The sequence below is a fragment of the Embiotoca jacksoni genome, unplaced genomic scaffold, assembly GCF_022577435.1.
Source record: "Embiotoca jacksoni isolate LCO1_2020_lvr unplaced genomic scaffold, fEmbJac1.0.p SCAF_26, whole genome shotgun sequence".
Lineage (NCBI taxonomy): Eukaryota > Metazoa > Chordata > Actinopteri > Embiotocidae > Embiotoca > Embiotoca jacksoni.
In genome coordinates this window covers 6,694,820-6,766,625 of record NW_027185377.1, presented here as the reverse complement: position 1 = coordinate 6,766,625, position 71,806 = coordinate 6,694,820, and the positions used below count along the sequence as shown (strand labels likewise).

At 41.9% G+C, this 71,806-nt stretch overlaps 3 protein-coding genes across 4 annotated transcripts in view; 1 reads left to right on the top strand and 2 right to left on the bottom strand.

The window, feature by feature from the left end:
• LOC138204850 (uncharacterized) overlaps positions 1-10,959 on the bottom strand; it is a 15,624-nt gene extending 4,665 nt beyond the window's left edge. The window contains exons 1-6 of one of the 2 annotated variants that reach the window (XM_069160406.1): positions 10,790-10,959; positions 10,197-10,303; positions 9,543-9,643; positions 8,891-9,039; positions 7,462-7,690; positions 6,974-7,194 (exon numbers count right to left, since the gene is read on the bottom strand). In XM_069160406.1, coding sequence (XP_069016507.1) covers positions 6,974-7,194; positions 7,462-7,690; positions 8,891-9,039; positions 9,543-9,643; positions 10,197-10,297 — 801 coding nt within the window. In that variant the 5' untranslated portion in view covers positions 10,298-10,303; positions 10,790-10,959. Of the gene's footprint in view, positions 1-6,973; positions 7,195-7,461; positions 7,691-8,890; positions 9,040-9,542; positions 9,644-10,196; positions 10,304-10,655; positions 10,675-10,789 lie in introns of those variants that run through there. The other variant, XM_069160405.1, reaches the window with a different exon arrangement.
• Positions 10,960-28,045: 17,086 nt separating this feature from the next.
• On the top strand, positions 28,046-33,614 carry LOC138204849 (G-protein coupled receptor 26-like). The gene is made up of 3 exons (XM_069160403.1): positions 28,046-29,571; positions 30,492-30,605; positions 33,330-33,614. The coding sequence occupies exons 1-3, from the start codon at positions 28,904-28,906 to the stop codon at positions 33,556-33,558; spliced, it is 1,011 nt and encodes a 336-aa protein (XP_069016504.1). The 5' UTR covers positions 28,046-28,903; the 3' UTR covers positions 33,559-33,614.
• A 10,504-nt stretch (positions 33,615-44,118) lies between these two features.
• On the bottom strand, positions 44,119-69,858 carry cpxm2 (carboxypeptidase X (M14 family), member 2). The gene is made up of 14 exons (XM_069160402.1): positions 69,390-69,858; positions 66,236-66,337; positions 61,029-61,138; positions 58,874-59,013; positions 55,797-55,881; positions 54,564-54,714; positions 53,478-53,566; positions 51,505-51,628; positions 51,135-51,331; positions 50,028-50,207; positions 48,781-49,078; positions 48,330-48,469; positions 47,234-47,333; positions 44,119-45,022 (listed from the first exon to the last, which is right to left on the bottom strand). Exons 1-14 carry the CDS (start codon positions 69,670-69,672, stop codon positions 44,766-44,768), a joined length of 2,256 nt encoding a protein of 751 aa, XP_069016503.1. The 5' UTR covers positions 69,673-69,858; the 3' UTR covers positions 44,119-44,765.
• Positions 69,859-71,806: the final 1,948 nt, after the last annotated feature.

Here is a 71,806-nt window from a genome sequence, read left to right as displayed (position 1 = left end):
TTGCGTTGTGATTGAGCATTTTTGTTTCTGTACGAATGCAATTATTTGTCATGAAGGTCTGACAGGGTTTCTGACGAATGTGAATAATGTGAGGAGCTGTGTGTAATTGGGTAGGGACGTGTCACCACCTGTATGTATTGCCATTCACAAAGTTCAGATTCTTCCCCTGATAAAGTCAAAGAATCCCAGCGGGGTATCAGTCAGCAGGGGCTGTTACCTGGAGCCATGGGTGCAGTGTTTCAGGTGAACTCTGAGTGAGCGTAACACCACACCGGCTTCAGACGACGGGCTCTTTGTTCCACGCCGTGTTTCACCAGACACAGATCGGGTGGGGGGAGGAGGGGGGCATTGAGTAACACACCTCTGGCGCACCAAACATCTTTGTCGACGAGCCAAATGTCATGGAATTGGACCAAAAATGGTTTGCGAGACAATTAGGTAAACACCGCGTGGTTTGGCTCATCGGATGAATACATTAATCTTCTTGGAGGGGGCGTGAATCACTGCATCATCATCATCATCATCATCATCAGTGATTTGATGCAACTCGATTCATTAACTCGCTGGTTTGACTTTTTCAAAAATGTTCTCAATTTGATACGAGTCAGGAAACCACAATTGAATTCAGTAACATTTAGCCCAAATTGTATTTTCATTCAATAAATCTCTAATTAAATCAAAGCATCTTTAATTTTCTAAAATAAGATGCAAACAATAAGTATAATAAACATTCCAAAATGAGCCCAAACACTGGAAACCTTTTCCACGGACCAATTCTAATCTAAACATTCAAGATCTTCCACTGAGAAGGAGCAGTGTTGGTAGTAATGAGATTAGCAGTGGCAGTCATGTTACATACGTGTATGTAAAACTGGCAGTGGAGGAAGCTGCATTGATCCAATGTGAGTTTAATTTTTATTGCAGATTATTGCCGAACTGGAGCCATTTGTTCCAGTTATCTCTTTTAGCAGATTGACGTGTTGAATTTTCAGAATTTGTAAATGGTGCATCAGTGCAAAGAAGGATTCTCCGCACCTCTTCCTGCTAAACTGATCGAACCCTGTTTTACCGTCAATTAATCATGAGAGGATTTATTCGATTAGCTGATTAACAGTCAAGGTTATAAAATAGTGAAAAATAACCTTCACATATTCCCTGAGAACAAGATGAAATCTTCACATTGTTTTGACTAAGCGGGAGTTGAAAACGTACGCGTATTAAATCTGCATCGATAGAAGTCAAGAGAAAAGCGGGAAATTCGCAGGTACGAGAATCTGGAAGCGGCGACTGTTTAGCATATTCTGTTGAAATCTTTCCCGAAGGTTTCTATGTCATCAAAACTATTGTTAAAAAAAAATAAAAATGCCAGTTGACCACCCTCATCTAGTAATTGAATAGTTGTTTCAGGGCTAGAGGCAGTAACCTAACTCCGAAAATGGCATCAGTCCCTAGTTTGCGCCATACAGCACTTCATACTTCAAATACTCATCACTGAACTTTTATGTGCTCCAGATGTGTGCCATCCATTAAGATGCCTCAACTTTGGTTTGCTGACATTACCGCCTACGTCAATAACCACATTTGTCTCAAGCAAAAAAAAAAAAATACCAAAAAAAAATGGCTGGTTAAGTTCTGAATGTCCCTGCTTCCAAACAACCTGCCCGAGCTAACAGGAAGCCATTAGACTCTCGGCAATACCCATTTACATGCAGTCACCCAGCTCTGACTTTATTTCCATCCGCATAAGTGCATTTTCTGCGAGAGGTTAAAATATGAATCCCCTCCTTTTTCTCCTCAATGGGTCTGGTCGTCTGGCTGACTTGAGAGGGCACAATCTATGACTGATTTAATTTGTTCTTTACGAACATCTCTAACAGCATTACCCCCAGAGCATACACTGACTGCCCCCATCTGACTCCATTAACTCCCAAATCAGGTTTAAAGACCATATTGATGCTGTCTGTTATTAAGGGTGATTATCAAAACAACAGACAATGGGCCAAAGTGTCTGTTAACTAGTTTATCCATAATTTCACATAACTGTAACAGATGGCAGGGCTGTCAATTATATACTGTATCTGCTGCACACAGAAGCCACACACTGTCTGGATATGCAGCATATTAGCCTTTACATTAAAAGAACGATACTCTGCTCACAGGTGGCCGGGGCAAAATAAACTATGATACTGAATGTCCAAAAACAAATATGCATTGAGGGGAGAACACGGTGGAGAACTTGCCAGTTAGCAGCTTGTGTTTTCCAGCTGTGTATTAAAAAAAAAAAAAAAAAAAAAAAAAAGTCATAAAATATTGTAACGCTGCCATTCAGTCCACTTCACCACCTTTATTCTCCTCAATTAACGAGAATGGCTTTTGAAGCTGTAATTAAGTGCCTCTGCTCCACTCGGCCTCTTCATTATTCATGAATCCCTATTGATCATATCTTGGAGCCTATACTGTGGGGATCACTGTAATATCCTGAATCCACAAAACTGATAACTGAGCTTACGGAGATAAAATTAACATCTCGGCCACTGACTAAAGAAAAGTTTCCGTTAGATACTAAAACCAGCATTTAATGCCAAATTGGAAGATGTCAGGAGAATCATTAATTGGAAAAAAAAAAAATCCTCATTGAAGCTTGTATTCAATATGCTATTTAATAGGGCTGTGCAATAATTCGGTACTGTTTTCTGAATTTCAATGGAGCTGTATTGTGATTATATGATCGTATCATTAGGGACCGAACTAATGATTATTTTCTCTGCAGATTAACCTGCCGATTATTTTCTTTTATTTAATTGTTTTATCTGTGACAAAATGTAACAAAATCGTCAGAAAATCACCCTATCACAGTTTCTCGGAGACCAAAATGATGTCATCAGATTGCTCGTTTTATGTAACGAACAGCCCAAAACCCAAAAATATTCATCTTAGTATTGTACATTACAAAGGAACGCATCTATTTCTCAGAAGAAGCTCGAACCAGAATTTGACATTTTTACCTGCCCCCCCCCTCCCCCCCCCCCCAAAAAAAATTAACTAAAAAAAGATTGCAGATTGAATTTCTGTCAGTCAACTTATTATTTCTGATAAATATACATTTTCTTTTAAACGTGACGTGATTATTTTGACACTCTTGTCATGACGTATTCATATTAGCTATACATTTAAATATGTTGTTGATTTAACCATGCTGCCAAACCCTATAAATACACCTGTTGTTTTTTTTTTTTTTTTTTTTTGCATTCAGTACACCATATAACAATTTTTACGAGTTGTCTCATAGACGTACTCGGTCTTTCACACCCCAGCTCATTCCACATTCAAAGGAATTATTTTCTAATGAATATTAATGGTTTGGAGCTTTATTTTAAACATGTATTCAAATTTACTGAAACTCAAGCTCCACCTGTGTTAAGTAGGAATGTGTAAAACATGAACGCTAACGGTTGATGTTTAACTAAATTAACAAAAGAGCGCTTGAAGAGCCCTCAAACGACTGGTATTGCATGCTGGGTGATAAATTTGGAGGAAACACATTGAGTCATCTTCAACTTGACAGATGCAGAATCTCTCCACGGGACTCTTCACTGTGGCTTTGTGCTCGGGCGAAAAAATAGATTTTACCAAGTTTAATCACACGCTATTACAAGGCAGCTTTCATCATTGCCTTCCACTGTATAAGTGCTGGTGTCTTCACTAGTTCATTACAGACACTTGTGATTCTGCAGCACTCTTTTCATGTGTAATTGCATGGTTAGTTTTCCTCTGTAGCTTCCTACACACACTCTGGTGCAAATTATTTCCAACTCTAGTTTCCTTTCGAGAGCGATCCTGCAATTACAGAAATCTGAACATTCAGGTAGTTGCCACACAATTTTCAGTTTTGTAGAAAATCGCGTGCAACCGGTAGATCTTCCTTTCTAGGAAATCCATCAGAAAACTTTCCCCCTGAAACTTTTCTTTAACACAGACATCATCTTTCACCAGGTTTAGTCGGCCACTTGACGGGACTGACAATCTCAAATTAACAATCAAATTTCACTTTTTTTTTTTTGCGAAACAACTTGCTTTTCTACATTTTGCAACCGTTAGATGAAAATATTGGACTTTTTGATAAGTGCAGAGACCGAGTGGAATTACAGATGGTCATCATTTCTGGTATATCATTTCTTGGTTACGCAGCATACGTAGGATCTGGCCATATTTGCTAATGATTATTATGAGGGGTTTATAAGTAACATTAATGGGTACTGCATGTATTTACTTCAAATGGCCCCATACTGTTTTTCTTCACTTAAAAAATAAATTAAAAAAAAAAAGACCAAAAAGCCACAGTGGCTGCCAATGTTATCTATTTAGGCAGCAGAATTTGCAGGCTTTGTAAATGGCTTGCTCCTGGCCTTTTGTGTGCCTCCATTCATTAACACCACAAAGCAGTTGATGTCTCCCCTCGCTGCCTTTTCTGTGCTAAGCACCGAGCGCACCAGGCTGTCCATTACAGGCCCGTGACGCGTGCAGCCGGGGAGATGGCCAAACAGAGAGGAATGTCAGTGTGGAGTTAAATTAACAAGCTACATTTGTGTGGAATCTGTAGCCTGTCACGGAGACGAGATGTATCTCCGGCAACCGAGATCTGATTATTTGTACCATTGTCGGTTAGCCGAGATGTTGTCTGTGAATTTGCAGCTTTTCGCCTGGTCCTATTAATCAGCTGACAGGGCCGTGTAGTCAAGTTACGGTCGAAGGGACATAATTGTTGCTTGTCAGCCACGCAATTAGTGAACACGCTGCATATGGTGATGGAAACTTTTTAAAAATTCGCCAGCTCCTCCCGACTGAACTGGACTCTGTAAACTGGTGTAAAGGCCTCGCAAAACAGTCAAATATCCAAATAGGGGACGACACAAAGACGACACATTTAACCTGCACTTTAAATTATGACATCAATGGATCTTCAGCTCTTTCCGTCTCTCCCTAATACACACAGACACGTACATGCGTGCGCACACACACACACACACACACACACACACACACACACACTGTAATTACCCCACAATCCATACAAATTGAATGAAGCCAGAACCGTGGTCTAAGAATATAGACCATAATTAATAAATTACAGCCACTCTACTCAATCATTCTCCACTTTGGGGCATGTAGACATCCCATTCTCCGCAGAGTAATTGCCTGAGCTCACAGAAAACACACCTAGTGCTTCCACGGTGGTTTTGTAAATGCATCTGGTGCCACTTCTTGCAACCAAACAGATGTCCGAGTGAAACTGTAGGTCATATCACAGATCTTCTAGCCTGTGTATTTACAAGTCACAAATCAAAAGCATGCATTATTTCTGGGCCCTGAAAATATGCCTGAGGGAGCTATCAGGTTTCCTTGCCACCCCCCATGTTTCCCCTTGCAGCTGCTGCACACGAGCAAAGAGCTTTTTTTTTCTTTCTTTTTTTTCTCTCCGAAAGACAGAGTAGGTGACGGAAGTCAGTGAATCCAAAGGAGCAAATTCTTAAAATATTTATTGTAAAAATCCAGTGGCAAAATGTATTTTCCCTGGTGGTTACTGCATTGAAATAACTGGAAGCTGATAACTGATGCGCTGCGGAAAAAAAAAAAGGAAAGATATCTCAACAACATTTTGCCCATATCTTTCTCCAAGTCACATTTTTGTGTGAAATATGGGGTGCAGGTTTGCTTTGCACTGCCTCCATTTACAAATATTTCTTTGAAAATAATATATTTTGTCATCGCTGTGTGTGTCCCCCTGGGCTAGAAAAGGGCCCGCTGGAGACCGTCTAATGACTGTTGGGTCATGTATCAAATACACAGCAGCTGGAGGCGAGAGGGGAGAGTACATACAGTCTGCATGTTGGGGGGTGGGCAAACTAAAGCTTGAGTGGGCTTGTATGGAAAGCCCAGGCTGAGTGTTTGGGTGTGAATCAGTAATGGATGCTGAGCCGGGGTCATACTCACTGGTCTTAAACATTTCCTTTAAATCAACAAATTAACCGACGAGCAGCGCTGAGCCACCATCGCCAAAAAGGTTTTAGTTAAAAATGTCACTATAATCCAACTATGTCACAGATAACCTTTACATTCAGTACCATAGTTACATTTAAGATTTCCTGTCACAGCATCAGTTGAGACGACCTTTAAATTCAAATCTAATTCATTCATTCCCTTGCAATGAAATAAACAAAATAATCCAAAACATCAACTGATCTCACAGTGCAAATAACTTCAAATCTATCTTTTTTTTGACTGCGATTTTTGATGGAAGTGAGCTGATAAGTACCTTGCGAGCAGGTAGAATGACACGACTCGATAGGAAGCTGAAGAGTTAAGGCAGTAATTAACACTTGGAGAGTTCATGGAAATAATCTGAGAGCACATTGGAGGAAAGGTGCCCAAATGGGCTTTAAGTAAAAATGCCCTTTTTAGCTCTTTCTGTATTGTGAAATAAAAATGATTTTTGGAAAAGGGCTCATTAAATATAACCGCTTTACTTCCACAAACATCGTAACTAGGTGGGCTTGACTTGATGATTAAATATGATCTCTCTGTAGTGTGTTGAAAAAACTAAAACCTGAAATTTCCTTTAACTGAATGGCTCTTGATCAAATTGCACTCCAATCACTTACTCTCATGTTTATACAGTAATTGTTTTTCAGTTTTCAATTAAAAAATGGCCCTAATTGTATTAAAATAACTGTAAAATGAGTGTCATGTTCTGTGGTCTTTAGCATGAAACCTGTGTTTTTACAGTTGCCAGAACAAGAGTGGTGTAACTAAAAAGCTGAATTAGACAGTTATAAAGTACTACTGCCACCTGCTGGTTCTAGAGGACATTATGCTTCACTTTAACTAGGAGCCTCTGACGCAGCATTCAGCCGTCAGTTACAAACGGTACTTATAGTCCCGGTTTGGCTCCTCAGAACCAGGGGAGTGGACTGACCTGAGGAGCGTGTCCCAGCAGGGCCCACAGCGAATCAACAGACAGGGCCTTGACTCTGGAAAACTCAAGTGTATCCGTCTCCTGGCGGTTGAAAGCGATGTACTGGCAGCTCCGGTAGTCTCCTTTCAACTGCTCGCCACAGTGCAGCCGCACCAGATCCCAGGTTCCTACCCTCCTCAGGACCTCCCGCACTGACTCCATCTGCCTGTACGACATATTACCTGCAGAACAAAAAAAAAAGAACAGACTAACTGAACCCCGGCTTAATTTAATCCAAAAAAAATGTCTCAAACTGACCTGAAAGTTTGATTATCAGTCAGTTACGATATGTTCATTGGAATCATTTTGGAAACAGCTTTATTTTAGTATGAAGTGCCGTTGGAATATTTTGTTCACTTTAAATTGTTTATTTGTGCAGGTTATTAAAACATTGACAGAATTAATGCTTTTTTTTTTTTTTTTTTTTTTTTTTAAAAGAACCCACTCACCAGATATCCAGAAGGGAGTCAGAGCATCTGATATCCAGGCCATGTAGCCCTCCTTGAAAGATCTGAGGAAGTCCTCTATCTGGCTGTGGGAGACCAGCTCCCCCCTCTTCCTCAACTCCTCATCCAGCTCACAGTCTGGAGAGAGGAAGATGACCCTGGGGACGAAGAGACTTTGGCGCACAGACACTCCACTCCTCTTCAAATAGCTACACAAGTTAGCGGTCTTGGTCTAGAAGAGACGGTCACACATTGGGAGGCATTGGCATTTTTCTATTTGTTTTTATCTTTGGCGTCTGTAGCAGCAAAAATCTGCAGTGCGAAAACCTGGTATTGAATCCATGGTCAGACTTGTACTCGTGTTTACTTTTTCTTTGAATAGTTTTAGGTGTAGTCATACTTTTGCAGATTATAGACTATTGTTTTTAAGTAAATTTCTTGTACTTGCGGGAAAAAAAGAAGAAGAGAATGTTTTGGAACTTTTGATTGTCATTCAAAGATAGTTTTGGAGAAAGAGCACGCTTATAGTCAGTACCTGAACACATAGTGATGTTTTTAAACTCATCATCACAAAATTGACAATAATACATCAAAGTTAAAAAGTAGTTAACTGTTGATTTTATTTTATTTTTTTATATATATGTTCTGTTGATCGGTAAACCTACTAACTATTTCAGTATTATCAAACCAACTCTGAGAGTTTTTTTGTTTTTTTGAACCCAGAACAGTGAATATTTTAGGCATACGCTCACATTCATGGGATGTCTCAACATTCCTGTTATATGATGACCTAAAAGACCACGAGGCTCAGTAATTCTGCACTTTAAATAAATTGATTAAGCGGCAATGCAAATGTCCACTTGTGAATTTCCAAGAGGACCCATTTAAAAAAATGATGTAACCTTAAATTGGCACACAGTCGAGCTCCATCTGCTTTGTGTAGATTAATGAAGTTAATAGAGCCAATTCAAGCAGAACTATTTCAATAATGCAGTCAGTGTGTGTTTGCCATCAGACTGTTCTGTCAAGCTTTCAGTCCGAATTTAGCATCTATAGAAATGGAAATGAATGACTCGTAACAGACCCAGGCACATAAGGTGACAGCTGTGTTTAGGCACCTGCCTGCTTTTACCCCTCCTATCCCCACCCCACCCCCGTCAACCCAGGAACATAATTATGGCCTTTCAGATGAAGAGTGCCCACTCGGGAAGTTTAGGAGGCCCTGCTGTAGTGTTTGAAATTTCCATATAAATTGTTATGGTGACTCAGAATCTCTTAACCCGGCTACAGTTTGGATGAAAACAGCAGATTGGACAATTGGTTGGACCTTGGACGTAAGTGTGCCAGACAGTTTGACATTTAGGTTTTCATGAGGTTATTGGCCCGTTTCAGCTAAATGTGTCCTTTTTTTTTTTTTTTTTTTTTTTTGTACCGTGATAGCTTTGAGGGGATCGTCGATCTGCTCAATGCAGGTATTGGTAAAGTTTTGGTCCTCTTCTGACACTTTCATGTGCCACTTTTGGTTGTGAGTCGACACTGTGCCTTTCCAGGGTTTTACATCTATGCAGAAGATCCCTTGGCCTTGGTAAAAAGAAAAAAAAAAACATCAAGTGAAAATTTGCACACTTCAGATACTAATGTTACACCACTAGTACTGGAGTCAATCTTTTCCTAAAGCAAATTTAAGTCGCTGATTTGAACAGAGTCAAAGATTAGAAGTATGAAGTAGGAGTGGGCGATGTGGATGAAACGTTCCATCAGGGCATGTCATTTTAGATCGTACTATGCAGTGTATTGTGATACAAAACATTTCTGGAATGTATTTCGCTGTTGTGATATTTTCAAACAGATTCCTCGGTAAATGATGAAATAGACGCTCTCGGAACTCTCAAACAAATCTGCTTCACCGTGACATGCTGTAAGGTCACAGCAAGAAGAGAGTCTTCTGCAAGAGAGGTCGGCCGGAATAATTCAATCGCTCTCGTAACTGTACCCGGCCTTAAACATCTGGAGAAGGTGATACTGAATCTTATGCCGCAATATCAACGTCATTTATACATGTGCCTTTCATTGCAGATACCAACCTGTGAGGATAACAATGTTGATGTCATCATCGGCTGTCTTGAACTGGTCAGGGATACGCAGATTGCAGTAAATGTCTTCCTTTCTCAGCCCGGTAAGTTTTCTACAGACGACATTAGATTTGTTTTTGTTTTTTGTGCAAATGTAAACTTTATGAGTACAACAAAGCTAAAGGTGCACAAGTTAGTTTGTTTGTGGCCACTTGGCTGCAGCAGAACAAACTGTAAACACAACACTGAAGTATTAACAGTTTTTAAAGTGAATGCGGTGAAAGTTGCCTGTTCCAGTATTCAGTCTCCTTTTAGCCCCATTTCAGTCTCCACCACCTCCTAAAAAAAAACAAATAACATCTGGCTCTTTACTTGCCAAATGCTCGACCGTGTTTGTAGTTCGTCATTCTGTTCAGCGCTGGGCAGGTTGCAAACGGCAGCTTTACCAGGGTCAAAACCAAAACGGTAATCTTACAGGCCTTGCACCAAAAACAATGAGCTCGAAGAAGGTAAAATGCCTCCTTGAGCTGAGGGGAACCACGGTTTGGTAATACTTCTTCACGGGTTCTTCACTAAGAGTGACTCATTTCACTTTTTGGCCGCAAAACCCACTGTTATTGTAAAAAAATCCTGTTTTGTGCGGCTTTGAGCTTACTTAATACTTACACGACATGTCGGAAAAACTCAGGCAGTGTTGGCGACTGCTTTGGACTGCGGCCTGGGGCGCTGTCTGAAGCTTCGGAGTCGGGATGAAATGGAGTAAACATCCTAGCCTTCATATAAAAAAAAAAAAAAAAAAAAAAAAAAGAGAAAAGGAAATCAAAATAAAACAGATGAACACTATAAATCAGCAGTTTAGAAGAGACGAATACTGTAAAAACAATGCGGCTGAGGAAAACAATTTGTCTGTATCCACGTCTGGTTCTACTTATATGTACTGCAGTGCAGTGACAAATGATGCCAAATGACAAATCCAACATGTTTGTGAAGAAGATTAGCATATTCAACGTGTTTCTTTTTTTGGTTTTTTTTCCCAGCTGAATCAATTCTCAGCTCAACAAATTGAACGGAAAACACTACTTCCACGTCTCCACCATTGTCGTTATACATCGAAAGCAACGTTACATCGAGGGTTAACATCTTTGTTGACGATACTTGGAAGAACTTGTAGACCCCTGGGGGAGAGAACAAAAGAGCAAAAAAAAAACAAAAACTGCACGCCGAACTCGCTTTACGGCTCTCATTGAAAACATACGTACTGTTTAGAGGTGTCGCGCTGTTTAAAATTGCCTTTTGAAGAGGAGAAAATGAGGACATTCAGTTCGACATTTTTCCGGCGTTAATGACGTGTCTTTTTCCAAATGCTGAGCAACGTAACTCTATCCAGGAACGCTGTTTCACAATTTTACCGCCCCCACCCCCGTCGTCCTCCTCCTCCTCCTCCTCGTCCTCGTCCTGGTCCTCTTCAGCTGCGCTGCCAGAGTTCCTGGAAGAGGTAAACAACACACCACGTGCACCACCTGCAGCATCGTATTTCGCCCGCGCGGGGGGGCGGGGGGGGGGGGGGGGGGGACCTGACGTCTGGAGATGTCACACGGTTCTCCTGCAAGCGTTTTGCATGATGCATTTCGGGGAACGCTTCCTGGTATTTTTTCCCCACGTGATGTTCAGGTAGCGCTTATTGCACTGAGAATCGATCTGACGACGCGGTGGCGGAAGAAATAGTCGCATTGGAAATGCTCAGTGTGGAAAAAAAAAAAAAAAAATACAGTCGCTCAGTACTCGTAAAAAGTCATGCACTGAAATTTATTTTAGATTCAATGTAAACAAGTCGGTAGTATCACGTGCAATCGCTCTGATAAATATTAGACTCTAGTTTCTCTGCCTGATGAAAACCTTGTATCTCCAGCTGATTTAAAAAAAAAAAAAAAAAAAAGTCCTACTTCCAGGTACATTTAGTAGCTGTTCTGGAGATTTTGATTACATCACATAATCTTTTTTTTTTTTTAAGTTGTTATGGAGTTATAAAATAATACTGGGGGGGGGGGGGGGGGGGAATGGGAACATCCAATGATGTAAAATCGAATTATATGATTTTAAGCCCCAGTAAAGGTAATGCATTGAATTGATCTTATCGTCAGGCTGCCATTCCCAAGGTCAATAATAAGTTTTGAACCTCAGCCTGTCAACATTTTTGAGAATTTCTATTATAAATTAGATGACCACATGCTCGTCACAAAAAAAAACACTCATAGAAGGTGTGTGCTTCTTGTCTATTACAATATATACAATTATATCCAACATGAATAATGTTATGATTTAGATTTAGCCCATTAATGAGTCACAAACTTACAGGTTTTATCCCCACTTAGCCTTGGTGACCCTTCAGAGTACAAAATGCAGATTTCACAATAATGTAGAGAGGTTTTCTGATAGAAGAATTTTGCATTTCACATCATACGAGAAGACACAGATAAAATATACTGTATATTGTGTTTTCTTTTTCCTGAGCTCGAGAGGATTTTCGGGCACATCCAACAGGATTCTCACATCCTGCATGAGCCTGCAAAGAGGATATTACAAAAGTGATGAAGAATATTTAATTCAGCAGTAAATACACAGTGAATATCTCAATGTGGTGATAAACAATATCCAGATAGCAGAAAATACTATGAAAGAGCTTAATATCAAGAGCAGATAGCCAAATCCGCTCATATGGGCTCAATGGAAGCCAATAAACAAAGGCACTCTGCCTCTCCTGACCTTCACTTCTGGTTTAGATCGGGGCGATAAAGCAGGCGCAACCTCAATAAAACCCATACAATGGAGTAAAATAAATAGATATTAAATTAAAGCAGAGGCAATACTGGCTGAACTGCTGCAGGAATTCGAGAACAAAAGCTCCTTTGTGCAGTTTAATATTGTCTACAATCACCACCTCGTGATACATTTCCAATCATTTTCATCTCCTGCCTTGATATATCAACACATATAATCATCTTGTATTGGAACTTGCAAATGACTTCTGTGTGTGAGCAGCCACGTTTATATATTAAATGTGCTCCGTGCTCCTAGTTTGGCCTTTGTGGTTGGCGTTAATATCAAATTCATAATCTGTTTCATCTCTGACTGTCCGAGGGAGTTTCTGGTGTCAGACCTTGTCACGAAGTGCACCAAACTTTACCCTGGTACATTTAATGTTCTTTTCGGCCTTTGGCTCACCGAATGCGTAGAATGCATACATTTATGGTTTCTTATTGACATTATACATGGCGCTGCCATAAAACCCATGTCGTTGTCGTCAGCTTTTTGTCGTGGACTGAAATATGGGCTCTCTTCAGGTCCACTGTATCCTTCAAGTAGCTCCTGAAGCCTTGTGTCTACCATTGTCAGTGTTAATGTCATTTTCACCTAATGCACCTGGAGAGCTCCACTGCATGTGTCTGGAGTTTCTGAGGGCTTTCAGGTTTCGTCTAAAGTGTAATTAGGCATCGGAGTTCATGCTTGGGGGCTTAACTACTATTGTATAGAGGGCTTGGTGACCTCGGCACAAAGAAACAACATAATAGTTATAGTGGTATGAATTTCATGTGTTTGGCAGAATCATGCTGTTATGTACAAGAAAATGGTAGTTTCTTGCACTGTAGAAAAAAAAAAAGATGAGTTTTCACACTGATAGATATTTCCATTTTCAATCTTTCAAATCAAATATCTCATTTGCTGAAGTAATGGCCGCACGACATCGCTGACACTCGCTCACTAATTTTTGCTCATTTGCCTTGAATTATTAATACGAGAGATTCTCCATATGCTCTCTGAGGATTCGTGCCCATTCGTTTCGGAGTGAATTAGCATTTTACAGTGAAGAGTATAAAGAGCTTAACTGCCCCAATCAAACGGGGTGATTTAAATCCTGTCTAATCAAGATGTTTAATGGGGGTTGCAGTTGCATGACCTGAAGTAAATGGTCTGAAAATATCCCTGGGTCTCAATCACCTGTATAATTAGGACCATTTCACCTGAAAAAGTCTGGTTGCTGAAAAGAGGTTTGCCAAATAGTTATGTAGAAATGAGGTAAAATAGCCCTTTTTTTGGGGGGGGGGGGGGGGGGGGTGTCGTTTTTGCCAAAGTGCTGCATGCAAAATTATTAGCAAAACTGATGACTAATAATTCCCTTTGATACAATAAATTCGGTTAAACCTGAGCTCAAAAATGAAGCCTGAAAGTCTGTAAAACCTATTGACCCCAGAGAGTCTTCTTTGTGACTGGCCTGCCTCTGTAATTATTTATGCCATATGAAGAGGTAATTTGTACGCTAAAGTTTAATTGTTCAATTATCACTGGATGTGAGAGGAGGCCTTGATGCCATTTCATCGTGTTGAAAATAGTGTTGAACCCCCCCGTACCGCATATTGTAATAGTTGGCAATTACAGAGAGAGCCCTCTACCTAAGTTGATTGATGCAGGCTGGCCCTGAAAAGCCTTCGCTACCTGCCTGCTGCAGTCGTTGGCACTGAAGAGTGGGTCCATTCAGTCTGCAGAGCTGAACCAGCCAGGCTCTCAGTGCGGAAAAGGAGCTCAACTATCTGCTGATGGACAGCATGAATACCAAGTATACAAGTGCTGCTGAGGACAACATGTTAAAACAACATTATCACAGAGTAAATAAGAGAGGATGAGTTGAGCTTTCGTTTGTTTTCCTTGAAAGGGATTAAAAATACATTACTGAAACACTTGTTTCTTCAGGCTTTGAACAGAAGGTTAAATTCTAGAGTTTCAAATGAAAACTTTACCGCCTCGTCCTCAACTTTGCATTTCACTCTGGCAAGCTTTACATCGATGTTCTCCATCTTTCGAACGCAGCCTTTTTTTTTTTTCTTTTTTTTTTAAGGACTGTTAATGCAACTCGGTTGATTACTGTTGATTTATGTTTTCTCACTTTTCACTGGAGGCCAACAACAATGCAAAATAGTCTGTAGAACTACTGTCTGAAAATTCCTAAAAAAAAAATATCATTAATACAGACACTGCAACAGTTTTGCTTAAAGTTATTTATTCACACTAATATAATATACAATATTATAATATCATAAAATCATGATATATTGTAGATGAACTAAATCTGTGTGTTTGTAGGTATCTGTCGTGTAATTGCAGCGCCACAATCAGTTTCGGATGTCGACCAATGATTATGATCCATTTCATGCTTTTCAGGGGCCCAGATGGAAATCCAGGAGACAAAAGGGACCCCTTCGCTGAAACGAAAGCTTGTTAATATTCTCATTAATCTTTTAAATTACCGCATGTGTTTAATTTGTAATTAGTTCTCAAAGAACACAAGGTGACACGATGTCTTTGATAGAGAAAGGTCGACTCTATCAAAGGCCAGTCGGTTCTGGATTTTTAAGAAAAATAAATGGGCAGAACTGGGAAATCAATTTTGCTACTTTTATTTTGTTTCAACTGATAGAAGAGGAGAACTAAAAGTTGTCTTTATGAAGACAAATAATACATCATAATATTTACAGTCAAGTAGGACACTCATAGTAAAAACATTTGTGAACACCATTTTCCCCAAACTTGAGATGACTTCTCTGTGCGGTGCTCCGTATACACTCAATATTTACAAAACATACTTCAGAATTTATTTACCTGTTAATAACTGTTATCCCCCTGTTTCCTATAGTTTCTACTCCACTAAATTATTAAGGGCAATACTGTTCTTCTAAAGTTATCACAAGGTTTCATTCAACCTTTTCAGGCCCGACAAGTCAATTTAGCCAACGTTCAACTAAAACAAAATAAAGTAAAGCGTCGAGAATTTCCCCCAAAAATGAAGTCAAACGAAACTTTTTTTCTTCTTCTTTCCTGTCCTGTTAATCATTTTAAAGCCTCCTTAGATGTACAGTGGGTACGGAAAGTATTCAGACCCCTTTAAATTTTTCACTCTTTGTTTCATTGCAGCCATTTGCTAAAATCAAAAAAGTTCATTTTATTTCTCATTAATGTACACTCAGCACCCCATCTTGACAGAAAAAAACAGAAATGTAGAAATTTGTGCAAATTTATTAAAAAAGAAAAACTGAAATATCACATGGTCATAAGTATTCAGACCCTTTGCTCAGTATTGAGTAGAAGCACCCTTTTGAGCTAGTACAGCCATGAGTCTTCTTGGGAATGATGCAACAAGCTTTTCACACCTGGATTTGGGGATCCTCTGCCATTCTTCCTTGCAGATCCTCTCCAGTTCCGTCAGGTTGGATGGTGAACGTTGGTGGACAGCCATTTTCAGGTCTCTCCAGAGATGCTCAATTGGGTTTAGGTCAGGGCTCTGGCTGGGCCAGTCAAGAATGGTCACAGAGTTGTTCCGAAGCCACTCCTTTGTGATTTTAGCTGTGTGCTTAGGGTCATTGTCTTGTTGGAAGGTGAACCTTCGGCCCAGTCTGAGGTCCAGAGCACTCTGGAAGAGGTTTTCTTCCAGGATATCTCTGTACTTGGCCGCATTCATCTTTCCTTCAATTGCAACCAGTCGTCCTGTCCCTGCAGCTGAAAAACACCCCCATAGCATGATGCTGTCACCACCATGTTTCACTGTTGGGATTGTATTGGGCAGGTGATGAGCAGTGCCTGGTTTTCTCCACACATACCGCTTAGAATTAACGCCAAAAAGTTCAATCTTGGTCTCATCAGACCAGAGAATCTTATTTCTCATAGTCTGGGAGTCCTTCATGTGTTTTTTGGCAAACTCTATGCAGGCTTTCATATGTCTTGCACTGAGGAGAGGCTTCCGTCGGGCCACTCTGCCATAAAGCCCCGACTGGTGGAGGGCTGCAGTGATAGTTGACTTTGTGGAACTTTCTCCCATCTCCCTACTGCATCTCTGGAGCTCAGCCACAGTGATCTTTGGGTTCTTCTTTACCTCTCTCACCAAGGCTCTTCTCCCACGATTGCTCAGTTTGGCTGGACGGCCAGGTCTAGGAAGAGTTCTGGTCGTCCCAAACTTCTTCCATTTCAGGATTATGGAGGCCACTGTGCTCTTAGGAACCTTGAGTGCTGCAGAAATTATTTTGTAACCTTGGCCAGATCTGTGCCTTGCCACAATTCTGTCTCTGAGCTCCTTGGACAGTTCCTTCGACCTCATGATTCTCATTTGCTCTGACATGCACTGTGAGCTGTAAGGTCTTATATAGACAGGTGTGTGCCTTTCCTAATCAAGTCCAATCAGTTTAATTAAACACAGCTGGACTCCAATGAAGGAGTAGAACCATCTCAAGGAGGATCAGAAGAAATGGACAGCATGTGAGTTAAATATGAGTGTCACAGCAAAGGGTCTGAATACTTATGACCATGTGATATTTCAGTTTTTCTTTTTTAATAAATTTGCACAAATTTCTACATTTCTGTTTTTTTCTGTCAAGATGGGGTGCTGAGTGTACATTAATGAGAAATAAAATGAACTTTTTTGATTTTAGCAAATGGCTGCAATGAAACAAAGAGTGAAAAATTTAAAGGGGTCTGAATACTTTCCGTACCCACTGTATCTTTAGAGGGCTCCTGGGAAACCACAGGATCAAAGTCCATAACTAAATGAAAAAGTTAAAACTTGCTTTACTGTGCAGATAAATGAATCAAATTCTGCTTACTCACTGCTGCATCACAATCTAATAATGTCAGACATGATATGCTTGCGACTCGGTCCTTTTTTCCGGGATCCAGTATTTTATATTTTCCAGATAAAACAAACTAAAAGACCTTTTACTTGTAATGCAGGAGACCTGTTTGTACATTGATGCAACAGTACGTTTTACTTCAGTAACACTTAAGTCACATGTTTCCCGTGACTGTCTGTCACTGTGTGTAAAGATCATGGTCAGAATACTTTCTGTGAATTATTTATCAATAACAAAAACTAGCTTTTTAGATTTTGCAGCTTTGGTGGAGGTTATTATGTGTTGTAGTGAAATGTTTCGGGAGCTGCGAATTATATACTGCTGTGCTGTTTCATTTTCATTTAGGTGATAAAATACAATGAAGATTCTCCTTCACTTGAACGACATGTGGCCGCCACAGAGGCAGACCCTTTGATGAGTGATTTGTTAAACCAGAGGTATAACAACAGGTATTTTCAACTCTCTCCATACAGCAAATTCCCCTTTCATGTTCCTCCAACTTGGTACTGCAATCTGAAACAAGGCTACAATTGTGGTTGTCACCAAACAATGGCATTTTTTTTCTTTTTTTTGCTCCCTAAATTCCCCATATCATCTCTACACAGATGAGCAATTTGTCTGTCATGAGGTCCGGGGCATCGGCCCACTCTGGGCCCATTTCACTGACAACACTGTTATTAGCGGTAAGCCGAGCCAGTGGCAAATGAATCTGCCTACTGTTCAGGAGGCCAGGGCTCTTTTCAGCGATTAATTCGATAAATATATTAATTATGAATCTGGTTGACAGTACAATCAGATCGTCGGGCTTCCAGGCTTGGCCTTTGTGATAATTCGGCTTTGAGATCGGGGCTCCTCGGGTTTCAGGAGCTATCATGCCCAGGGCGCAGCCTCTTATCAGCGCCTGACCCATTCACTCGGTAATTTCCTGTGTGTTGTAATTAAATGGAGGCTTTCTGATTGCAAGTGACTCTCTTTAAAAGGAGCTTCTTGGGTTTCAGGGGAGAGGGATGCTCAGTGGACTGGCCGTCTCCCTTGCCCTCTGCAGGGCTCAGTAGGCACGGAAATCGCTGTATCTGCACAGCAATACATAATACTAATACATCTGCTAATACATTTTTTTTATTAGACTTTGTCTATCTGGGCACATGATTCATTTTCACGCTCGTTTTCCACGTCCCTAAATGACCCAAAGAAAAACCAACATCAGTAATTGAGTCTGAGACAAACTAATGTCAATCATAAAAAAATTGTAATCTAAAATTGCTATCAGTATTCACAGTACAGTACAGTTTACTGAGACCCAGTTTCTCAGCTATCGGATGTCTTTGCTCTTTGAAACTTAACCCGAATGATGGTGTGTTTATTGATACGCTGGGATCTTGTGTCCACTGCTTCGAAAAAGTTTAGGAAATCCTCTGCTGGCTGCTGACAGTAGGTCATGGAGGTCTATTGTCGGTGCTGACTTTACCTGTCTATCTCCGCTCGGATACAGTTACAGAACAGGCTGATGGACATCCTGAGCTGGGCGTGGAGCCTGCAGCAGCAGTCTGCCAGTGTCACCTGACAAACGGCTACAAGGCAGTGGGACGTTTTCAGTGACGCACCCCTTGTTGCTGTCTGATTTTTATGGTGAAAAGAAATAATTGTTATGATAAAAAAGAGGTACAAAACTAAAGTTTTATTGTAAAAATCCAGCCCGGAAAATATCTTGGATTAATGACTAACTCGCAGAGAATAACAACATCGGACTTCGGAGCATAAAGTATGACAAAATAAAATTATATTTTAATTTAAGTTTTGCTGTACTTCATCTGCAAAGAAAAAAATTCTAATAAAAATGGAAATTACCCAGATTTGAAAACTTTAAATTTTTTTTTTAAAATTGTGACATAAATTGTGTTTGACAATTTGTTTTTTTAATTTTCATTCACTAGTAAAACACCTTATCCTCTCGAGTGTTATCCAGAAATAAGAATTAGCTCTGCTGAGCTGCCTCTGAAGGCTCAAAAGGTTTCCCTGCCGCCCTCTTTCACTTTTTCCTCTCTTGTACCACCAAGGCCCATAATTAAAATCCCGTTTTTTCATATGGCCGGTGAGCGCCATTAATTCAGAGAATGGAGCCATTATGGAGGTTGTGGCTCCCAGGGTAGCACTGGAGAAGAGGTGGGGCAGTGGCTTTTCAACACTAATGGCCCCTGTGTGTGCCTGCTATTAATCTCAACAAGGAGTGAAGTGGCTTTATTGCAGCTGCAGAAGCAGGGCGATGAGCCCCAAAACGCTGCCCAGATTAAATGGAGTTTAGTCTTGGGCCCTTTTCTCTGACCTCTGACATTGAAATAGTTGTCAACAGCGGGCTCACATTTACTCGCCATTACTTTGTACATATAATCAGGAACATTGTGCTCTTTTATTTCATGTTTTAGCACAAGATGCCTTTTTATTTCATATGGACAGAAGCTTTAACAGCACCTTGTTTTGAATTTAAAAACAACCTGAAATGATAATTCAGGGTGCCAAACAGCATCTTAGCTGAAAGCCCAATCCGTTGGTCACCTCCTGCCGCATAATATACACAGATGTCAAATGATTCATATATCTATGACAAGCAAGACGGGCAATTTACACACGCCATCCAAGTAGACGGGGACCGGCCTATAAATAGCAGGAAAATGACAAAGTAGATAAAACCAGCACTGACCTTGCTTCACCACAAGGAGGAACCACTGATTAAATTTTGCTGCAGTCGTAGTTCATTCCTCGCTCATGTACTAACTGTTGGACAAAGGCTTTCAGTCGGCTTGTAAAGCTGCGTTGTTTCACTAGATGGCAGAAGTGATTTACAGACTGAACTTGTGTCATCGCGACAGTGAACTCCCAAGATAACCTCTTTCATGAGCCCACCACCTGCACAAACACGAGTCAAAGCTCTTGCTTTTTCAGTCTCGCCAACAGCGATCACTCGGCTGTAAAGGAGGCTTCTTCTATACAGCGACAGTACGACTCCTGAAATAAAGTGATTATAAGTCACGGTTGATAGTAAATCCCAAGTATGTGTGTGTGTATAATCACATTGCTTCACAGATTTAGGATTATCCCAGAGGGATCTGATCATGGTTTCCATTTGCACAGCCTCATATGTGCCACATAGCTGCACGCTGGAGAGGAGACCCCAGAGGTTAATTGCACTCTCCTGCAAGTTAGATAGGGGGGCCTCTATGCAAACGGGGGCAAAACAAAATGCTCTCTCGCATTCATGCAATCACGCTGGTATGAAATTAATTTTCGGGAGCTAAAACCTGTTGTCATCCCCTTGTTGCATTCTATTCGTGCTGGCTACGTTAATCCGGAAATAAAAGAATAATTACACATTACCGTCTCTAATTAAGGTTTCTCTCAAAGGTGAATGAAACACTGATTAAATATTTTTTTTTTTTTTTTTTTGGAGGGGATTTATTAAATTACTGTGAAATCAAATTAGGAAAGCAAATTAATCCTTGAAGTGAATTTAGATCAGTGACTGAGAAAATGGACTTTTCAACACAAAGCAGGGGTTGAGAAGGACGCGGATCGGGACAAAACACGGACACACTGTGGGTTGTTCGGACTCGGGTGATTATCAAGGCTACAGGTTTCGTTTGACTGAAGTCTTCTACATGGGTCTTATTTACATGTAGGTGGGGCAGGAGCGTGCACAAAGAAATCTAGAGGAGGAAGAGACTCCATTTCATCTTCTTTCAATCTCAGAGAAATGCCCTGCGGCTCCCTACTGTATGTGGCATGTTTTGCTTTATGCTCCTTGATCTGTCTTGTGATTCACATATGCATAAGTGACGTGCTGCGCAGGGATGCTCTTACATCCCATCAGTGTGTTTTGCCGTCATTCCCACAATGAGAAAGTCTATTATTTTTTATTTTTTTGCAGCGATGAACACGGGTTTGCATCCCAGGAAACTCAACATGCATACCAAAGTGTTATTATACCCCTGAAGAAGAGCACAAACATGCACAAAAATGTTGAACTATTCCTTTAAGCATTCAATAAGTCTTATTATTGTTACTCCTAGAGACAAAAAAAATAAATGTTGCATCGTCTGATTATACCAAAATGCTTCCCACAAATAGGTGATCGAGATTTAATTATACACACACACACACACACACACACATGAGTGAGGTTTCAAGATAATTTTCAGCAGAGCAATACAACATTTTATGGATTATTTATTTACTACTAATGTCTTTTCATTGTCAGTGAAGCAGGTTTCAGTTACAGTTCAGTAGTTTCTAGCTATCAGGGGAAACCAGTTATAAAAATATTGACAGACTGAAGTAACAGTTAACATTAGCCATCATAGTCAAAACTGATGGATATCCTATTATTCTCTGAAGTGACTTATTGACAACAGAAATATACTGAGAACGGGTGAAATTCTGGAGATATGCGTGTTAAATTTGTATTAGGGTCAAGAAAAGCTCAAAGGTCAGTTGCTCTAGGCTGTACGTCTGTACGTTGATGATGACTGATTATTCGTCAATTGTGCTCTTTAAGGTCTTGCATTATGTTGATTGACATTGATGAGTTTGCCCCTGGCAGTAATAGACACGACAGGCCTAAAGGGAACAGGATCGCTTTCCCCTTTTAAATTTTTTACTGTTATTTGATATATCTTTATAACAAAACCAAAAACATCCAGTATGGGGGAGGAATGTAATCAGCTCCCAGGGGAAAACATACAGTTTCTACAATTCAGCACGATGACAGTCCCTCCCATCTCCGCTTTATGCTTATCCAGATGCTTATTAATCTAAAATCTATGCAGCTTCACAGCTCTGACATTTGGTACGCTGCTGGAAAAATACTAATAACAAGATCAATACGCTGGAAATTGTGTTTCCTCCGCTGTAGCGTGGGCTTCAAGGAACAGCTGACACTGTCACTGTGAACTCATCTGTGAAATAAAGAGATGACAGACAGATAGCCTCGTATTTGAGCCGCTGTACGACCTGAATTGACACGGTTGAATGTGGCTTTTATTTTGTAATGTGGTGAAAATACCACTGGTATCAAACTCGGTTGCACTTTCTCCTTGTCAACATTAGGCAAAAAATACAGCTCACTCCAGTTTATTTTTTTTTTTTTTTCTCTGTAAGGCTCAACAGTTTTACATAATTATGCTATAAATCTGACAACGTCCTGCAAAATTTTGGGCGGCAAATGCTCGCAGAAAACTATCATTATAATTGTTTTATAGTCCTGATATTAACAAAGAGGCAAAAATAAATTTGTCAGTACGTACAATAAAACATTTCAAAATCAAATCCTTTGATTTGGTGGCAGCCTTAAACACATTTTGCCAAAACCCTTCTGGATCTATAATGAAAATTAGCTTGTACCCAACGGTCCAGTATCTGTGTTAACGATGTGCCGATTATGCAGTCAATTGCTGATGGCGAGCTCAGGCTTGGTGCTGGGTTTCCTCGACATCATCACACCTAATGTGAGAAGACGGGGCTCAGATTGTTGCAGGAGCGTTTAGATGGTGCGCTGCCCAGCCGGGCATGCAGAAGCAGGACGGGGACAAAAGTATCTCATCAAACAGGTTTTTTTTTTTTTTTTTTAACATTTCTATGCAGCATTCAAGGGTTTTATGAGATCATATCATTGTGTTATTGTAGCTGACGCAGTAATATAAACAGCATTTTAATGTTGTCGCTGGTCGAGTCGGAGCTAATTTTAAGTACCTCCGGATCATGATGCACCAGCGATGCATCATAATTTAATAGGAATTTTAGTTGCCTCTCTATCTGCATTCGGTGGAGCAAAACCTTTCAACTCATTAATAGAGAGGAAGTCTAAAAGAGGAAGTAAAACTGAACGATTACATACAAATTGTGTGTAAATAGTTAAGTAAAAGTTACTTCCCATCACTGGTAACTGGGCCCATGTTAGAACAAGGCCGTGGATACAATATGTAAGCGGATTGGAACAGAAATATTGGCAGCAAAACGTACTCGGGTGTCAAAAGTAGGAAACAATTTCCGATTTAGGACTTTTAGAAATGATTAATATGTTAACCGATAAGCAGTGTTTCGATAAAGTTTGTTGCTCGTTTTGTTCACGGTGTCCAGAAGATGAATCTTAATGATTCTGATCATAACATGACTTTTTTTTTTTTTTTTTTTAGCTTTTTGCCTGTCCTTTTCTGGTGCCACGAGTCAAAAGTTTCAGCTAATGGAGTCAAATATCTCAACATTTACGAGATGAATTGGCACAAATTTTGCTCTTTTTGTTGACGTTTGTGGTGTCTACAGAATGAATACCCCGGCTTTTTAATTGAGCCCATCGTCAGGTGCCCAATATTCAGCCTACCGGTACCTTTACGCCAGTTTGGTTTTCTTTACGATGAGCGCTGTTTCAGCCCCCCAGAGCCGCCAGCAAGACCATATACCGCCTCGAAGAGGAAGCCAATTATAAAGACCACCTTGTCATTTGGGTTGTTTAGCCTGTTCTAATCAGGGATGCTGAGATCTGAGACTCACGGTTGCTAATCAGGGCTAATTAGCTGCACCCGTGACGTGCTCCCTCACCTGGTGGTAATCAGCCTGGCTGGGAGGTTGTACAAAGAGGTTGGTTTGGTGCTCAGTTGTGTGCGTACCCAACTTGTAAGTGCGTACGGGCCTCCCTCCCTCCCTTCCTTCTTCCTTCTCTCCCTCCCTCCCTCAAGACGGTCAACAGCTTCAGTTGGTTGTCTGGTTTGCAGCGTGTTTATTTTTGGGGATGAGATTTGTGTGTGTGTGTGTGTGTGTGTGTGCATGTGAGAGTGAGAGTGAGAGAGGGGTTGGTTTTGTTGCAAGCGGTGTAGAAGGGTGCTACCGCCAGCCTAGAATCTGTATTTCTGTATTTAATTTTTTTGAGTTCAATTCTTTTTGTTTTCCATCATTTTGATAGAGTAATTGTGTTTTATCCCCCCCCAGTGCTTTTAAAAAATATATTTTTTTAATTTTTTTTTATTAATTTCCCAACTAGCAAGCCTTGATTACCAGGTTTTTTTTTTTTTTGGAAACATAACAAGCCTCTTACAAAGCCTTGTATGTTTATTATACAAAGTCTTAATCTGCAAAGTAGTCTTATGCAATATCATGTTTGTTGAGGAGTGACCTGAAATGTCATGGAGCAGAAGGATAAAAGAGGATGGCTACAACAAGTGCAGCCATACGGCACATGAGGACCTAATTCACAGCATGGACATAAGATTTGTGGCGCTAATAGTAAACGCAGTGCTGTGTGCACGAGAACACGTTTGTAGCATCAATTCGTCAGATTAATCTGTGTTATATCGGTGTTCATAGGTTTGAGTTTCAAAACATAAACCTGTTATGCACAATCAGCAGCAGACAGAGCTGATTACACGATGTAATCGCTGACGAAATGACATGTGAACAAGGTATTTTTAGCCTTCTAGCTTCATTAAGCCAGACGCTGCCCAGATCTCTTCATTGACTGAACCTTCTACTAATTATAGGCCTGTCTGATTGAAACCAGGTAGCTCGAGATGTGGGGAAAAAAAGGATTGTGAGGAGCTCATCCGAGCATTGATGCTCATTGCCATTACTGGATATAAATATATAAAGGCTTTTTGTTGTTTTGTTTTTTTTAATCGCTCTTTTACGAGCCGTTATCGGACTATTTCTTGGTCATGATCTGGCAACTAGTGGAGATTCTAGTTCCAGGTCTGGATCAAGTAGTTAATCCAGGTAAAATACTTGTTTGTTTGCACAAAAAAAGTAATAAAAAAATGAATTAGTCAAATTTAGAGGTGCTGATTGGCAGGTCAGATCCCACCTGGACAGAGACAGGCATGCCAATTTACGTTAGCCAGCTGCCAGCAAAAACATTTTTTTGGGACATTCATAAAAGTGGTAACAATATTTTCATCAAACTCTTTGCATGAAAGCAAATAAGTCTATTTCCCAAAATGATGAACTTTTCCTTCGTCGTAAACCTATTCAGGAAGTGTACAAATCCTAAAGTTTTTTTGTTTTTTTTAACAATATGACTTAATTTAAGCTTTGGAAACTGTAATAACAGCTTCACGCACTGTTCCGCTGCTGCTTTAACTACTTTGGCTCACACTGTTCAATATCAGACTGGTTTGCAGCGGTGATGACTAAGTCGGGAGTAACACGAAGCTCGCCTCTCAGCATTATTGTTAGCAGTGTCAACACCTTCATCTCTCCTTACTTGCAGGTTGGCATTTCACTCTGTTTGTGTAGAGCTTCTTGTCTTGAGTGAGTGTCCCTGCCGTCTCCACCTTTGACTTTTTTTTATAAACTACAAGACTGCTGTGCTACCAGTCAGCTCAATGCTCCCAGCACGCCGTCTACCGAGTTACGTAACACAGTCGTCCTGTCTCAGTTGTGGAAGTTTTACACTCGTCATATTTGCAACAAATTTCTCCAAACTTTTTTTAAGATGTTGCTCCTCAACTCGAGATGCAAGTCCCGCGTCACTCGTCGAGATGTGTTGAAAATGTAAGTCGTAAGTCTATATTCAAAACAGGCCGGGAGACGCAGAAGCTAAAGCAACAACGTCGCGGTTTAAAATTTACGCCGGCCTGCCAATCAGAGGGAAGTCGAGTGTGGAATTGGAACTGGCAGCAAATTCAAATCCACACTGTCACAGCACAAAGGAGGAGCGCTGCAGGCTCTCTCTCATCCTACCATCTCGCACAGTCAAGTCCTGCACTTGTTAAATCTTCTGACAAGAGGTATTATCTTCAAAGTGCAGATCTGCAGTCTGGAGATCTTGTCTCAGCCACAGTAAACATGAAGGACTCACCCACAAAACGGAGATTTTCATGATACATAAGCCGTCCTGCGCATTTAAAAGAAGACGATGAATAATGGCAATAGTATTCCGTTGGAATTCAAATTTTAGCCAGAGGCAGTGTATGCAGGGGAAATGAAGGTGATCTTTATATACCTATGATGGAAAAAGTCAAAGATAATATATTTTTTTAAAAGGGATCATTAATACTAAACATGCCCGTGTGTTAAATGTAAAGTTGTACTGTTTTTATATCTTTACAAATTCAATGTCCACGAGTCAGGGACTATTAATTGGACACAAGCACCTGCTGGAAAGATTGCAGATCTAAATGGACGTATCCTCTGAGTCTGAAAAGTGAAGCCAACGCGGAAGTCCTTCAAAGTGCAATACCACTGTGGGCCACAAGGGCCTGGTTTAAAAAAAAAAAAAAAATCCTCTGACTCTTGATACACTCCTCACACTCCTCCCTAGCTCTTCCAAATATGGTCAATTCTGTTCAAAATAACTAAGATGGCGACTGGAGGCTTCAAAACGTCAGTTAACAAACCAATGGGTGAGTTGCTGCCTAATTCCAACCGACCGAACACCCCTCGACTCATCCTTCCCTTCCGAGCATGTAGGAGAATCGACGGTGGCCCCAAAACTCCCCCCCAAAAAATACAAAGTCCCTCTTTGGAGCCAGCGTCTGGTTTATCCGTTCGGAGCTACTGCAGGAACGTGACGCTCCCTATATACATACGAAGGGTTCATTCTAAGGTAACGAAAACACATGATGGATGTCTAAAGACATCAGTAAGGGCTTCGTGCATAGACATAGTGATGTCCTCAAATTAAGCTTCTTTTTTTTTTCAGGTGGCATGAAAGAATATTTTGATAATTTGCCAGCTAGAGCAACAATATCCGTCACAAGTGCCATCATCTCACCCATGCGCACTACATTATCCATCCGTATCACTCAAGCCCCTCCGAGCTGTATTTTTAGAGCCATTTTTTCTCTCTCTCTCTCTCTCTCTCTTCCCACAGACATTATTGTCTGTGCAGCTGGCATTTAATTATGAAAAGAATAATTAAAGCGACGCCAGTAAAAAAAACTGCTCTTGCGCGCGGGATCAACTGGTGGCTCTGAGCCGATAAGGCCTCTGAAGTGACGGGTGAGAGCACTTTGGCTGCGTCGGCGCTTCGAGTGCGCCTTTCTCCACGGGCCGACTGCCCCGTCACATGTAAAGCGCGCAATGCCGGAAATGCATCCGTCATAGCCAAAGCCTCACTCCAGGCCAAGACAGAGCTGCGTTTCAGCCTAATAACACCCAGCAGCTGGCAGGGGTGCCTTCCCCCGCGGCCGCCTTCTCTTTGCATCCAGAGCAAACATCAACTCCCGTGCACTCCACCAGACACCGTTACAGGACGGGGATTTAATGAGCCTCACTTTCAAAGCATAGCTTCCCCCCCCACACACATACACACCACCACCACCACCACACCACCCTCTTTGTTCCTCCTCTCTCTGTTCACCTTTTTGGCCACACCGCAGCGACGGAAGAGGACACGGTGGTCTGCCTGTACTGTCACATCTCCACAGTCAAATACCATGTGTGTTGCAGCAACAATAACTCTTTTCCGCCCACGCACTCAAACCCCCCCCCCCCCCCCACTCGCCCCACTTCCCTCTCCTCCTTCCCCCTCCCTCCCTCCCTCTCTCCACCTCCCCCTCCACTTATTGCAACCACAACCACCACCTTATTCTGCTCAGGCGCCTTCAGTGGCTCGCGTGCCGCATCACACTGTGATGAATCCCACGCTTCAGAGGAAGAAGAAGAAGAAGAAGAAGAAGAAGAAGAAGAAGAAGAAGAAGAAGAAAATTCTCCACGCGAAAGTCCAGAGGGGAAGCAGAGTGTGGGGGCGTTTTCCAGCTTCCAGGGGAACAGAAGATGTTGTTCCTTATCAATGTGATGAAGCAGACTTAATGAATAAGGATGAGGAGGAGATGCTGCTGGGATGCAATGATGGTTGAGACCAGCATTGGCCAGCATTGGCCACCTGAGTGCTTTCACATCAACCGTTTGATGATTCATTAAAAATGCCTCCCGACAGGCTATCCTGTGTGCTCTGTAGTGCCAGTGTGACAGTTTCCTTAGAATATGCGAGCTCTATAGTATTTATTGCCACGACACTTCTGCTTCACAATGAATCTAAAGGAGAGTTTAAAGACGATACAAAAAAAAAAAGATTCACAACTAACTGTAAAAAAAATAGTGTTCTTTGTCGAAATTAACACACACACAAAAAAAGATTTTACACACGGCAGATGTGTCATTTCCTGTTACATCTGTTTCACAACGTATTCTTCGTCGAAGATAAGTTTAAATCACGTTAATTCAGGCAATTCGTCTCGGAATCAGTTTAACTCTCCTGTTATTTGTATTTTCACTGTCGCTCAGAGGAGACGGGGGAGAGAACAAGTAGCCCACACACCGTGCAGTGTGCGCGGAGGGGTGATGCCTCGAGAGCGCATCACAGGACGACAAAACCCCCTCTGCAACACGCAGTGCCAGAACAGAGCAGCTTTGGGCACGAGAGCTCGTTTCCTGTAGTTTAAGAGGAATAACGGGGAGTTCGTCTCTTACGGATCCCCCCCCCCTCCCCCCCAAAAAAAACAAAAAAAAAACGTTGGCTTACTTCTTGTCATGCCGGAATCCTCCTGATCGCGTCTGCTGCGCGGAGACTTATGTAGTGGAGAGGAAGCGGGGATCTCCACCGGTGGAGAGATCTGGGGGATGCGTGGACACGGCTACGGGTGATTTAATGCGATTTTGCCGCCGCAAAACCAGACTGGATATGCGCACAAAAAGTGGGGAGAAGTGAGTTTTCACAGGATGGACACTGCGGAGGTAATTCTCTCTGTGTTGGTGGTTGTGATTATTATAGTGTCGTTGCTGTCCAACGTGCTGGTGCTGATCTGCTTTCTGTACAACCCGGAGATCCGCAAGCAGGTCCCCGGTCTGTTCAACCTCAACCTCACCTTCTGCAACTTGTTGCTAACCGTGTCCAATATGCCGCTCACTTTGGTGGGACTTGTCAGCAAGGCTCAGCCGGGGGGAGACGGCTTCTGCCAGATCGTGGGCTTCCTGGAGACCTTTCTGTCCACCAACTCGATGCTGAGTATGGCGGCTCTGAGCATCGACAGGTGGATCGCGGTGGTGTTCCCCCTGAGGTACCACTCCAAAATGCGGCACAAAGACGCGGCTTTTGTGCTCGGGTACACGTGGGCGCACTCCATGTCCTTCTCCACGGTGGCCACCTGCCTCTCCTGGGTGGGATACCACCGGCTTTACGCGTCCTGCACCCTGTCCAACCCGAGGGCGAGCAGCAGGACCCAGTTTGTTATCTTCACCGTGTTTTTCCACTCCTTCACCTTTCTGCTGTCTTTTATAGTGCTGTGTGTCACATACCTCAAAGTCCTTAAAGTGGCAAGGTTTCATTGCAGGAGGATAGACGTTATTACAATGCAAACTTTGGTGCTGCTCGTGGATATACACCCCAGGTGAGTTCCTTTTATTATTCCTGTTGGTATTACTACTTGTACTACTTTGTATGCTGTAGTAATCTCCTGCGTAGATTCACATTTTTGGCAGCTTTAAGGCGATGTTGAGATCGTCAGTTAGGAGAAGGCATTGAGGAAAACGGAACAACATGTTCAAATCTGCTCTTGTGAGAAACCAAACTCTTGTCCTGACCACAGAAACAGAACAGCGAGATCGGGCTTTACAGTCACTATGACGGGGAGTGATGGCACCTCGGGACAGATAGTACCGTTAATGATGCTTCGCGCTGACATTTGAATCGTGTCCTCAGTAGTCAGAGGGGATAGACAATGTAATTCTATTGAAATGTCAACCGGAGTGATTGCTTCTCTCTGCCTCCATACAGTGTAGCTAGAACAAATATATAGTAGCGAGGTGTGTGTGTGTGTGTGTGTGTGTGTGTGCGCGCCTGCATGCGTGCACGCATCAGAGAGTGAGAGTGTGTATGCATGTGTGTGTGTAAAAGCTCAATCAGGGGAAGCCTGGTTACGCAGCCTGCTGTAGATTACAGCTAATGTTTACGAGGTGCATACTCTAAATCCTTCACGTCATTACTCACAATGCTGACCTCCATTTAATTAAATGTTACTTAAAGCGGTTTGTCATTGGCATCACAGCCACGGTGTGTTCAATTCGCACACAAAGTAACGCAGAAAGTGATGAAACTGAAATTGGGAGTTTGGGGTGGGGGGTGGGAGGAGGATCCCCACTTTGTAGTCTGCATTTTACTTCGGCTCAGCCTCTGCTGGCTCCTCCTAATACTTAACCTCGTCACAGCGGGGATGGACACAAGCCACTCCTCGCTGTCTGTTACAGTACGAGACAACACCAACTGCGTGTCCAACTGATTAGTAACCAGTTGAACTGCCTTTGCCTCCAGTGTTCGTCAGCGTTGCCTGGAGGAGCAGAAGAGGCGACGACAGAGAGCAACCAGGAAGATCAGCACCTTCATCGGCACCTTCATGCTCTGCTTCGCCCCCTACGTGATCACAAGGTGAGCGCCAGAGAGATCGAGGGACGAGACGGGGAAAACCACGTTGGCACACACTGCGCAGCCTTTTGGTTACCTCCCTGCTCTGCTGCCTGTCACACACACACACACACACACACACACACACACACACACACCTACGAACCCACACTCCACCCCTCCCCTCGTGTCACCTCTCCACACTGGTCGGAGTTGGAAGATGAGATTGGCTGACCTTGTGATAAGTAATATGCCTCTTCTCTGCTGTTGCTGCTGCTGCATTAGCACTTTTCTGCTCAAGTTCACTGGGTGCATCTCGGTTGGTTAGGGAGAAGCCCCCTTGCATCGATCCCTGGGCAAAGAGAGGATGTCAAATGAGGCCTGGAGTGAGTGAAACACTGAAGCAACGTTAACGCGCGAGAAATTTAAAATCAATCAAAAGGACGTAAGAATATTATAGATAAAGCAAGGAAACACAATGAATGGCTTAATCTTTACTGCCAATATAAAACAATTTTTTTTTTTTTTAAACTAAATTAGACGTGAATAAACATGAGACTTTTAGTGTCAGTTCTCTCCAAAAAAGTATTTTCTTTTCTAACGTCTTATCTTCTACTTAGTAAAGACATGGTTTGTGTTAATAGTCCCCGTTTGTCCTGAAGATTGTCCAGATTAACAGGGCCAGGAGAAAAATGTTGCTATTCAAAATGTTAAATTCCTTGAGTCAATGTTGCAAAGACCTGAAAAGAAATCCGCTTCACCTCGATTATATCGGGGTGGGATCAGAAATCACAGACAGGCGGACCTATCTCAAAACCTGAACCGCACACACACTGAACCAAAACTGTCTGAATGCACGTCCGAATACCACCGTTTTTTTGGGGTTTTTTTTTGGAGGCAGCCCCTAGTGGCTCTCAGCCGCCGCTGCTCGTGACTACAGCGAGATGTGGTTGGCCTCCAGCTGCGGCTGCTCAGGCGCGAGTCTGCGCCGTTGCGTTACGAGACAAAACCCGGAGGAGCACGTCTGCGGCCGTGAGACGACGTCGCCGTCACGGGCGACTGTGGCTGTGGCTTTGCCTCTTACGATCACGGCTGCGACACAGTTGTTTTAATGGTTTGTAACGCTACACGTGCAACGGTTGTGCAACGTGCAGCGGGCTGGCAAAGCCGCAGCGATCCGAACTCCTGCAGCGTGTCGGAAGCGCATCTGTCGCTGCAGGTTCAAACAGTGACGGGTGGATGTATCTATTGCGTCGGAGAGCGGGTGGATTTCAGAGAGTGGGCTCACAACCAACAGCTGGATGCTGTCGGAGAAATGAACAATGAGCCCTAAATGCATCACGTAAAGGTTTTCCCTTATTGCATGTATTACAAACTGGACCGGGCCAACACGCCAACTGTTCTTCTGGATACAAAGGAATGTAAAGCATGTTGGGAGCGAATGCAAAAGTACTTTGAGGTAAAGTTGTGCGAGGGTAGACGTAAGTTCTTAAATAGAACTTCCCAGCCACGAGCTTTCAGGTGCTCTAAGGCATTTGTTAATAGTGGAAATGCATTTAAGTATGCTGATTTCACGTCTTCTGACAGCAACACAAGCACACGCTAAAGACAATCCAGAAGATGTAGCCATCTTCATTTTATCCACTAAACATTGCTCTTGTGGCGTCTTGGATTAAAATCGTAAAGTGGAAGAAGTTGGGACTTTTTTTGACGCGAAACATTCCGCCGTGTTTACTCCCGTCCGCTCGGACAACGGGCGGACAATTTTGTTGTGTTTATCAGTGACGTGTCAGTCGTGGATGACCATGGCCGCGCCGGCAGTTTACTAATTAAAATCGGAATATATTAACGCTAAAAGCTCCTCGACCGCCCGTCCGAGGCTCATCGTGTGTGTAGCGAGAGCCCCGCTGCGGTGGTGCGGCAGCTTGACTTAACCTCCTGTTCCCTCTGTGTCCGTCAAGGAGTGTGTGGGCAAATGTCAGCGATGGCTGCTGGCCTATGAAAGGCCAGTGTTAATGTGCTGACAGAGCTCAATTGTGCACAGAGTAATCATACAGAGTGCAGGCGGGAGAGGGTCAGCGGTTTTTCTACACCTTTTATGACACCACGAACAGTGAAATATTTTCACACTTCACAAAAGTTAACGTGAAAGTAATTAGGTCACTTCAAGTTCCAGTTTGACGCCTTTCGGACTGACATCCGCTCCTGTGAGATGCGGACAACTGCCGAGGCTCATTAGGAGCCCCTTTAAAACAAATGTGTGGTATTTTAAATGCTCGGTTGTAAATTACAGTTAAAGTTAATTTCCATGTTTCTGGACGCTCATCACCTCCGGTGCCGCTGACGTTGTGCCAAATGACATAAAATGCTGCTGGCTGCAAATGAGGAGTGAGATATAAAAAAAGAAAGAAAGAAAAAAAAAAAAAAGTAGTCGAATACTGTGAATCCACGCGAGAGAAGGAGGGGGAGATGATTCGTGATTCACTTTACAGCTTCCTACATCTGATCATGTGGGTGATTGCAAACAATCAATAAGTTCTTAATGAGATGACTGTACAGAAATGAAAACGGAATCTTTACACAGTGACAAAAGAAGCGCCCTGCTCGCAGTGAAAAGAAAGAGCTCTTATGTGCAACAGGGACTTGCAAATTAATTCCCATTCCTGCATAATAATCTCAGGGCATGCGTGTCTTTTCCAGCATGTTTGCTTGCCTTTTCAAACACTCTCTCTTTATGCTCGCCCGCAGGATCGTGGAGTTATTTCCAGCGGTGCCTATCAACCCTCACTGGGGAATCGTCTCCAAGTGCTTGGCTTACAGCAAGGCGGCGTGCGACCCCTTCGTGTACTCCCTGCTCCGGAACCAGTACAAGAAGACGTGCTCCGACATCATCAACAGGCTGCTGAAGCGCAGCTCCCTGAACGCGTCCGGCCGCAGCCACGAGAACCAGGGAAACAGCATACCGACGGCCGAGTGACGCGGCGCGCGCTGACGTTATGCTGGCTGAGGGCTGACCTGGCGACCGTCGGGCAAAGGGGGAAGGGGAGGGCGAGGGGGAGAGGGAGGGGGGGGGGGGGGGGGGGGAGAAGAAGGCAAATCTTGGTTGTTCCTGTCCACGTCTGCTTGAATTTGGTCTGACGTGCTCAAGACAAGAAAGAAAGAAAGAAAGGGGGAGGGGGAGAAAAAAAAAAAAAAAAAAAAAAAAAAAAAAAGGAGTCTCTGCAGTCAAGGTCATATCCCTGCACAGGAAACACCACTGTGCTCGTATAGCGAGTGCCCAGAACAGCAGATCAGCGCAGTGAACTCGCTGCGAGGTCGATAAATAACAGCAGATTTCACATCCACCCGGAGAGACGGGATAAGCTCGCCCGGGAAGAACGGGCCAGTTCACAGCCTCAGTATTTAAACTGGGGAGGCTTTCGGTCCGATATGACGCAGAGTTCGATGTGTATCGATTTCACAGTATTGTTTTGACACTGCTGCAGTATATTTTATTCATCTCATCTTTTAACAAAATGATGGGAGCGACTTGCATGTCTGTTTTAGTCTGGGCAAAGTGTTTGCGAGTGACTAGTTGATACGTCGATCCTGTATGTAGCACTGAAAACTAGCCCGAACCAAAACGTGATACCGTGCAAGTCCCCCTAACTGTGTGACATGGTGAAAACGTACAGTACGGCAGACGGTGCCGCTGCACAGCCCGGCTCAGGTTTTTCCAGGCTTAATGGGGTAAAAAAAAAAAAAGAAAAAAGAAACTCCAAATTAAGCGGATACATTTATTTTTTACTGCATTTGTCTTGTAAAGCCACTTGAAGAAAAGAGCAAGATCCAGTGGTTGTTTTTTTTGTGTGTGTTTTTTTTGGCACCGTTTGTGCATTCAACACCCATTTTGAAGGACTTACTGAGGCCGAGGCAGAGCGGAGTTTTAATGGCAGAAACGAGCCTTCGAACCGGCTGCCTCTGCCGTCATGACTGGTGTGTGCCCCCTCGGGTTGTTCGGTCAAGTGGACCGTGATCGACCGTACTCACCCGGGTGGGTACCTCGCAGACACGAGCGAACTGGAAAGATGCCTTCTCACACATTTGGGCGGGATGGAACGAAAAGGAAAATTTACGGCGCGAGATGTCTTCTTTTTTTTTTTCTTGCTTTTAGCAAAATGATCAGATGATTTGACGGCCATTCGTTGAAAGAAACAAAAAACAACAACAACAAAAAATCTTGGAAACTCCTCTGGATGCAGAGATAATTAATTTGAGTTTATGGTAAAGCTGAAAGAAAAAAAACTTCTTGCTTACTAAACATCCAAGGCATTTTTTTAACAGTGATAGCTGAGAGCACCTTAAAGGCATGTTTGAATTTGTGAACATGCAAATACCGGTAAGGATGCTTGTTTTTGGTCCCCAAAACCGGATGATATGTCTTCGCTATGATCATAGTGTCATTCATTCTTGGGACAGTCGGCAGGTTTGTAGAGTAGCTTGCCATTAGCTGTAGTTCTATGAGCCTGTTAATATAGATTTTTCTCAGTATGGCTAGATTACATCATATTAACTTTCTACTTTGATAAAAAGGTCTTAAGGTGACTTTTTTTTTTTTCCTCACGAAGGAGCTTTCTTAAACTGAACAAAGCAATAGATTATGTTGAAAAGTCTTCACATATTTACAGAAGACACGATATAACATAGGCTAAATGTGGGGAAAAATGGCGTAAACACTTGAAATGATGCACTGTAACCTTCATTCTACGGATGCTGTCGCAGAGGTTCAACCCGTGGGTCTTTTAAGACGCCGAGCCGACAGGAGTCCGGCGAGAAGGCAAGGTCCGTGTGAAACTACACAAACTTGAATGTTCTTGCTAGAATAATTTGTAGGGATGCAACAAATGATTCTTTTAACGATCAAGTAATCTGACAGTTATTTTTACCCTTATTAATCAATTATTTGTTTGGTCCATAAAAATCTCAGGAAACGCCCACAAATATTCTGTTTATAATTGTTAAAAAGAAAAACGAACCGGAAGATTTTGACAGGAGAAGCTGGAGCTGATGAATTATGGGCATTTTTTTGGGGGAATCTAAAAATGACAAACAATTTGGGCGATTGCAAACATTTTCGGTCGATCAACTAATCAATGCAATGACCAATCGTTTCCCTCCGAAACCTAAATGAGAAGTGCTACAGTGGCCGAAAATTAAGGAGGGTCTGGAAGAAGCATCCCATTATTTAAACAAACAAAACAAAACAAAAAAACATGAGGAGACTGTACCTGTTTGAATCAGTGCTAATTTAACTGCCCTCAAATCAGTGAATAAATATCACATCAGCCCACAGGGCGTTTTAATGTGGAAACCATAAGAAGTGGTAGATGGGCTGAAGGTAAAGGCTCATTTTCAACAGTGGGAACAGACTTGGACATTTGTTAGCTTCATCCTCTATTTTAATTATATCAGAGAACAGTTGCTCATAAGAAATGCTTTTCTAACTAAATCACCTTCAGTGTGAAAATTTTTTATATATATTAAAAAAAAAAAGACATTTTAAAGACAGATAGTTAGCAGTGTAACGTATATGTTTTTAATGAGACGCACAGCTACAAAAGGATGGAACCCTTTTACACTCACACTGAACAGGTAGTTACTCTGTATGTTTAATTAGTCCCATTTCCTCTGCTGCAAGGCAAGTTTATTTGCAGAGCGCATTTCAACAACAAGGCAATTCAAAGTAGTTCACTTAAAAACAATATAGAACAGCGATTAAAACATAAAAAGAAAAAAAAATAGTCATTAAAAAGCTAAAACAACAAAAAAAAAGAAATAGGATACAAGTTAAAACTTACAGTGCAGTTTAAGACATCCTCAAATCCGATTCAGTGAAAGGCAGCAGACGGAGAAGTCTACAGCCAAGAGCCTTCTTGATTGACCCACTGCACAGCACGTTGTGCCCATTATGTGATTTTTTTTTTTTTTTTTTTCCCTTTCTGTATCGGACGAAAAGGCAGCTTTGTGTCGGCGGGTTTTGATTGGGCTCCCCTCGAGTCGACGGACCGCAGACGGAGGTGCTTCGAACGGAGAATTACACATCGCCGAAAAGTTTACTGCATGGACGTGTGATTCTCAGCGTACGCTGGATTTTTTTAGATCACAAATGCATTTATTCTGTCCTTGCACGAGCCCAACAGCGAGAAAGAGATTGAAGAGAAGCAGGTGCCAAAATGAAGCGACGATGCCCAGTGAGCCAAACATTAGTAGCTGCAGTTCGTTTTCTAAGAACATAAATGAGATACAAAAAAAAAAAAAAAAAAAAAAAATGTTTTATTTAATTATAAATCGATACATATTTGCTTTTATTTTTGTGTCTACGAGTTGAAGGATTTACTCTGCAGAGGAGAACTGGTTGTCTTGGACCTATGGTGCATTGCGTAGTACTGTATGACCCTCCCAAGATAACCGATGCCTTAAATTCTGTAACGTGCGGTGGTTTTAAAGTTTTTCCATTCGGTGGCATATGGACATCTTGAACAATTTACAGTAGATAGAATCATTCATTGCCTTATTCACTTCCGATCTAACGCCACCCCGAATCTTCCTCTGTGTTTCTGTGCCCCGACTCCGATTTCCATGGAAACCTCTCACCGACTCACGTGATGTCTTTCCTCATAAATGTACGACCGTAGTTATTGATGAAACACAAGCTGGACATGAAAGGATGTGCGTGTCGACGGATTTAGACAAAACGACGGTGTGTGTGTGTGTGTGTATAAAGTATTTTTGGGGTCTTTTTTGATATACGTTCATGTAATTTATGACGACACTGTATCTGTGAGTTTTACAGAATGTGCTGATTCAAGTGCAAATGAAATTTTAACCGCTGCGGGTAGGCGACGACGAGTTGGGTGTAATATACCTCATTTTGTTTGTTGGTGACCGACTAGGCCGCCTGAAGTGTTGTTTTTTTTTTTTGTTATGTACTCCCCTAATTTATCGAACCTTGGCTCGACGCTGCTGCTGTTGCTAAAGATGGCCAAGGTGACAAGCTGGTGGTGGTGATGATGATGATGATGATGATGATGACGATGAAGACGACGGTGATGATGTGACGACCGCTGTTTTCATTTGGTTTTCATGGTGTTCAGTCACCGTTTTTAGTTTTTAACCATGATGATTAAAGAAAAATGGAGACTTTAACAAAGCGTTCTGGAACTGGTGTGAAAAGAAAAAAAAAAAGAAGAAGCTCAGCCTGCTCTCAAACTCTCGGTATTTATAGCTGTGATTTTTGACAGAAACTCGAGAACAACCCCCTCCCCCCCCCCGGAAACAAAATTCACATCCTCTGTTTCATTTGCAAGTTAAATAAAATAAAAAAATAAAAAAAAGTTTTGTCTCTCGGGACGATAAATAGGTCAGAGATCCTCTCGAGTCTCAAGTTCCCTTGTGAACTGCTTTTGCAAGTCGGGTTCTGGTACGTTGTTCAACGTTTTGAGTCCAAACATTTCCAAAATGTGTATCTGTTACTTTATTGGCAGTTTAAACACAACAAGAACACATTTTTTACAAACATAAAAGCAACAATTATTTAGTTGAGGAATACATTTGTCTTGCTATCAGTGTGTCGTTAGCTTAAAAAATATTGTCAGTGAACTGTAACAGAATTTTTTTTTTTTTTTTTTTACAAAGAACACAATCAGTATGCTTGCAAAGCGGTGTTTTTTCAAAATAAACAGTCAGGTTATGATTATTGTCATTAAGAAATTTGTCATCTGAAAATAATAGCAGGGCTTTGTCTGTTTTTTTGTTTTGTTTTGTTTTTTAATGGTCTTAGACAAGAATTGAGTCTCGGTTTTGGTCCGATCAAAAGATTCAGCGATCGAAAATAAATAAGGAGTTGATGAGAAGCTGCTCGGGCGCAATGCATCTTCAGTTGAGCAATTAATCAAGTTTAATTCACAGTTCAGGAGAATGCAGGAAAATCCAGGAAAGAAACGGGAAACCCAGGAGGGTTTGACAAGAGTCGTGTGACTTCCTGTATCTGTGGCAGTTTGAACCGTTTCCACCCACAATCGGGTCAGAGTCGAGACATTTTTTTTGTATTTTTTTTTCTTTTTTCGGGCCGGTTCACACCCCAGACACGACGCAGGCGGTAATGGAACGGCGTCAACAGTCGAGTGGGACAACCGTGGCTGCCAGTGGCTGAGATTCTCTGCACCGACTACCAGCCCGAGGAGCCACTGTGATTATCCTCAGGTGTGCTTCCACTGACCGCGACACTTAGTCCTGGTCAGTTTCAGCTCACCGGGTCAACAACCCCCCCCCCCCCCCCCCCTTCCCCCATGGGATGGACATGATGTCACGGTGACCTTTGACCACCAAAATCGAATCCGTTCATTTTTGAGTCAATATTTGCGCCGCGTTTTGAAGGTCTTAGTGACCTTGACCTTTAACCCCCCCGCCCCCCCCCCCCCCCCCCACACACACACATCTGATCTGTTCATCCTTGGGACCAAGTGAACGTTTATGGCAAATTTGAAAGAAATCCGCCAAGATATTCTCGAGATATAAGAAGAGGGAGAGAAATTCTTAAATCGGAAATAAAAAAAAAAGAGTTTAACTTCAGAGCCCAGACAGTCTGAATGTGTTTGATGGATTGAAACAAAATATCTGAAATGCGAAAAGTGAATTAATACAACGGCGCAGTGACGGTTATTTTTTTTTTTTAAACGTGTGAATATAAAGTGACACATTTCTCCAGTATCGCAGGTAGAAAAGAAAGTAGAATAATATTTTTTGTCAGGTACTTGGAGAGCCATAAAAAAAAAGAAAAAAAAAAGGCCTGTGATAGCAAAGAGTAGTCATTCATTTTGAGCTGAAGACCACAAAATATCAAAAATGCACAAAAGACAAACGGCCCTTTACCTCTGAAAAACTGCCCTTCCTCTTTTCGAAGGCCTTTTTGTGTTTGATTCCAAAATCCCAAAACATCCAGAATCCACCAAGTCTTATCTGCGTCATCAGCGAATAAACAAAGAGCATGTGGTGCTTATTATTCCACTTCCCCTCGTTTCTCTCCCGCATGCTTTCCGGTTCCACTGTTTGTTCTCTGTGCCGCCTCGTCGCCGTACGTCCGCTGAGGAGATCGGTGCGTTTTGTTGGGAGAAAGGCGAAAATACCGAAACGGGTAATCGCAGGTCAGACGTGAGGAAAACGCCGACGGGACGCGTCGGAAAACGCCGGAAAGCTCGACCGCGGGGAGCACGGAGGCAGTCGAGCAGCTGGAAAGCGTCGGAAGGCGGAGCTACGGACCTGACTGGCCCCGATTGGTCAACGAGGGAACAGGTGGGAACGGAGGGTGGCGGGAAACTGAACAACCCGCTGGAAGTGAAGCATCGCCGACACCAGCGGTCGACGACTACAAAATAAAACGGGAAATACGCCGCGTTCCCCGCGTACACCGGAAGAGCCCCCCCCCCCCCTGTCGGAGCGAATATGTCGTTCCAGGCACGCGAACCACATTCAAAGGGACGTTGACTCTGTTTTTTTTTTTTTCATTCGCTCATTGAATTTACACGCGAATACGGCAGAAAAGCTAAACAAAAGTCAAGTTAAATCAGTTTTATATGCACGGTGCATCCCTAAAATTACATTTAACGCCTCGGATTAAATTCCCTGGAAGTCCTTTTAGTACATGTGTGAGTCTGGACAGACGTGGATGTGAACTGTAACTTGACTTGGTTGGCGGAGGCAAAATAAAAAATAAATAAAAAAATAAAAAAATAAAAAACTACCAGTTCTAGTTGTTCTTTGTTTTTCACTTCATCCAGCGCGTGTTTGTCTCAGCACACGATCACAGGTGTTTTCACTTGCCTGCCTGATTACAGCGCTTCGAGGCCAGCTCAATACTTCTGGGATTTATGTACCGGACAGGTCAGCAATGAATTATTTTGTTCATATTACTCAGAGAATTTTTTTAATTTTTTTAATTTTTTTAAAAGATATATTACTTTGCGAATTGCTTATCAGCCAAAGTAATGCGTCACATTTGTTACTTGTCTCACCCCTGCTTGGCGTTTGAATAACTTACAAATCCTCCACAGCTACATTTTACATCTCGCATTGAACATCATGTCGGGAATTTGATCCCTGTTGATAGTGGATTTTATTTTGATATTGCTGCCGGCGGTGGTCAATTTGCAGCCATTCTGCCAACGGTCCGCCAACGCGTCTGTAGTCCTTTTCTTCAAGAGGGAGAAATTCCCAAATATCTCCCATTTTTAATCACAAGTAGGAGGTTGACGTGAGGTGTCCCCCCTCCCACCCCACCCCACCCCCTTTTGATTGATTGTAATCTGTGGGTTAAGATAAATGAACATGGCAAAAGGGAGGGGAGGTTAGGGCGGGCGGGGAGGGGGGGTTGGTTTGTACAAATGTAACGAAACAGAAAGACACGCACATGTACGGGTTTATCGTCCAACTCCAAATCATCTCCCAAAACCTCTCACGCAGCAGAACCATGAGATTCCAGAGCTTCTGAGTGAAGCAGCTGTGCGTGATGACCTTCCCCTGCTCTCTCTCTCTCTCTCTCTCTCTGTGTGTGTGTGTGTGTGTGTGTGTGTGTGTGCGTGTGCGTGTGCGTGGTCTAAACCTGCACCATCTGTGCCGGGGCAGCAACAGTTTAAGAGGAGAGCCTCGCTGGGCAGCGACTTCTTCTCTGGGCTTCCTGGCAGCCTCCCACACAAAACACTTTTCACCAGCGGCTCACACACCACCGTCCCGTGCCCTCCTAACAGGCTACATGTTCTGGGGTTTTGTGAATGTTTATTGAATTACTTCAGTAAAGGAGTGTGCGAGACCTCCTCCTTTGTGGCCTTGAGTCGGATTTGTCCTTTGTGTCATCACTAGTGAAATTTTCACCTATTTTTTTTTATTATTACCTGTTTCTTTACTTCAAAAACTCGTGTTGCTTTCAGGTGCAACGACCACCTGGCATACTTTTTTTTTTCTTCCCAGCCTGGTCTTATTCTGTCCATCACTTTGGTCCAGACTGAAATATCAGAACAACGAGAGGACGAATTGGCCTGAAATTTTATACAAACATTCATGGTGCCTGAAGGCTAACGTCTACTGACTTTAGTGATCCCCTGACTTTTCCTCCAGCGCCAGCAGCATTGTGGGTTTTTAATGATATACAAACAATCGTTTCGCAGAACCATTTTGAAAAGTTAAATGGCCGCCATCAAGCCAACACATTCAGGCTGATAATTCTCCCATTCACCTTCATTTCTTCTGTCAGAATAGTTTGGACAAACAAGATATGCGTTTAAAATCTATCCAGCTGTCTGACTGCTCACGTGTCTTCCTCCAACAGAATTTGTGATGTCTCCACGTTTGCAAATCGGCAATCAGTTTCTTAAGTATGAAATATCAAACTCGTACAGTGGTTTCATTTCCAAAGGGATATGATCTTGTGAAAATAAGATAACCGTGCTGCATACAACAATCAAATCAAACTGGTTGAAATATGTCTTTGCTTTTCTCATAAAGACAAATTTCAACACAGTGTGATATGTCTAAACTGAAATAATCCAGGAAGGGGGAAACTCTTCGACCACCCTCCCTATCTTTGCTTGTTGTCTTTGATGTCCATCACAACCGCAGAGTCTAATCTGCCTCTGAGGCTCCAGGAGAGGCGGGGGGCGGGAGGGAGGGGAGGTGTTAGTTTAAGAGCTGGTTTACCAACGCTGCGTGGCGCATCACTCCTGTGATTTCCAGGCCGATGCTTTCTAACACTTCAAAGGCTGGACGGACTTCTGAAGGAGCGTTGGCCTTTTGAACTGCTGGTGAGGTCAGCTGGTGGCTGTGTCTTCCCCACGCATCTGCACAGTGTCACAGCTGCAGGCTGGCCTTCGTCATTTTGCTATAGTTTAGAGTGGTTTGGAGCCAGAAGTGAGCATATCTTGATTGGAAACGCGGGGGCGCTTTGCCCCGCCCACCTACTGCACCACAGGGCTGTCAATCAAACAGACAAGCCCCCCCCCCCCCAACCCAAAACAGTTTTTGAGGCCTAATATCTAATTGATGACGGGATTATTTTCAAATGCAGCGCCATTTGACCAAACACAGTTGGTATTTGGTTTTATTTTCAGGACCTAAAGTCACTGGTCGTCTGTAAGGTATAAAACATGGTGTTCTTTTGATGCTCTCTAATTCATATTCAGTGATTTTAAAACCAGCAAGATCCTTTCATATGTAGCACCCACTGTTTTGTATCACTTTCATTTCCTGTGTTTCACATTCAAAGTCACCCACTATGGTACAGAGCTGCCTATAGTTCTGAAATATGAACTCCTATACTCTCCACTGCTCCGAGCTGATGGCAGGTGTGTGAGCCTCCTCTCAATAACCTTTGGAAGCAGGAATGAGGGAGAGATGAGGTGGAGGTCTTCCTCTAATTGTATGCTGGCCAGAGCGAAGGAAGGCAGGTGTTGTTGTCAGAATAAGACAGTGATCTGTAAAAGCCCCAGCAGAGCTCCGATAGTTAGAGTCTTTCTTCTCTGACACTCCCGAGATACAATCCGACCACAGCGGAAATCGAATGAGATGCTGCTTAAAATGAACCACAGTCGTTACAACCCGGTTATGGGAATGGAAATGGAGTTTATTTTACATCACGGGATGTTCAATCAAGTAGGAGGGAATGTAAAGTCAGACTTGAAATTATTCATACATATTCAAATAACCTCATGGCTAATGGCTCGTCACTGCTAAGGTTTTATCACTGTATGACCAGTGATCAGTTATGATCAGTTCCTGATCTTTCTGGATAGCTGTTAGATGGGCTGAATGCTTCACACAGTCCATGGATTTAAGCGTAGGTGTTGGCCTGTCAGTGTTAGCACTGTACTGGAATGATTACCTTCTGTCAGCCATTGGATGCAAGAATAAACTGCAACCCCCTGTTGCGTCGTCGGAGATTAGTGGCAAAAAAATAAATTAAAAAAAAAACGTTTAAGAGAGAATGAGTCTTTATTCGCCCACAGTATGTCTTGTAATTTGTTCTTTCACCTCTGGAGGAGGTACTGATGGAGCTCTAAGAAGCTCTGGTAACTACATTTTAAGTTAAATCCATGCAAAAAAAAAAAAATCGTTTTCTTTTTGTTCCCACCGTTGAAGGTTTGAGCTTCACTGAGCAGAGTTTAAAACTAGAAGACTGTTTTCACATTCGTCTGCTGAAGGGGAAAAGTTTCCAATGACATAGACTGTAGAATAAAAATTAAAAAAAAAACTAGCCTTTGTATCTTCACCCGTAGGTCTCCCGATGAGCATTTTTTAAGCTCAGTTCTTGGTGTCTCTGCCCGTCACTGTCTTGGCAGTGCCTGACTCAGCATTACTCTAAGATGATTCAAAAATGGGCAAAGAGATAATAGTATTAGAAATAATATGACTTAATACCGATATTTTGTGCTGCAGTACTCTGTGTGATACCTATAGAGATTGGAGTCTCGGTGCTTAACAAGTAAAATCCACACATGAGCAGCTAAAGAGGTTCAATTTGTGCAAATATGGTCTTTATTTAGTAACTGAAAGCAAAATGTTTATTAAAAAAATTAATCAATGACACACAACAGTTCACTAAGTATGCAAGTCTTTTTAAGGACTGAACACTAAACAAGTGCAGGTTATAAAGCTTTTGCAGGGGTTTACGTAACTGTTAATAAGATAAGTTAATAAGTATGTACATAATGACATTCATGGCAGTTCCTCACAGTGGCTAAAATTAGACGCTAACGAAGATTCCTCATCTGTAATTTGTATTTTAATTTTCTTTTATGTAAAAAAATAAGTTCTAGCGTGATTATGATCTGTTATCTGCACTATGTAGCGTTGATGTGAGAAGGAATGATGGTAAATGTCTTCATATTTCTTATTGATGAAGACAAAACTACCGTGGATATGAAGAAAAGTTGAGATGACAACGGTGAAGTTAGAGAGAGCTTGTTTTCTGGGGATGAAACCAAAACCAAAAATCGAATCGAGCGCCCCATTTTAAATTAATCCACATTTTCAGTCTCCAAACAATAATTCCACTGACAGCACTCAGGAGGAATCTTACACGGGTCCAAACCTCAGCTTGGACTTCACCCCAGTCTGATCAGAGCAGATGTTTGTTTTTAATTCTTCCTATGGCAGTCATTATGTCCCCAGACGTCTTTCTCTGGACCTGCGAACTTGGAACTGCCTGTTGGTCAATCTGATGGGCTGCTTGTTGAATTTTTCCATTATTTCCTTGATTCGTGACAAGTTGGTGCGGCCGATGGTGAAGTCGCACCTGGTGGCGCCCATCTCGTAGCCCACCTCGCACTTCTTACTGGTGATGCTGTAGCCCTCGGCCCTGGCTGTTACTCTGTACTCTCCAGGGTTCAGCAAGCGCCAGTAATCACCGTCAGCAGCTGAAGAGACACACAGCGAACAGATGCTTTGCACTTTTGTTGTTGGGTTGCAAGGAAAGTGCAGCGTTAAACTTGTGTCTTTAGTTTTTACATTGAGCTCCAGGCTACAAAATAGAAGTCCAGCAAAAACACGCTGCCTGTCTGACATTAAACATCTTCAGAACAGCAAATTAATGTGACAAACAGCAAATACTGAAGATCTGACCGGGTATTCAAATACTCAGCTGTCTGTGTGTACCTGTGTACTGTGTATATTGAGTTTCTGAGTCATGATGTTAATTGTTGGCTAGAAAAGGGTTTTTAGCAGAACATGATGACGACGACAGTGAAGTTGACCTTTAACCTTTGGATATCAAATGTCATCACTTCATCATTTTATCCAATTAAACATTTGTCTGAAATGTTGTCATGATTAGCAAATTCATTATTGAGTTATTGCCACAAATGTTTTCATGAGGACCTTTGACCACCTAAAATCTGATCAGGTGATCCTTGAGACGAAGTGAAAAGTTTTTCCCCAGTTTGTGCTGACTGTTTTTTTCATTCATAGAGAAATTGATCTTACTAGTCTTTGCAGGAAAAAAAACGTGCAAAAATGTAGAAAATGACATGGGACCACATGATACGTGTGATTGTGCAAATGTGAAACATGCGGTTTTGGAACATTTTCATGCTGTAGTGTGTGAAGCCAATGTAGATTCCCATGTAAAAACTTTTCCACATATTTGTCCCCATGATATCATTACAAAATGTGGTAAACATGTGTCATGCATGTGATCGCATTAGTTTTCCTCGTGGAAAGCATTAGCAATTCATTTTACCATTCATGTTGTATCCTCAAAAGCTTTATAACGGACCGTGTAAACATAAAACTTTGGCTAAGTCACTAGACGCATAACAGACACACATTACTTTTGCAACAGCAGCGATGTGGGAACCTTTGTCCTAGAAATCTGAATTTAAACAGCTCACTCAACAGTGGCAAATAAAATAAATATTCTAAAAGCCTTCATTTGGAGCTGAAAATAAATGTTGCAGAGTTCTCTGTGTTCTACTTTTGAGAAGGGAGGAGTTCTATACTCGTGTTTTTTTGTGTGTTTTTTTTTAAATAGCTCTGCTTTGTCACGTCGGATTTTCTCAGGCTCTCTATGCTGAGCGCTGCCTTTATGTGACCTGGATACACGAGTGTGCTTGTGGTTTATTTTCAAGCCTTTGACTCACTCACAAAAACGACAGAGATGCTACCTTCCTGTCATCCATCCACCCACCTGACACGTTTGAACAACCACAGGGACAAATGAAATATGATGGCAGGTCTGCTCGGGTCAACTGTCGATCAGCAGCAGAGACATTCATTACCTTACACGGACATAACGCTCACATCACTCACATTTAGGTGGCAGAAGGGAATTTAATCGTTTCCTGAAATGCTTAAATGTAAAATACCAATAAGCTAATGAATTTTGTCTGGTTTTAGAAATCAATGTATCGCTGGCAGAAAAGCTCTGCCCTGTCTTCTCAGTAACTACTTCTTTGCAAAAGTCTCTGAAGGGTCGCAGTTTCACGGCAAATCTGCTCAAAAGGTGGAATTTAAAAAATAACTAGCTGAAAATCTTTCTTGACTTGCAACTGAGAACAACATGGCTTCTAAAAGGAAGCAGTGACTTGTACTTAGTTCCAGGAATAATAATGGCTAATGTCCTTTTGGACATTTGATTTCATGCTCTAAGTGAAAACTACTTTGGCTTTGAAGCCCGCATTTCTTAGGCATCAGCAGAGATTGCCTTGAGGACTCACAATTGATAGTCAAATTCAGAGCAGGAGGCCTCGACAGCACCGGCCACGACTGTGAACTGAGTCAGACTCCAACCTGCGGCTTTGCTAAAAAAAAAAAATCACCTGGTTTTGTTTATTCCTTTTTATTCCATCTCACAATGAAATGCTACCTTCGTGCGAGAGGCTGAAGTGTAGAGACAGTCGAGTCAGTGCACCCTGAGGTAGCTTCTTCTGCTTTGATTGCAGAATCTCAGCTTACTCACATCAAATTTCAGATGAAGGGAAAAAAAAAATACCCAGATGCTGCAAAAAAAAAAAGACAGGGACTGCTGCTTGCAACCAGACAGCCTGTAAGTTGAACAGCGTTTTCATGTGAACATGTTTAAAATAAACACGTTCACACACAAGGATCTGATGAAATGCTTTGCAGTGTACCTGTGCGAACATCATGGCTGATGCCCTCCACAGAGATGATGGCGTTAGCTATTCCACGACCTTGCAGGTCCCTGACGACACCTTTGATCCCGCGATGCACCTGCATGTGAAAAACATGAAACCATGTCTGAATCTTGGTTCCTCCATCAACATCTACCGAATTATTTGACACAATTGGGTTTGTAGCGCTATTTGTTGAAGTGCCAGGAGGCACCAGCGATGAACATGTACGAACTTGCGCTGTTAAGTTGCCTCTTTCTGAGGTTGTGAACTACCGTTCTTACGGCGGCAAGTTTGACACAGATTATTTTCAACAGATGTTATGGATTTATCAGCTGAAGTGTTACTGTCCGATTTCAGTCGCAAATAGGCTCCTGTGAATGTTTCAAAATAAAAGGCTTGTTTTGAAGTGAAGGACGCTCGGGGGCTTTTAATTTGAAATGGAAACAGGAAGTGTTGAGTTTGTATTGAGATGTAATGCAGTTGCTTTAACAGGGCAAATGGTGTGTATGTGTGTATGTGGGGGGAGGGGGGGGTCAAAACTACACATTGTGTCATTTTGCGCAAAAGTTGCTGTTTTGTCTCAACCCCTTGGTGTCTCATAGATACGTGCGAGATGCCTCAGGTTGAAAAAAAATACATGCTTATGGTCAGGAAAAAGGGACATTACGCACATCCTGTGTTTTTTGTTTGTTTTTGAGCTCAGGCTTTATGTTTTCTTAGCGACAGGCATTTATGGGAAATGTCCCTCAGAGGATTTAGTTATTAAATTTGGTTTCCTGTCTGTTTTTACAACAAATTTCAGACCCAGTCTTTGGGGATCTCTTTTTTTTTTTTTTTACCATAACACCTATTTAATTGTCCGATAGTTAACATCTCTTCTGTATTCTATATGTTCAGCTCATAGTGTTGATACAGCACTTTTAAGTCTGTGCTTTCGTGAGAAGAATAACAGGAACAAATTCCTAAAATAGCTTTAAAACAATAAAAAGCTTGTGTTTATGTGACTTTATGTATTATTTTTTTGTATGTACACGTGTTTTTCTTGAGTGTACTGAAATGTGTTAGTTGCGGGGGCTATACTTCGCCTCTGTACCTGCTCCATGAAGACAAGAAGAGACTCGCGATTGTTCTCCCACTCCTCAGGCAGCTCGCTCTCATGAGGGAATTTGTCACAACCCACATACATCGAGAGCTCAAAGCAGTTGGTGTGCAAATAGCTGAAGTCATTCATACCTGCCAAGGAAGACAGACATATCTGTTGGCTCGCATAATCTTAGGTTAGAAGTTAATCTACTTAGTGTCGACTTATTTACTTTGAAACGCTCTTAATTTTGTCTTTCATTGTTTGTTTATCTTTCAAATTCGTACACGATGCTTCGGGCTATAATCTAGAAACTTTTGAAGCCGCGAAAGGGGCTCAGTACTGAATATGCAGATAGGCTAAAAAAAGCTACAGCTCACAGGCTCAGAGCTGAGCAGAGAAATCCTGCATAATTCAGTGTTGGGATCAGAGAGGAAACACTCAGCCAGATATGGACACTAACTGCCGGCTGCAGTGTGCCAGGACGCTCCGTTGATGGTGCCGTCCTCCTTGGCGAAGTCTTCCGTGTGGCACACCCGTCGGTTGGAATCAGTCATCAGGCGGTGGGTGGATGCATAGGAGAAAGCCAGCCAGCGGAAGACGTGGTCGTCCGGGGTGGGGGTCAACTCCCTGCTCACCCCTTGGGAGCGGGTTTTGTCGTACGGGAAGGTCACCACCAGCTCCCCTCCCTGGATGTTACCGCCCAGCACAAAGGGCATCTTCTCCATCCATGCTATCAGAGATCGTGTCTCCACGGCAACCTGCGGCGGGGACACGGGGAGAGGGGTGGATAATGTGATCCGTGCAATCATCTCAGTTTGATTGCTAAATTAACTCCCTCGTGCTAAAAACAATTTCCCCTCGACATGCTCTCAAGAGGGAGTGACGAAGCTGTCAAAGAGGCCGTTCACACGATCCTCACTGTAAACAAATTTCACTAATTGTTACTCTGAAATAATCATTAAGAGGTTGCAAACCAGCTTGCATCCAGTGGCTTGTATTTTCACGTTATAATCAGGAAATTGATCAAATTGCCCCTGATGTTTGGGCTCATACGCCAGCCCTGTTCTCTCTAAGCAATGCTCGGCCCAGTCAGTCAGTCAGTCAGTCAGCCATGCAAGCAGGAACAGTTTTACAGAAATGTGAGAACGGATGGGGATCCCAGCTCTGCAGCATCTATTCTGGAGGCTCTGTGTGACTCACTCATGGCTCACATAACGTCAAAACACTCGTGAGGCTGAGCTTTTAATAGATTGCCGGGTATATTTTAGCTCACAGCCTCTTCGTCACACAACGCTGCTCCCAAAATAGATGGCGCTGACGTGCCCTCGTGACGGTTTTACCCTTTTCAAAACGCTGATGATTTCCACCGTGAAATTTGTTTGTTATACTGGAGAAGGTGCAAGTGGAGAGAACAGTGTCACGATTCATCACCCGGAGGTGAAGTCACAGCAAACTAAATGGCACATTATCGAAGATGCTGCACATGGAAGACAACATTTAAATTGCAGACAATGAAATGTTTGTGTGGAGGACTTTAAAAGCATTCCAGTTTACATTTCTCTTAAGTTGCAGCTCCTACATTTTGACATACATATGTGGTATTTCTGGAAAACCCCAGTTTGAAAATTACATCTGTGGAGATGCTGAAATTTCCACATTAAATTGAATATATCATACAAATTCTATGTAACAGTCAGTAAGACTCACTGAGGCGTTTTTGCTCTGGTACCACTCTGGGATGGGAACATGGTGGTTGAACATTTTGCGAGGAACCCACTTCTTGGCCTCAGTTTCCCACAGAATCGTGTTGAGATCGGGAAAGTTATGGTGAATGTCTATTCCATCGTTGCTCCATCGACCCAGAGACCAGCCGCTGAGCTCTGAACCCTGTGTAACAGAAAACAAAAACACAATATGTAGGAAATTCTGAGAAAATGATAGATTTTAGTCGGAACACAGTTGTCTGATTTGCAGAAGGAACCAGTTGATCCACCTTCCAACCCTTACCTATAGTCTTTGGATAGTAACTGAAGGTTCTGAGACTGCAGATTCAAGCAAGGATGTGAGTTTCCTGTGCAGGGTGGGCGACCTCATCGTTACAGATGGGGAAAGTTGCTCCAACATCCTGATTAGGAGCAGCCAGGTTACCAAAACAATCAGCCAAAAGAGGCCAAGAGTTGCAGAGATGCAGAGCTGACCATTTATTATAAGTGGATGTAGCACTCTCTACACTATTACTGACCCTTCCACATTATACAAAGTCATCTGATTCAAGCCAATATCGAAAATATTTCTTAGAAAAACATGAATCACTGCATCAGCCATGAAAGAGTGTCATGTGCTAAAAAAAAGGAGACGAGAGGCCTGTCTGCTGCCACTCTATAGGCCTCATGGTTAAATAGGCTCATCTCTTTTCACCGTGCATGTACGTGTACAAATGTGAAAATTTGTTGTTTGGTGCCTTTGTGAAACAAAGCGTTTCAGGATGTATAGAGCACTTACACAAGTTTCCTAATGACGAGCACTGTCAGGCTTGTTTTGTAGCTCTCCGTCTTGTCTTTATCTGCGTGTGTTTCATTACAACTGGGCCTTTAATCTCAACCTGCACCTGATTTAAACGACACGTGTTTCAGAGGTATTTTGCAGCACTCCAGCCCACTTGCATTCATTGTTCATCAGATCATTCAAACTAATTTTCCATCATGCACCTGCACCACTTTTATCAGGAGAAGACCTGCCGAGCAGATATGGTGCTGTTTTCACCCGAGGCCAGCTCGTGATGCGAGGTCACTAATAGCTGTCTTGCAGACCTACCATTTCAAAGGCTTTCTCGTACCCATCGGGGTTGACAGATGGCAATAGATGGATTCTGGTCTCTTGCACCAGGTGACGTATCCGTGGATTGCCGGATAGATACTCCAGACACATGAACTGCATCAGCAGGAGCAGCAGCTCTCGTCCCAGCACCTCGTTACCATGGGAACCTGCTGTGTAACGAAACTCCGGTTCACCTGGTCAACAGGTTTATAAGAAGGGAGAGACGAGGGATCAATTATGCAGTCACAGCAACAACAGCCACACAGAGAAAAACACTGGTGGGAACACGGTGTGATGTCTTGTTTTTACATAAAATAAAGTCTTGTTGCATTAAACCACATCGTTGTGTAAACTACAAACTACTCACCCACTTCATGCTCTCCTGGGTTGTCAGAGATCTCAATGGCATACAGCTTGAGGCCACTGTAGCTCTTTCCTATGTTATAAATCCGGGTGATGTTGGGGCACATTTCATTCACCACCTTCATAAGCTGTGGAGGGTAAACAATGGAGCATCAACTCTTGAGAAATCGTTTAAAAACTGACCTAAAGTATGTGAACCACAAGTTCAACCGTTAGGTTCCAACCTGATATGCAGCAAAGCATGTTAAATCAGTGTCAAGTGCTTTAGGAAAACAAAAACATGTAGACCTACATGGTTAGGGTTAAACTTGCTGCTTATTTTGACACATGAAAATTACACTTTGTAGTTTTTAGTCTTCATTTCAATGGTGGATACCTGTAGTCTCACAACAGAACAAAATAGCCTCCATGTTACTGAACATTTCAAAATAAATATCACCAGTGCTGTGTCACAGGCCTTATTAAATACCACTCTAGCCTGTGAGGGGGACTGTGTGAAAACTCTCAAGGTAATTACGGAGACAGGCTCATAGATTAAAATAGTAACAATTATCATTTAGCTGTATGGGCACGAGTGGTGACACAAAGAAGAAGCACAGCAGGAAAAAGACTAACCAGCTGTTGAGTAAAGTGACAGAGTTAATGCCAGAAATCTGTGTTTACTCGCTCTTCCAGCTGCTGGAGGAGTCATTAACCGGAACGATGGGGTTTTAATTAAGACTGGATTTAATCTTGACTTTTTCTAACCAAGTAAATCAGTAAACAAACGTCTGGCTGGTTGATAAAATAAAGGGTTACAAGTCGGCAGTGAAATACCTCCACTCAATTTAATAAAGCACAGCATTCCCTTGATAAATATACCTGGACGTATTTACCAGAATCAATGTAGGACATTTTGTCTTAAAGGCATGGATATTTTTACATATCCCACCTTTCTTATACAAACATAATAAAACTGGATAGGACAGACTATGTTTTAATCTTCATGTAGAAACTATACTTGGGCTAATTATTGAAGAGAAGCCGCTTGGCATGGATGAGCCGTAAATTTAACATCTTACTCTGTGAGGAATGCAGAAACTGTCCATCCTTTCCTCCTAACTATCATTTTTCTTAACAGTCTATGCTCTGGTAATATCAGTATTCCCAACGCTACGACATTATATCAGCTGTAATCTAAAAAAGTATTAAATTTTACAAGGGATATCTTTTTCACTGCTCCCGTGGGGCGTGTACTTTATTTGAGAAGTCTTAATTGGGTATTTTCACTTTAAAGTTGTGGCACAGCACTATTTAAACTGCTACTGATGAAGAGGAGGTACGATACCCGAAACTTGAATGGAGAAGTGCATTTTCGGGGGTGAAAAGACTTTAGAAAATAAGTTTTAAAAATAGCCCTACCCTTCTTTGTGAAGGCCTTTAAAGGCTGGATACCCTATGTGACCTACGTTAGCTTTAGCGGGAAAGAAAGAAATGTGCTTTGATATTCCTGCAGTAGCATTTCAGGCTGCCACATTAGAAAAAAAAAAACGGGTGCTTTACAATGAGCCAAACATTTGGAGCATTAATTGTGGGCGTCCTAAACAGCAGTTCAGGACACATATAGTCAACTGTGTGGGACAGGGAGCAGCTACACTACAGAAGATTAGGAGCCACAGCACTTGTGCCATCACGACCACTGAAGCACAGTGTACACAGTGACAAATACAGCTGTCCTCCTTCTCAGTACAAACAGGCCTCTGTTCATGACAACTATATGAATAAGTAATGACACAACCCAGGAGATGCTTTATGCATTTTCATGTGACTGGCAGGGCGCACTTCATTTGTTCTGTTGCACACTTTGTTCTTGCAAAGGACACAACTTGACTGGTGTTGGCTCACAGTTACACAAAATGTTTTATTTCTCCGCGTTCTGGTCTCTGCTGAATAAGAAAGCGGGCTGATACCTACTGTTGTCTGTTCGCTGCGACTCACCTGCCTCATTTCTTTGTAGCTGTGATGTCTGAAGTCTAAGTCGTCCGTTGTTATGACTTCGTTGCGTCTGTGGTAATAGTTATTTGGATCTGGAATCAGATTACATACAGTTACTGATATTCCGAGATGAAAAGAGACGGCTTAGTTTCTTTTTTTTTTTGCAGTAATAAAACCCAGTATCACGGCAAAGCGTGAAATAGACACGCCCGTCCACTACAGCAAAACGGGAGATAGCCACGCGTTGGGCTGTCTAAGCGTGAAAGTTACACGTTTTGTAAGTGTACAAAGAACAATCTTTGGCGTTATTACGAGGAAGGAGGGGTGGCTTGGAGGCATTAGTCACAGACTGCCATATCAGACGATGAGGCTCGAAACCATGTTTTTTTTCCCCTAAACCCAACCATGTGTTTTTGCAAAGTTTCAGTTTTCTGTAAATCACATGGCTCAAAGCATGCAGTAGGTTTCATTTTCCTCCACTGCAGGAAAACGTGTGACTTTCACACCAAACCGTGGCTATCTCACGTTTTACTGTAGTGGACAGGCGTGTCTATTTCGCGCTTTGCCATGATACCGGGTTCAATGACAAAAAAAGGAAGGAATGATCAGTCATGGCACGTGTTTTAGGACTATAAATACCAAGCACCTGCTTTCTTTTCTGTGGTTAATGTTTAGCTCGCCAAAATGACTGAGAAACACATTTCCTTTCTTACCTCTAAAGGCATCAAGCCATGCAGAAAGTTTTGGTGCTTTGTGCCAATGTTTTGAGAGATCTGCTTTACAGGTTTCCACCAAAACCCCAAAACAAAATGAAGGAAATTATTATTTAATTATCGTGCTGTTGGCATGCACAATTATACATGAATAACTCAGCAGCAGCAGCCTGTCTTTCCAGAAACAATGTCCCAGTTACTGTGGATCATCTCTGCAGACCTGTGCTGTGCAACGCTTTATTTTTTTCAGTACAAAATGTTCCAGGGAAAATTGGTTCAAAACCTCAGCACATAAAACCAAAATTAGGCCCTGCGTTTTTTCCTGTCTGACTTTTTAAAGTTTCATGTGTCTGCTTTGTCCATACAAACCCGTCACCTGGCATAGGACAGCCAAGGATCTCCACTCTCATACAGATGCTGCCACTGTTGAACCAGGAGCGAGGGTTGACTCTAATGTATCGAGCCACCACAGGCGCTGGGAAGATGTTCCGGACTGGGATCTCCTTCTCTCTGTTACCACTGAATATCTACTGAGGCAAACAGATTCAGTCACGGTGAATAATCTGCCGTGAACACAATATTTTATGAAGTGAACTGTTGCTTATTTAAGTTTTGAATAGAACATATTTCGAATGGACAATAGCTTTTATTTAACAATTGTAAATGCACCAATCGTAGCCAAGAATGTTAATTGTCATCCATTGGTCTTTCTCAGATTTTCAGAATCAGCCTATAAATCTAATAAAGTTTAACATGAATAAAGATCAGAACATACAGTAGATCCTCTAGGAGCTTTTGGAAATTTGGAAAATGGAATAAAAGACAAAGAAAATATCATGGAAAAACTCTAAACAAACACATCCGTGCACCTGCGCCTTGTCACTCAACTTTGATTCTACCGGGAGTTTATTGTAAATTTCAAAACCTACACTTGGAGTTCTTCTCCGCACCTTTTGGCATTTGAAAAGACCAACAGAGCAGTTTGGCATTTGGCACAAAAGGTGGGCGAGTGGGTGAGAGGGAAGCTTGTAGTAGGGACTAAATTACTGGAGGGGTATTATCTCCCACAGTGATGACATCAGCAGTGTGCAGTTACACCAAAATATCATTAACTGGGACGTGTTGGGAGGAATGAGCATATGATTTTATAATCAACCTAATCAGATTTGCCTGTTCATCAATGAAGGGGTTATTTATATATCCCCCTCGTTTTTTTCCTTTCTTTTTTTACTTATTGGTGAGCAGTTTGCTGTATTTGGTTTCTGTCTATTCAATTACATCAAGTGCAGAAAAAAGGCGCAACTCTGACAACGAGCCAGGATGAGGTTCCCATCTGCTTGAGGATCATCAGTATTTACTATTGCCTCTCAGCTCATTAAGCCTGGAAATAAGCAGGCATCTGAATCTCCCTCTGTAATTGCTCTTAAGCAAGAATTAATTTTTCTATCTGCTTCCATTCAACCGGTGCTGCATGAAACAAGAGTCCTTATGTAGCTGGAAAGTAAGAATAATAATGCCTGAGCTCGAAAGCTTTACAGAGTGAATATAATCGCTTAACCTATAGATATACAGGAGAAAATTATTTTTAAATGTCATGACTGTTACTCACCAAGTCTTCCGAGCCATTCTTCAGCGTTATCCATGTGTGACTGTCGTTGCTGACCATGACCTTGTACGAGGTCACCCAGTCACTCCTGATAACGTCATGAGAAAGTCAGAGAAAGGAAAAAAAGAACATCCTGTCAGGCTGAATTCAATGCAAATAGAGCACCAAGGTGATTGCGAAGAAGTCGCTCAGCAACCCATCCAGACACATTGAAATTCTCCAAGGGCCTAAAACCCATTTACAAATTGTACAACTGGAGAGGAGGTCAAGGAATTTATAAAGGAACTGTCAGCTGAGAGTTTTATCACTTCGAGGTTGGAAATGTGAGCAAAAGGGAGGTTTCTCACTCGTTTTTTTTTTTTTTTAACTGGGTCAAGTTGAGCCTGATAATCACAGTGAATTGCCTTTTTGTTTCACTTCATACATTAATTTATTCATTTGAATCAATGGGTGAATGTAAAAAAAAAAAACGTCGGTGGTGATTCAGTGGTCTACAACCAACAAAGTGCAATGCTTTAAATTCAAGATATTTTTACCAGTAAGTGCCAAAAGAACATTTTGAGAAATTCACCAACTTATTTTCTTGGCAAGAATGTTAGGACTGCCACATATGTATGGTATATGAGATGAGCCAGCAGCCTGTTAGCTTATCTTGAAAACAAATACAAAAGAAGAAAGCAGTTTTGGATTTAATCCAAACCTAGCAGCACCCATGAAGCTCAGTAATTAACACATTAGATCTCATTTGTTTAATCTATACAGAAAAATAAACTTTAAATTTTGTCATTGTTTTATAGGCAGCTGCCCTTTAACTCAGGCTGGTGGCCCGGCAACTGCTGTGATGACAAGTTTTATCGAACTGCTGGCAAGTGAGGCCAGAACAAGAGTCCCAAGAAAGCTCCACATTTACATTTACAGCTGCATATTTTTTTGTTTGTTAATTTAATAAAGAAGAACTTGAACCAATCAATTACCATATCCACCAAGGCGGGTAATAAAGCATTAGTTGATTTTGTGGCCCTGTTTTCAACAATCCATGTTGTGTTTTAGTAATTTCAATCTATTTTCCCGACTTTCCAGGCATCACTTGGTCCCCATTCATCTTGACAATCTATTAGTGCACTCTTGAAACTTGCTCACTTAGTTAAATCCATCACAGTGAACATCAAATCTGCATGAACTTTTGTCAAAGTTGCACCGTGCCAACTTTTAAAAGCAATTATGAATTGAATTATCATGCAACAGAGGGCACTTTGGCAAAAATCCTCTGTATCCTTTCTGAAAAGTTTGAGTTTTTATCAACCAATGTGAGTGTTACACCGAAAATATTCTGAATAGTTAACAGAATAAACTAAAAAAAATTTTTTTTTAAATCCAGTTATATATTTGACAGCCTGTGGTTTAGAAAAAAAAAAAAAAAAGAGTCACTATGGCTACAGTAATATAGCCTTATAAATGCAGACTTGACTTAAATCCCTAATGGTGAACATCAGATTTTTACACTGTATGGAAATTAATTTGATCCAAATGGCTATCCAAGAAAGTTTCTTTTAAAAGTACAGCATGAAATTGCAAACACAAGTATAAATATATAGGGGATGTAGTTACAGAGTTACAGCCTGCAAACACACCAGCCTGGTCCTTTAAAGATGGTTTATATAGAATCCAGAAAGGTAAAGCACCAGTACAATGCTTTTTATTTGTGCCCATAAAAAAAATAATTCACTGATGACTGAACGTCCCATCATGCCAAACGGAGCTCTACCCAGAGTGTGCTGGATGTAGCTTGGCAGCGTCTCTCTTGCTTTTGGATAAAGACATCAATGCTGAGCTGGTCCGGCCTGGTAGGAATTCCCAGTTCTGCTAATTAAAGTGTTGTTATAGACAGGAGCCCCTGAGCTCCGCAGACAGTTACATGCCCTACAGAGCTAATTGCGGAGAAATTCTGTCTCAGGCAATCGGAGTCCTCTGTGCCTTCACATCGCACCGGCCTTCAAGGAAAATTACAAACACAGTCTGATAAAGTGTCTCCCCGTGCTCTCTGATTACACGAAACAGTTTCCAGAAGTCTGTGCCACCCTTTCCAATTAAGAAGTACAAAGGCTAAAAGTTGTCAAATATTATGATAAAGTAAAGTCGGCGTAGGTGGATGGCCAGATTCAGTTTCAAATCTTAATCTTAAAAAAAGTATTTGTCAAAGGACCCCCTTCAAGTAATTCTACACACTGAACAATAAATCGGTGTTTGTTTTAGGGTAAAACTTAAACTTGCTGTGTCTTTCACTGGGTCCCAATAACCATATTAGTTTGGGCCCAAAACACTCATCCCTCTTCATCTGAGTGTGATGATGACCATGCTTACAGTGCTGTTATTTTTTATGGTGTAGTGACTTTTTAAGAGATATGAAAGAAACAAGCTGCACTCCAATCAATCAAAGTCATAAATCCTTAATCCCTCACTGAGGGGATCAAGAAAAGACTTATGAAAAGGCCAAACACCAGTGAAGGTTCGGCGCCATGTGGACATAACTGAAGAGCCTGTTTTGTCTATATTTGTGAAGTAAAAAATGTCAGATGGGTTTAAAGGAAGATCCAAGAGACGTTTGGAGCTCTGGAACAATTATTGCTGTTTGTCTCCTTCTATGAATGATTGTTCATTAATCGTAGTCATTTTGAATTTCCTGCCATATGTAATTAGATTTTCTGGCATTGTACTTTGTTTTTGTTTTTTTGTGTCTTGCTTTTATTCTTCTCTTTATGGACTAGACTATAAGACTTAAATTATAATGAGTGATTAATGCAAAGAGTAATGCCTGCATTGGCAGACCTTTGCAAAGCAAACAAAACAAAAAAAAGGCAGGAGATTAAAAGATAATTTATTCTTAAATGTGCTCAATTATAAAAGCTCCTTGGAGGTCGCTGTTCATCCAAAAATAAGTGGCACAAATGTATCAAACCAACTTTCCACCACCTTGCACAAAGCACCCCATGGCCCCAATCCCCCCCCCCTCCACCCCCTCCCCTGCAACGTTAGCTAATCATCTGCAACTCTCCATGCAAGTCTGCAGGGTTCCTACTCACGACCAGAGGGAGCTCCTGCCTTGTGTGATGACCCCGGTGAACTTTGTGAGCCTCCTGGCATCCACCTCCAACCACTGCAGCGGGTCATCTCTCCCGGCGCACCAGGCACCGTCATAGAGGTCATCTTCATATATGCCGGCCTGCAAGCCAGAAAACAGCCAAGTGGAGCGCAAGTTTTACTCCAGATGTAAATGCCGACTCACTTACGGTGTGTACAGGCACAACACACTGCCTGGATATACATTTCTTAAAGGTTACTTCTTAAGCGTTGACAGTGGAGACAATGAAGTATGAAAAAGTCGACAAAGGCTGAGCTGTTTGGATTTGCTTCTCTGTCTAGATAAGAATCAGGCTGAATCATGAGCAGAATAATGCCAATAAGGTTAAGTTACAGGAACGAGCACAAAACATATTTGTAAAAAAAAAAAATGCCTGAGTGTTGACGGAGCTTCTTTCCAAATCCCAGCATTTCTTATTTTTTTTATTGTAACGTGAGGACGAATTTTCAACAGCTGCCCGATTACGATACATTGAATGCTACTCTATAAAGCTTGCACTGCACCAGCTGACACTGTTGGCTCAGAGCAAGACGTGTGAACATTCACACTCATATATGCTGACAGGCCACACTGTTTATCTTCATCGAAATTCAAACATTATAATGACATACTGAACTAGAGCCTACAGCGCATAATATCGCGGCCTCTTTATCGTAACGGTCAGGTCTCTTTTGAAGTACGCCACGCTTATTATGCTTTTCTTTTTTTTTTTTTTTAAACAGAACAGTTAATCATTTAAAGATCTAAGCAGAGAAGAAAGCGGCTTGACACATCTACATTTACATATTCTAACCTCAACGGTGAGTCAAAGGTCATTGTGTATGTTAAACAAACTGAGTGGCTCATCCGCCTTCTTGTCATAATGGGGGTTTGACAAGGAAAAGAAAATATGAATGATACTTTAATTAACATGCAGCTGGGAGAGGATTGTTTCAGCCACATGTGTTCAGCTGCCTTGAAGCAAATTTCTGGTTTATGCACAGAATGTGTAAGTTTATTGTTCAGTAATGGATGTAATTTGCAAGTAGCTTCCTGCCGTAAAGGTTCTGATTCATGTACAAATGTAAATGAATAATGGAGGAAGTTTTTGGCTCGAAGGAACGAGTGATTACTTTTAGGTGCCAATCCACATCCAGGTGCAGATCATGAATTATTTACCATAACATGATTGTCTGTCACTGTATGTATTTTTGCTACAGGATATGGACTGAAACATGAATTACTACTTTAGAAAAAAGAGTGCAATATCTCTATTTTTCATGATTTCCTGCCTCCATGTATCTCTCAAGACAAAGACATAGTTAAATTCATTCCAGCGCTGATGGTGTGTGCAATCTAAACAAACTGTAGCGGCTCCAAAAAGGGAAAACAAACCGAGCTCACTGGACACGGGCCCGATTCAACAGGCAACATCTGCTTTCTATGTGTTTCCCCTGATTTTCAGATAATTGGCCTTTGAATGGACGCTATCTCCGTCCTTCTATGATCCCTGCACTTGCAAACACACAAAATAACAAATCCCTTGTTTTGTCCTTTGGTGTTTCTTGCTGTTGTGAGTGAATTAAGAGCATGTGTGTGTGTGTGTGTTTCATTAATTGCGCAGCTGGATTTGGAGCAGTGCGGCTTGCAGAAGATGAGGCTGGCTGCAGACTCTATGCAGGCTAATACCCTCAAAGCACAGCTTGCACTAACAGGAAATACCTCCTCTCCCAGATGCCAGCCCTTTTTTTTATTAGGTCTGGGGATGCGCCCTTGGTTTGATGGCAGCAGTATTACTTTCTTTTTTTATAGTTAGCTTTGGAGTATTAAAATATGCAGTGAGCTGAAACAGACTGATAATCTCATCTACGTTTAACAGAGGAAATGACAGTTATCACAGCTGGAATCTTTCCATGAAGCCTAAAATATGAACTTAAACTGGTCCTGAAATTAAAAGATACTATCTCTCGATGATATTTCCTTTGTATTGCTCCTTCGTGGGGGGAACAAAAAAACGGCTCAAGAAAACATTAAAGCGAAAGGAAAGGTGAGATAGCCCAGGGTATAATGCAATCCCCAACACTTCAGGTAAGCTTGCCCAACACTTGCCGTCCTACCTGAATGTTAAGGCGACCTCTGTGCGCACCGAGGCCGTAGCGTTTCGTAGATGAAGCGTGAAGCTGGAAATCATCAATCTTCAGCGTCTCCAGTCCCATGGGAGGGCATCCTAGGTAACGAGAATAACAAATTGGCCAGTGATGGTAATGTTATGTATCACGAGTGGCATTTCTCCAGGAGAGTTGTGCTTTCTGCACTGCATGCTGTAGCCCCTCATAGTCCCCGCATTTATGAAGAGCTTGACTCTGGCAGTAATGAGCAATTTAGACTTTGCACAGTGAGCTCAAATGTGAGAAGGCACACCAGCCTTTGCGTTTGTTACTGAGAAGATCTAATAATAGCTGCAGAATGTGGTCAACACTTAGTTAACAGAGAACAGTTTCGCTCCCGTAATGTGAAATGCCCAATTAAAAGCAGAATGTGATTATTATGTTAGCAGCCTTCGTCACTGGTGATGTTTCTTCATCTTTGCTCTCGACCCAACACAACAACTCAAGATGGAAACGTCATCAAGTAAATCTCCTCTGCAGCTACTTTGATCACTTGCAGGACCCTAAGCACAAGTTTGAAAGGAGACAAATAAACACAAGTTTTTGTGCATTTCTGAGCACAAACAGCTCCATTTTTCAAAAGGTGGAAAATCAAACCATAAACGGTGAACCTGCTGTAAATTTTAAATTAAGTTAGACGGAGGCTTTCATGTTTTAACGGCCATGAATTTCAAAATGTGTCAAGCTTTATGCTTTTATGCTAATCTGTTGGACACAGATTAATGGCCGTACGCTATGAACGTTTGCGTTTTGTAATGCACACCTATCATATCCATCTAACTGTACCCTGAATATGTGATTAAATCGTTGAGCTGACTGTAGCAATATCATTATCCTGAAAGGGAGAAAATGGGGAAATTGCCGCTGCGGCTGTTAACCTGTCAAGCACCTTTTCAAGGTTTGGTTAAAACATATCAAATGTGATCAAGGGAAGACTTTTCAATGTCAGAAAGGGTTTTTTGAGCTGTTTGTTACATAATAGACTTGGCAGATGATGAATGTTTAAATTTAGTCTTTCAGATTTTGAAATCAACAGATTTTAAAAGCAGAAAATGTCAAGCTTGGATAACCAGAAGGTCAGTTCTCATTATCCAAATCACTGGCTTTAACCAAACGCAGTCGACATGTATGTAAGGTTAAGATCAAAGCCTGATACATCCTCACTTTTCATCTCTCTCTGTGGGCCAAACCCAAAAATGCTCGATCCTACATTTCCCACAATTCAACATTGACCCTCCCTGCGTAATAAGCTGCACATTGAAGGTCAAAGGTCACATCGACCTCACGTTTGTCCCATTAGTATGAATGCAATCTCTCAAGAAAATCCTGGGAAACTTCCTTCAAATCTGGCACAAACCTTCACTTGTACTCAAGAACGAACTAAAAAAAAAACTGTTTTTTTGTTAAAAGTCAAAGGTCAAGGTCTTGACTGGTTGACATTTAACTGTGAGGTGGTAATTTTAGTAGTTTACTAGTTTGTCTCCTGACATCGTTTGGGTTAATTTCAAAGATTTTGTCAGAGCCACAGCAGACGATAAACAACTGTTTTTAAGGGTTGAGAAGTAGTCGCTGTGACTAGTGAACTGTAGTGTGAAGTCCCGCTTCACCACTGATACCTAATGTGGTGGCAGTCACAGTTCTATGTGATGGGTTGTGATGCAGGCTGCAATGTGTGAACTGGATGTCTTGCTCTAGGCATGTTGAGTGGCCACATATTAAGTCATGCAGAAATGCTACAGTGTTAAACTATCCTTGTCTTAACATGGAACATGCCATTCAAATACAGTTTCTTGAGTTTTGACTTGCAAAAGGAGGAATTTGTCGGTGATATAAGAACATTATAAGTTTGTTTCAAAAGCAGATCCAGTTGTTCCAAGTACACAAAGAGAATCATGTCATTCTGTCTTATCAAGCAAATCAAACAAATCCTGACACAACTAAATCTTGATGGAATTGGAGACATTGGCAGGATTTCTTTTACGTTTACTAATAATTTTTAGAACTGAAATTTTTGCCAGTATTCATGAAATTCAGTAGGAGATGACTGTGCAGGTATTCTTACAGCCTAAATAAAAGGATGATTCTAATTTATGCATTGAGTCCTATAATATATTCACTGTCAGCACCAGTGATGGTAATTAGCAGCCATCAATATCAACAATCAAATTATACCTAACTCCTTGAGTACATGGAGTTCCTTAATTATCTAGCAACACCCACCGACACTAAGGTTTGGCAGGAAAGCAGCTGCATTCAAGACACACGGTCTTTATTTGGGGGAAAAACACACACATAACAAAGTCTTTATAAGAGAACGCTGCACATCACTAAAAGTGTTTTCGTTGCTGCTGGAGGGAGTTTGCAGTTCATTTGAACCAAAGCCTGTATTTAAGTGATTGCAGACACCGTGATGGTGTTCACTAAATAGAGCTCTTTGTGTGAGATTGGCTCATCGTTTTACGCTACAATGGATATCGTCCAGTGTGGGCCAAATGGACATCTCAAAGCTGATGTGTGAAATCTCAGCGGCCCAACGGCTCCTTGGGTCAGATCAAGCTGTTTTTCGGACTTCTCTGAATCACAGCAATGGAATTTCAGAGCAAGAATTTCCGATTGGGCACCGGTCTGTTTGGACATGCGGCACATGCTCCACATGTCGCTTTCGCACAGACAGGACTGCCTTCGCAAGTGAACACCCAGAAGTGAAACAGGGACAGAGAGAGACGATGGGAGTTTCTTTAAGAATGTCGTGGATTTTTACTTTTAAAGAATATGCATATGAAGGTGGACATTTTAGCTCTGCAGTAAATCTTATACATGTTGCATAAAGGAAGTTGGCTTTGCATACCGGCCTGATGTGTCTGAGACGCTGTCGATCGCATGCTCTAAGGTTTTTAGAGAAACCACAGACCAAAAAAAGATCCAAAATCCACACATGCATGAGACGATTTATGTTCGGTGCATAAAGAAAACGTAGCTTGAGACCCAATTAAATCCTGATTTTAAACTGAAGAGTACAAGTTGATTAACAAGCCAGACACAAAGCCACTGGTAAGAGCTGTTAGCAAAATATGCACAGTAACTTTATACGGCAATAAAACATGTGTTGCTGTACTTGTGACCATGCGTGGATATATTTACAATCCTCTTGGACTCATAAAGTCAGCACTCTTTCTGTGTGTAGCGGTCACAACATATTGGGGACAACCTCATCTCTCAAAGCAAACGATCAAGGTTAAGTGGGAGACAAAAAACTCGACGGGTGCCGGCCATGTTGCAAGGCCATAAATCATTATCTCCATCTGCATGCAATCCTTTCACAGAGGTCCCATGCAGGAAAAACAGCATCTGGCTTCGGCAATAATGTATAAGAGAAATGACAAGACAGACAGACGAGGCCTCATACTGTACGTTGCTATCTCGGCCACTTGGACTGTTACCGCTGAGGTCCAAAACCAAGTGGGGAATCAAAGTTCAGTCACAAGTTTCTATTTCACGTTTGGTGGTATTGAAATACTGTTGGAGTATAATTTATTCATATTATGAAGTTTATGGGCTGTAAGCTTTGAGATGTTTCCAAACAAAGTGTGTCCAACCCTTTTTTGGGGGAAACGCTTTGACCACTGTAAAAACAATCTAAACAGAAGAGGTGTTTTGTAACTTTAAATATTTGAATGAGGCTGTAACTTTGAAAGTATCACATTTCAATTTCTCATAAAACCATTGAAATGTTTAGTTGTGATGAACTACAAATTACAGTATCACAAGTACAGAAGACAGAAGATCAGCAAACTAACTTCTAACTAAGTTTAAAAACATTAGCATAAGCTGCTATTGATCAATCAAACCGCAGTGTGTTGAATTGATCAAGACTGCATTTTAATGATTACGATTTTGGCTTTCCATTTGTAAAAAGAAGATTGTATTATTTCTTTTTTCAACTCTGACAAACTCCAGCCTGAATCATCGCAAGACAGCTGCACACAGAAAAGCTTCCAAGCAACTCTTCGTACAAGTTATACTTTTCAGCAACCCAATTTTGAAAATAGATCAAATCAGTTTGACAATGCACGTGACAAACTGTGACATCCGAGCGGAAACCTCTGGTGCCAACAGATTTCTGTTACATCCGATGGGAATAATAAATGATCTGTTGAAACATCTGCTGGATGAAACTTTTGAAAAACTTCCTGTTGGCCTACGGCTCCCCATTTAATGAACTCCCAGTTGTTTTAATTTGGGCTTGGAGCAGGCACTCAGGTGCTTCTATACCTGGCCAAGTAATTAACATCTTGGAAGTGAAACAATTTCTGAAGGTGAGCAATGAAGCTGCTGATCAACACAAAGTCTATGTTTGCATATTGTTGGAGCCCTGAAAGTACAACCCTGCTACATCATATGCAACCAGGAGACGCTGAAACAATCCTGCAAAACAGATTGGTATTGAGTCACAGTTTCAGCCGTGAAAACATGATTTTGGAAGTTGGAGACGTCCACATTTTGTCAGTGTGAGCCATGCCAGGCATGTCGGCATGGTGTTCCCATTTTCCAACATGCAAGAATATCCAACTTTCTGCTCCGGTTCCCCAGTGACAAATTAAGAATGGCAGCCTTTCTTTCTCTTTTGGTATGTTCTTTTACCATTGCTTCAACATAAACACATAAATTCCCAGCTGGCCACCATACCCACTCTAAATCTCCCAAAATTATTAACTACGGCTTGCCATAATGCTCGAAATGCTTTACACTGTGTCGTCTGAGGCGAAAGCACATGCGCTTTGCACTGACTCAGTTGAGCGAGTTTAATCTATCCTTTGACATGCCAGAAAGGCTACTGGGGCATCTTGGCTTCGGCTTAGCAAATATACTGTGATCCATGGAAACCAAACACAATGCCTCATCGGCAAAGAGGACATTGGTGCCTCTGTGGCTCGACTCCGCTTGAGAGCATCATCTTATACTGCCAGACCTTTCCTCTCTGGGAAAATATGCTTTCCAAAACTATTTTTCATGTCTGAGAGAGTTTGCTTCTTTTTTCCCATCATAACGACTCTTTTGGAAGTGGGGAAATAATCCCTGTGCATTGGAGGAAAAAGGAATTTTTATGAGATCATGAATTTCCCATAACAAGTGAGTGTCATCTGTTTTTCACTCACCCTCCTCTATCATGTTGTGTTGTCCATCTCCCTCTGAGATGCTGTTTGGGTTTTTCATTGGGCTCTTCTTGTTCTTCTCTGCCTTTTTGTTGGGTGTTTTCACTACAGAAGTAAATGACATTAAAAAGAAAAAGACATGCATATGGATCACAATTAAAATAGCTGATTCATAGTTGTCATCATAGAGAGGAGTAGCAACAGTGTTGACAAAAGATTAAAAAAAGTCCTGCACATATGGTTGGATTCAGGATTTGGGACTGAACAGAGAGATCATCTCTGGGCACACAATTTGAAACGTCTAAACTCTTGTGCTCCCTATGCTCAAATATGCATTTTAATTTGTACAGTCATTGAAGATCTTTAACACAGTGATAATATATAAGAGATAACTGCCTCGAGGTTCAAATCCATGATGAAACTACCCTGTAGAGGAAGGATGGGGGCAGGGAGTTGCATTCCAGGGACTGAAGATAGAAGTGAGGCGTATGCTTTTTATTTGAATGAGTTTAAGGTCAGGATAGGCCCCACATGACAACAACCCCTCTCACATCTGAAAGTCTTTATCTTCATCTCATTCGAGGGACAGGTTAAAGCCTCCGCAGCGCTCTGAGCTGCACATGTGGCTCAGCGAAACAGATTTAGAAAGCACAGACACATATGGTCACAGAGACGTTGGTGTGGTGCAGGCAGCACTCATGGTGATGTGATGTTGATCAAAGGATAGTGAAGTGAACTCAAGAAAATCACACTTCCACTTATATAGGCCACTTTTAAGCAGTGAAGGCGTTGGTACTTTAACCACGGACCGAGCCTGATATTACTAGACAAAAATTCACTGCATGAATATATAAGTCTGACCACGAGGAGTGTTCCCAGTCGTGTCCTAATGGACGTAGATAGACCTCAGGTTAATTTTGAAACTATTAGATCGGCCTTTAACCAGTCAGCACCGACCATATGAAGCATGTTGTGTGCTGAAACTCACTGACAGAAACCCTCCCCCATTGTGAGCAAAGTGCAACGCCGTGTTGGTAAATCATGGTTGCAAACTTTGTAATGTCAAGTTAATAATACAAGGGGCATAGTTCTTGCTCTGGGTTCAATTCCTCGATATTTGCTAGCGTTCCTACAACTGTTGGTATCGCTTCGTCTTGCTCTACCACTGCCCGCATTGTTGGAACTACATTTTGAAACAAACACTTAATCGCACTTAGCTACCCCCACTGATTGCTCATTGGTTTGCCATTCAGAGTGGCTGAGCAAACCTTAATGCCAACAGGGTTTCCAGACTATAATCACCGAAAAGACTAAAGCTGAAGAGTTCTATTCTCAGTTCACTCTGCACGTCCACCTTTGGAAACTACAAGGTTTTTCATATTGTGTACAACTATAGCTAAGTTCAGGACCATTTAACTCACAGGTTTCATTCTGTCATATCTGATAAAAGACAAAATGATCCTCTTCTTACATTAAGAAACTTCTGCTTCTTTCTCAAAACCGTTTTTGGTAATGGAGATAAAAAAGCATACAAAGCAATTTATTAGAATCCCAAAACTTTTAGTTTTTAAAGTTGTTATGGCGAACATGTTGTCAAGGAGGGACATCAACTCCTGCAGGGAAATCTGTGAAACAGCCAGCTGCTTTGACACTACGCCATGTTCACAAGCTAGTTTATTTGTCTTTCTGATACACTGTGCTGGGAAGGTTGAATAGAGTCAGTTTTATTAGAGGTTTTTTTTTTTTTTTTTTGCTCACTTTGTCTGGAGATGATGAGATGAGAGCATTGAGAATGAACCGAAAAGTAATGAGCTGCAGAAGCAAAACAAGAAGCAGAAAGGTGATAAAATGCTCTACAATGCTGAGGGGAACGGCAGAGTTCAGTGATAATTTCCTGTGGGTTTGTGGTGCTAAGGGACCAGTTTTACATTACATCTAGTCATCTGATTTAATGTTTATGTAAAAACAAATATTGATCAGTGCAGCTTTAGGTTCACCAGTTCTATTGATAATTATATAGTGGAAGTTAAGAGTTCCCATATTTAGTTATACCATCAACTAACAAGCTGAAAATCATTTCACTTTAAGTCTTTGCAGTCAGTATTCATGTGCCAATAACACAAAACAATCAATATTATTAATGTAATGCAGAGTGATGAAGATATAAAAACAACTTTAATCAAAGGGAAGCAGTGATTTCTGTATATTTCCACGTTATCATCTTCCTCCTCTCTTTCTACCTGCAGCAGGTAGTCCTGCTCAGACACGTGAAGCCAGATGCCTGAAACATGAGGTCACTGTCTACGCAGCTGCTCTACATTATCGGCCACCAACCAACAGACACCCTCACGCCTGTTACTGTCCTCCAATCACCTGGCTGTCTTTCTAACATACCTCCAGACCTGCTACCGCATGAGATGATTCCATTTCTGGCCTGGACAGGACGGCACTGCAGTGCATAGCTGCTTTAGGGAAAGTGTGGATTTCACATGTGCTCCCGCACCTCTGTATAATGCAGCCCTGACCTCTGTCTCACATGAAGCCTTTAATCCTGCTTGATGTGCAGAAGCCACACAGAAACACAGCTGTGATGTATATGCATTCCGGGAAGTGAGGAGAAGAAGGAGGACTACTCTTGGAGGTCCTTGTTGTTGTTTCTTTTCTTTTCTTTTCTTGCACATCCATCACCATGTGAATTGAATTCAGCTGCTCCTCTGGAGTCAAGGAGCACATGAAGGTTCAATTTGATGCCTCAAACTTTCTGTTTTCATTAATAAAACAGCATGAGTGAGGCTTTGAACAACATTATACTGCAAGCATCCACTGATATATATAAAAAAAAAGCCAGAACAACAGGTGTTATTTAAAATAATTGCATCATTAATTGTATTAAAAAATTACCTAAAAAAAACTCAAAGTCGGAACATTGACTCATAAGTTAACTGAACATAAAAGATTTTGCAGCCACACAAATATCTGTCTGAATATTTGGTTGTGACATTTACAAAATTATTATCTTTAATTATTTGCTATGGTAATGATAAGATTCTTTTTTTTTAGAGCAGATTTTACTACAACAAAGCTTGAGACTGATATTGTTTTTTTTTTCATTATTATTATTTTATATTGTCCTCCTGAGAGATGGCAGTGCATTTACCTGATTTTGCATCCACTGTGGTTTTATCAGTCCGCTTGCTGCTGTCTGTCTTCCCCTTGGGTATTTTCTTGGCAGGGTTTTGTCTGGGGTGTTCATGCCCATCAGGTATCGAGGCCATGGGCTTCTCCAACATTTGGACCTGGTTGTATTGCTCTCTCGTCAGCAGCTCCTGCATGTAGTAATCCTCATCCTCACCGGCAGAGCCATGGCTGAGGTCTGCAAACCCCACGAGGAGTCCCAGCAGAGCCAGTGGGGTTAAGACGCTGAGGTGTTGCCTCGTCATGACCTGGGAGATTATCTCCAGCTGAGAGTCCTGACGCCGTCTCCAGAGGAGCCTGCTGCTGCTGCCGGGCTGCGTCCCATCAACTGCCTCTCTTCCTCTCCCTCCCCACTCCAACACGAGGAGTTCACAAAGTTCTCAAAGAAATCCAAGTCGCTGACGAAAGCAGCGGAGCCAGAGGGTCCATGGACGCCTCAGCCTGGGAAAAATGCAGCGAGGGAGGGAGACTCGCAGCGAGCAAGGAGATGAGGGAGCAGAGAGGAGAGAGGCAGGGAGACAGAAATTACAGTTTTCCCCTTTAGATGCTGGCAGGTGACTCAAAAAAAACATTTGTGTGGTGTGTGTGTCTGTGTGTGAGAGAGGGTGTGTGAGCAGTTCAAACTGCTGACACATTGCAATCATTTTATTGGTCTGGGTCGAAGTAAAATAGGGATAAATTGACAAATTCAGGATCTGGTTTCATTTACATCTCCTCCCACTCTGTCTGGGGCAAGTTTCCGCTTTCCTGCGAGGGAAACTATCAACCAACTCTTTGTCTTCAAAAGAGAAGCAGAGACAAGTGTCCTGGTCAACATAGGGGTGTGTTCAAAGTCCAAACTGGCACAAAACATGCATTCCCAAACAAACAGATGGACTCATCTGCCCTTTTCATCTTTCAATAAAAGTGAACTTATTGACTTTAATATCAACTAACGCCACGTAATATCCCTTTACTGGAAAAGACATGTGTGGACTCTGCAGTAATTACACATTAACAAGCTCCTGAAATTCAACCAAACAAACTCTCCGTGGAGCAGCCAGGCATGTTCCAACACAGGGATGGAGCGTTGCCCTGTGTGTCACCGTTCATCACATCACCACTGTCTGTTCCTTATGAAACTTACCCTCTCTCCCTCTCTGTTTCATACAGACAGCAGCTGATGGAGCCTCACTTTCACAAGAAGACAATAACAAAGCCTACAGCAACAGTCAAACTGACACTTCCCTGATTGAAACCATATTTTATCAGCTAAAAAGATTTTTCTTCAAGATAAATCAGGAAAATAGAGAAATATTTCATCACGAGTCTCCCTGTGTGTTATCTCTGGTATTTTAAGAAGCATTTGGAGCGATAGCTAAGCAAAGAAATGTCTAGCCCTGGGCTTCATTTAGTCATAAGGAGAGGGGATTCCACCGAGCACTCGCACAACTAATAAGTACAGCTCTTGACATTTCATCAACCTGAGGCAAGATAAACGAAGACGGAGATAATAATCCTCCAACAACCCTGGTGGCCTGCCTGGATGCTGTCCAATTTAAATGCACTGGTTCATTACACATAACTGATGTCGATGGACATTGCGCACAGAAAAGTCGAAAAAGGTTGCCTGGAAATTGGACTTGCACCTGAGACTGAGAGAGCTTCTGAATGGAGGCTAAAGGAGGGGGGGCAGCGGGTGCTGCAGGCTAATCAGAGGAGAACAGGATCTGTAGTGGGTGGACAGCTTGAGGCTGGAAGACTGTGTTCAGCTGGCACAATGCTTCGCCAGCCAGGCAGGCATTTGCCGTTTCGCCCACCCCTCATCTCAACTACACCCATCCTGAACTGTCTGCGAGGAAACGGAAGGAGGCAGCCAAGAGGAAAGGGAGATTTTACTGCGAAGGCTTTGAGACATGTAATAGCCTCTCTGCACACTTTAAAACACTCACAACTCTCACAGTGTGAGGGCTTCTCCCGTGCATGACTGCGCCGTCACTGTGATGCCGCTGCAGACAGGTCCGCATTACAGTTTGCTTTTGAGGAAGAACAGTCGTTACACGAGGTCGTTTGTCAGGAAAATGTTGCATAATCTACTACAAATTCAAATTTGGTGATTCAAATTCAGTTTTTAATGCAATTATTTAAATTGAGCCATTCAAATACGAATGGTTAAAATTCACTTTCTCGTGGCAATTATTATTATTATTATTAATTTTTTAAGTTAAATTGTTGTTTTATAACAAATCAAAAAACCTTGCTGACCCCAAACCATAAACCTTACTTAAGGAACATGTTTGTCTTCCTCTCTCTGTGCCACTTGAAGCATGACATAGATTAAACGTATTTATTCGAGTTTAGAAGTTAGTTAGACATGCTCCACATTTATTAAAGCATGAG

Excerpts from the sequence above, each read along its gene's own strand:
- LOC138204849 (XM_069160403.1), top strand. The coding sequence starts at position 28,904 with ATGGACACTGCGGAGGTAATTCTCTCTGTGTTGGTGGTTGTGATTATT. Across the intron at positions 29,572-30,491 it reads CTCGTGGATATACACCCCAG|TGTTCGTCAGCGTTGCCTGG; the intron begins GTGAGTTCCTTT and ends CTTTGCCTCCAG. Across the intron at positions 30,606-33,329 it reads GCCCCCTACGTGATCACAAG|GATCGTGGAGTTATTTCCAG; the intron begins GTGAGCGCCAGA and ends GCTCGCCCGCAG.
- cpxm2 (XM_069160402.1), bottom strand. The coding sequence starts at position 69,672 with ATGACGAGGCAACACCTCAGCGTCTTAACCCCACTGGCTCTGCTGGGA. Across the intron at positions 55,882-58,873 it reads GGCAGGAGCTCCCTCTGGTC|GAGTGACTGGGTGACCTCGT; the intron begins GTGAGTAGGAAC and ends TGACGTTATCAG. Across the intron at positions 54,715-55,796 it reads AGAATGGCTCGGAAGACTTG|ATATTCAGTGGTAACAGAGA; the intron begins GTGAGTAACAGT and ends TTGCCTCAGTAG.